Here is a 72,089-nt window from a genome sequence, read left to right on the forward strand (position 1 = left end):
TTCTCTCTCTCTTGCTTTCTCTATGTCTGATACCCATCTCATCCTGCTCCCCTGCCAATCTCCTCTCCACTCAGTTCCCTCCCTCCCTCTATCGCCAATATCTTTTTACTTACCTTCTTAGGAAAATTCTGGTTTTTTTTTTTGGCTTTTATGTGGGGTGGTGGTGCAGTTCTTTTGATCACAGTGTAGTTAACCTATACTTTATGAGTAATGTCCATGTAAAGTAAATACATAACATGCATGAAATCTTTTGTGTCTCAGTTACCTCACTCAGGATTATATTTTCTTCTTACATTCATTTGCCTGCAAAATTCATGATATCTTCTTCTTAATAGCTGAATAGTATTCTACAACTTAGAAAACAAGTAATAAGTCAGTATTAGCTTACTTAAGTATATTTCTCTACTTGTAATTATTAGATGTGGGAGGACTTTCACAATTTTTCTACCTCAAATTTCCGGGATTCTTATTGTTTTAAGGAAAGTCTTATCTGTTTTGCATCTTTATGCCTTATAAAGTTATTCTTTCATATGCGATATTTACACTCAATTTATTTGTTTGTTTTGATCTCATCTGTCAGAGCCCAATCATTTTCAGTACTGCATGGTCTCTGTCATTCACCTTAAATTACAAATAAGTTCTATACTCTCATCCACAACTCTCAATTTTACAATATTATCTCAAGGTATTTTGATTTAAAAAAAAACTTGTATTTCTTCAGCTTCTGGTATCTATGACCATTATTTTACTACACAGAAATTTCTTTTTCTAGACATCTCTAAACCACCTTAGGATGGCTCAAACTCTATTAGATACCCCACTTCCCTTTGTTTCTCTATCTGTCTCTCCCCTCTCCCTCCCCCTCTCCCTCCCTCCCATCTCTCTGAGACACACACATAAACATGTGTATGTATGTGTATGATTCATATGCCATTTCCATTACATTCATTAAAAGGGAACTCTGACTTATTATAGGTGCTAGGACAGAAGATAAAATATTGACTGGATTTATCTATACAAAACTTCACTAATAACTTAGTTATGGGTTTTAACTCTCCATTAACCTGTAGAGCTGTGACAGGTGATGAATGCTTAGCCAGATAATTACTCCTAATAGATAAGCTTGAAAATGTTCTCTGTTGTAAACTCCCTATTTTATGATTTTAATTCATGTATAAACTTGTGATGAGCTTTTTACCATGTGATCATGTGTTCTGAAAGATGTATAAGTGCTGAAAACAGAGAGGAGAGATCATCATCAACATCACAAATCATTGTGCTTTTTCCTTTTGTTTTAGAGAGCTGTCATAGGAAACTTTTTACAACTAGAAATAAATGGTAAATTCATTTTTCTAAGTGTCCCTTTTTCTTCCTTGGGCCTTCAACTAAGAGGCTGAAAGTTAGAGCCCACGAATTCCTGTGGAGATAGAACAAAGTCTGCCTTACTAATCCCCCTCTGTTAAACTACAGGTGTTAATTGCTTAAACCAGAGGCTTGATCCCTCAGAATGAGCAAGAAAGTCTTTAAGACGTTTTAGCAGTTATCATTGTTACTATATAGACCAGGTTGGCCTAAAAACATCACAGAGGTCTTCCTGCCTCTGCCTTCTGAGTACTTGGATTATTTTAAATGTGACATTAATAGGTGAAAATTAATGGAAAAGTGAAAATTAATGATACAAGTTAAATAGCTGAGGCTTATTTGTATATTGAATTACATTGAATAATTGGCACCCAAGAGAACTATAGTAATTACTTTATATAAATATGCATAGAAATGGCATACTTGTTTGTGCTATTTCTTAAATTTTGTATATGGAAAGATAGCAAGTAACATGAACCCTTGAAATAGGTGAAAAATATTAAAATTATGATCCATTTGGTGAATTGAGTAACCAGTAACTATAATTATTCTTTATGCTTATTATTATTATATTCCTATAAAGTTGTTTGCAAAACCCATGTTACAATTGCTGATAAGTTCACACGTGTAATAGTGTGTCAAGAAACTGGAAGAGTTAGAAAGAATTGGGTCTACATTACTAGAGTATAATTATATTTTTTTTTACTAACAAAAAATAAGTAAATTTAATGAAATAAGTTTAAAGAATCATATTGTAACTTGCTATGCTATCGGTTTATAACACACATTTTCTAGAAAATACCTTTTTATTCTTAACATTACATATCTAACATATTCAACATATGAAAAACATTCTTTGTGCCCAGTGTCAGCAGTCACGAACAACAGAAGAAAAATAATTTTTCCCAATGAATTTCTCACTGAACAGTAACTTCTTTACAGCTCCCTTCAAGGATGCATTTCTTAGACTATAGATAACAGGGTTGAGGGTTGGGGGTAGTACAGTGTAAAAAATAGAGAGTATGAGGTCTAAAGCAGTTGGTGAGTCTGAGGTTGGCTTTAGATAGGCACAAATGCCTGTTGAGAGAAAAAATGAAACAACACAGATATGGGGCAGGCAGGTAGAGAAGACCTTAGATCGACCTTCTGCAGAGGGAATCCTGAGAACTGTAGAGAATATCTGGCCATAGGAGAAGGCAATGCCCACGAAGCAGGCAAAGGCTAATACAGTCACGAAAGTAGACACTTCCAGTACCCCAGAATAGTCATTAGAACAAGAGATCTTGAGCAACTGGGGGACATCACAGAAGAACTGGTGAATTATTTTGTCCCCACAGAATCTGATAGAGAGTGTACTTGCTGTGTATAATGTTCCTGTGAGGCTTCCACTTAGCCACACAGCTGCCACAGCCCAAGTGCACTTTCTGGAACTCATGATAACCTCATAGTGCAGTGGGAGGCAGATGGCCACATAGCGGTCATAAGACATTGCTGTGAGAATAGCCATCTCAGTCCAGGCAAAAGCTGTGAAGAAAAAAACCTGCATCATGCACTGGTCATATGAAATGTAGCCACTTCGTGCCAGGGAACTGTCAACATACTGAGGAACTGTGACAGAGAGAGATGAGAGGTCCAGAATGGAAAGGTGCCTCAGAAAGTAATACATTGGAGACTGGAGTTGTGGATCCAGTGTTGTGATGGTGATAATGATGAAGTTACCTGCTGAACCCAATAGGTACATCACCAAGAAGAGCAAAGCCTGTAAGACCTGCAGCTCATGGTTGTCAGTGAACCCCTTGAGGAGAAATCCACTCATTGTGGTTATGTTTCTGGCAGTCATGTTGAGAAAAATTCCTAATAACAGCTAGAAAGTAAAAACGTTTATGAAATACAATATATATATAATATGTAACATATAATATAGAATATAGAGTAACATATAACGTAGATCACACAGTGTATATTATATAATATATAATGTATAGTTATTCTATAGTATATAATATATACTGTATAGTTTATAATGTACAGTATACAAGGTAAAATGTATAATATATAATGGATAAAACAGAAATTTTACATAAATGTTCTATTTTCTCTATTCCAGCAGCTAATGTTTAAGAAATTGCAGTTTATCAAGCTTGAAAACTTGATAAATATACTTTCAATGGGGCAAATCTTCAGGAAGAAACAGTTCTTCTGTGATCAAGCTTAGAATTCTTTATACTTAGGTAGTAGTAAGAGGTGAGTACAAGCATCAACAACTCATCTTTATTATCATTGAGTATTGTTCAGGTGATATTGGAATATTGTTCAGGTGAATATTGGACAGGTGATACACATTTTCTTCTTAGCAAACAATGTGCTCATTACCATAGAAGCTACATACAGTGGTGCTAAGACCCTAATCATTAGAGCATCCTACTGTTTTTCTTTTTTTTTTTAAAAGAGGAGAACCAAGCCCAGAACTTTGAACTTTCTCAGAAAGCACTCTAATCTTATTCTATTTTTACAGGACATTGTTTTTTAAGTATGCAACAAAACTTACATTTTCAAGAAAATATGTGTCATTTTCCAATTTGGTGTCTAACTTGATGACCTGGTACATAGTTTGTATCAAAACACAATACAAAACAAAACAATTAAACCTGAAAAAAAACTGCTTTTGAGTTGTATGAGTGTATGTGTGTGTGTTTGGGGTATGTGTGTACACGTGCCTGCTTGCGTCTGAGTAAATCATCTTGTAGAACTGGTTTTTGTGAGAATTCTGAATCCTTAGATTAAAACAGTTCCTCCCTGGAATAGACATTTAGTGCTTATCTCTTCTGAAATAGTGCAGACTCAGGCTGCCTTCCTCTCACTCCTTTTTTAGAATAAACTCAATATCTGAGTATTTTATTTCTACAGTTTTCCCTGATAAAGGCCTGTTTTAAAGTTGTAATAAAGCACTGTCCTCCAGCTTTTCCCTAATTCAAACATGGGGGTCAACGGCTTCTGTTCATTGGTTGGGTGTAAATATCTGCACCTGCTTGTTGGGTCTTTCAGAGGTCAGTCATAGTAGGTCCCTTTTGTGGGTGCTCCATAGCCTTAGTAATGGTGTCAGGCCTTGGAGTCTGCCCTTGAGCTGGATTCATCTTTGGGCCTGTTGCTGGACCTTCTTTTCCTCAGCCTCTTCTCTATTTCCATCCCTGCAGTTCTTTCAGACAGGAACAATTATGGGTCAGAGTTTTGACTGTAGGATGGCAACCCATCCCTCACTTGATGTCCTGTCTTTCTCCTAGAGGTGGGCTCTACAAGTTCCCTCTCCCTACTGTAGGTCATTTCATCTAGGGTCCCACCCTTTGAGTCCTGAGAGTCTTTTTACGTCCCAGGTCTCTAGTACATTCTAGAGTGATTTCCCAACCTCCTACTTCCCTAGGTTGCCTCTTTCCATTGTTTCTGTTGGCTCTCAGGATTTCAGTCCTTTTCCCCTACCCAACACCAGATCATGTACTCCTTTCCCCCTGACCTCCATCCTCTTTCCATCCCAAGTCCCTCCCTTTCCCACTTGTGAGGAGGGAGACTCTGTAAGAGGACTAGCAATCTCAATTAACCTGGACCCCGAGATTTCTCAGACACTGAATCACCAACCAGGCAACATACACCAGCTGATATGATGCCCCCAACACATATACAGCAGAGGACTACTGGGTCTGGATTCAGTCAGAGAAGATGCACCTAACCCTCAAGTGACTGTAGGCCTCAGGGAGTTTAGAGGTCTGATAGGGTGGGTGGGATCGGGACATCCTGGTGGAGACAGGGTGTGCAGGGAGGAGATATGAGATGTGGAACAGTTGGAGGGTGGACTGGGAGGGGAATAAAATCTGAAGTGTAGAAATATATAAATAAATAATTCATAAATAAATAAATGAATAAGAAAGAAGATAAAAGATTGTAATAAAGCATCAGTAAATTAAACGTCTTAAAATATACTTAGCTGCTATACTGCAAAAGCTCTTTGCTTTCAATCAGTAAAAACAAATCAGAATTTTAATCTCTTCAGGTTCATCAGATCAAGTGGTTTTCATCAAAGCCACAAACCATATAATATAATGTCAGAAAAATTAAACACTGTAAGGTTGCCTCTAACATTTTCTATATCTCTCATTTCTGCTGTGTTGTAACTGGTAAAATATCAGCAGAATTATTGTTTCTTATTTCTATTTACATTTTTGGCAAACTGGACAAGGAGTTGACAAGAGACTGAGAATCTAAACTCATTCAGCACTGAGTTTTATAAGGCAGAAATTCTGGTAATTTTCAGCAAAATTTGTATTTGATCTACACAAGTGGTTTTATTTTTATTAATCTAAACATTTTAAGATCCACTTTATAGGAAGAAATTATGTGTCAAATATTTTTAGAACAGAACTGAAATGTGAAATTCAAACAGTAGTCTTTTAGATATGCACCAAAATTATTTAGCCAAAGATATAAATATCAAGACAAGTCATGAATGTATTTGGGGAAAATACAGTTTTTTGTTTGTTTTGTGTTGTTTTTAGAACATGTAACTCCCAAAGCTTTATCTCTACTGCTTATCTCAGTCAGCATTCTAAAAATAGTTTTCCTGATTTCTGAGTTATATAAACACATTACATATCAACATTTCCTGTTGATGCTTCTCTTGCAAATTATCTTAAAACTTTCACATGGATCATGTATGTAGTTTTTATTAATTTACTCTTTTTCAGTAAGGTGAGATTCCTTCTTCCTTGATTGAATTATACCTTTGCTGTTTCAACCTTCATTTAAAGAGTAATTTACTTCAAGAATTTATAGAATAACTTCCCTACATTTGTCCTTTAATATTGGAAAACTCACTTCAGGATTTCTTGGTGTGTAGACATCTATTCAAATTGATCACTATCTGTGACGTTATTTTTCTTCAACTATAGAGTTTTAAAATATGCCATTGAAGACAGATTATTATTATTATTATTATTATTATTATTTTTTCTTTGAGAGGTGGAGCTTTCAAAGTAGAAGCCAAACTGAATGACAGATGTGCCTCATTTTCTCTATTCTTTTGTCATGTGGCACTTGGATCCATTGAAATGGTCACCCAGTGGCCAGGTGATTTGGTGAGGCTGGGGTTTTATTGCCAGTTCAGTGGTTCCTAAAGTAGCAGATCTGAGACACTACCTGGGAAGAGGTTTCAATCTAGAGAGCAGAGCCTCAACACTTAGCAATTCTGGTTCACAGGGTCACAGTGACACCCAGAAGGCTGTACACTTACCAGGCTCCTTATTGTTGCTGTTGGTATGAGCATCACGTAGTAATCCACTTTTAGTTAAAGTTCTTATTTGGGAACACTGTGAGATGGTTTTGAACATATGTTCCGTACCTAATAGACGAATCATGAAAATTCATATATTTCAGTGTAAAAGTTTGAATTTACAAATATATCACAACTATTTCTGTACTCCTTACCCAAAGAGATGAAGTGTGCAACACTTCAGTGTCCTACAGCAACATATACACATACCCCAGAGCAATGCCAGCTAGTGATATAGACATGTAAGAGAAAGTAGCATTAGTTCAGAAACATTACCTTAAAATAATTTCTGCAATGCTTCCAACCAAGTCCTTATTCAGGGTTATCGCCGTATGTATGCAGCTTTATGCTTCTTTTTAATTTTTCTTCTTGCTTCTTTGTGAGTTTTTTTTTGTTGTTTCTTTGTTTGTTTAATCTCCCTCCTACCAATATCTTCTCTGTCTCAGCTCAGCTTCCCCTACTTGAATTTCAAATGTCTTCCCTTCTCAGTCTGTTGACTCAATTCACTTACAATTGCCTCTATTTTTCACTCCGTTCATTTTCTTTTCCTCTCCTCTCTACTAAATCTTCTTTTTTTCTATATAAACAGTCTTCTCGGACTCTACTGTCCTGGACCCCACTACTCGCTACTCCTTTGCCCTACCACTCTCTCTTTCTCTCAGCCTCTTCTGGCTTTTTATGCCCTGCCACCCCATTCCCAGAAGTCCAAGAGCCAATTGACACTGTAATTGGATCATTAAATAACATGGCTCGTAAAATATTTCATACTACATAGGATGCCAATATAAAATTGATGATAGTCAAAATTGATGATAGTCAAAAAGAAGTTTTATGAAACTGAGTAAAAGGCTTGCAGTATGGAAGCCAGTACTGCTGTATACTCATCAACACTTATCTCTTTTTCTTCATTGTATTAATAGAGCACATGTCCCAACCCACCTTTCAACATAGCTGGGTATCCTCCTTATTTAAATCTTGTCGAATGTAGGTAGAAGTGAAACACCTACTTCCAGTCAGGACTCACAGAGATCTTGTGTAATTTTTATTTAACCACCAGACACACAACTGTTGTTTAAGCAAAAGATTGCATACATATATATTTGGCCCGTGAAAATAAAAGTCACTAGTGCACAAGTATTTAGTTTGCTTGTTTTTAATAGCCTGTAGATAGAAAAAAAATCTAAATTTTAGTTAATGCGTAACACATTATGTATAGTGCATCTGTATTACAGCATACCACTCAAAAACAGGAAGAGAAAGGTTTATGTACACACATGTGAACAGTGGCAAGTAACAAAAAGTCAACATCAGAAGTTCACATGATGTATAACTATGTATTTATAATTCCTGAAATAGCAATGTTCTGAAGATGGAGAAACTATCTTTGATTGTTAAGGACTGTAATGTAGTAGGGAAGAAAGGTGACTATAACTATATATGTGGTAAAACCACAGATATGCCTGTGGTGATAAAATAGTTGTATCTCAACTGAGGTGGCAGCTGTATTGCTGCATACATGTAACGATCTGTACTAATTAGCAATTTCTGAGACTCTAGAATAATTATAAAATTTAAATAAAAATGATTCTACCGAACATTCTCATTTTCAGTTCATATTTCTCCATGTGCTAGCTGAACAGGGAGGACGCCGTAAACACAATAATGGAAACAATCTACCCTTTCATAACGGTATACTGCACAATTTTAGACATCACTGTTTTCAACAGTAGATAAACTCTGAAAAACGATAATAGATATTTCTTTCTCCTGAGTCCTGTGCTGGTTAAATTTTGTCAGTTTATCTCAAGTTAGGATCATCTGGAAAGAGGAAAACTCAACTGAGAAAATGCTTCCATTATGTTGGTCTGTAATTTTAGTCTGCGGATGCAAGTTCTTGATTAATGATTGGTGTGGAATTGCACAGTCCTCTGTGGATGGAGCCACTCCTGGACAAGTGTTTCTGGGTTGTATAAGAAAGCAAGCTCGACAAGCCCTGGAGAGGAAGCATCACTTCTCCATGACTTATGCTTCAGTTTCTCCTTCCAGATTCCTGCCTTGAGCCTTTTCACTAATTTCTGGCTAAACATTCATCACCTATCACAGCTCTACAGGTGAATGGAGAGTTAAAACCCATAACTAAGTTATTAGTGAAGTTTTTTTATAGATAAATCCAGTCAATATTTTATGTTCTGCCCTAGCACCTATAATAAATCTTTGTTTCCTTTTAATGAATGTAATGGAAATGACATATGAATCATACACATACATACACATGTATTTTTGCTTGTCAGAGAGAGAGGGGAGGAGGAGAAGGAGGAGGAGGAGGAGGAGGAGAGGGGGGTCGCGGGGGAGAGAGAGAGGGAGAGAGCAAGGGAGAGAGCGAGAGTGAGAGCGAGAGAGAGCGAGAGAGAGCGAGAGAGAGCGAGAGAGAGAGAGCGAGAGAGAGAGAGAGAGAGAGAGAGAGAGAGAGAGAGAAGGAGGGATGGAGAGATACAGAAACAAAGACAGAGAAACAAAGGGAAGTGGGGTATATAATAGAGTTTGAGCAACCCTAAGGTGGTTTAGAGATTTCTAGAAAAAGAAATCTCTGTGTAGTGAAATAGTGGTCAAAGATACCAGAAGCTGAAAACATAAAGGTTTTTTTAAAATCTAAGTAGGACAGTATGAAAATACTTTGAGATAGTATTGTAAAATTAAAGAATTGTGGATGAAATTATAGAACTAAAATTTAATTCAAGGTAAATGACAGAGACAATGCAGTACTGAAAATTATTAGGCTCTGGCAAATCAGATCGAAGCAAACAAATAAATTGAGCGTAAATACCACATATGAAAGAATAATTTTATAAGGCAAAAAGATGCAAAACAAATAAAACTTTCCTTAAAACATTAAGAATCCTGGCAATTTGAGGTAGAAAAATTGTGAAAGTCCTCCCATATTTAATAACTACAAGTAGAGAAATACACTTAAATAAGCTAATGCTGACTGGTCAACTGTTTTCTCAATTGTCATCCTTGGACAACTTGTAGCTCTGTTTCTACTGAGTGTAAACTTTCTTCCTGTCTTGTAGAAGGAAGGCTTACTTGAATAAAACTAAAGTTATTGGCTCTGTAACTGGATATGTTAGTTTTGTCTTTGACATGGAGGGTAATCTAAATATTCCTATAAGCCTTAAGGAAATAGAACCAGTCATTAAATCCTCCAAATCAAAAAACACCATACGGTTTTAATGGAAAATTATAGCAGATCTTCAAACAAGAGCTAATACTAATAGGTCTCAAAATATTCCACAAAAGAGAAACAGAAGGAATACCATAATTAGTCTGATACCTAAACCACATAAAGACCCAAAATAGAAAGACATGGCACATTCCTAAGTATAATAAATATAATATACACAAAGTCAGTAGGTAATATTAAGTTAAATGGACAGGAACTTAAAGCAATTCCACTAAAATTGAGGACAAGAAAATAGTATCCATGCTCCCTGTAATATTTCAATATAGTACATAAAGTTCTACCAGAAGCAATAAGGGAGGAGTCAAAATATCACTATTCACAGAAGATATGATAGTATACATAAGTGATTCCAAAACCTCTACCAAAGAAGTCCTATAGTGGATAAACACCTTGAGCAAAGTGGATGGATAGAAAAGTAACCCAAAGAAAATACTAGCCCTTCGTTATTCACATGAAAAACTGGTTGAGGCAGACATCCTGAGATTGCAGGACAGACTGCCACCTCTGTACACCTCTGCCCATATCGTTGGTCCAAGGGGAAACTGCACAGTGCCTCTGGACACAGGAATATAGGAACAGACAGCCTCCAGTACCTCTAGTTCTGGTCTGGGCGCACCCTGCAAACAGCTCCTTGCATCCAAATACCATGGGGGAGAGATCTGGACCCACAGAAGTGTGAATAGTCCTGAGAAGTCAGGGGAGAATACCCTCTGCCTACAGTCCAGACCCAAGAGGGAATCACATAGAGCAAACAGTGCCCACTGAATGCAAGGACCTACGAGCAATCAGGGGCAGGACACTTTGATTCCTGCCTGCGCTTACAGCTTGAAGAGACTCTCCAAAAGCGCTGATATACCTGAAATCACAGCACCTGTTCTCATAAAAGGCTGAGCGAAAACAGGAAAACAGTTACACAGGAGTGCTGACACAGAGACCTACATCAGGGTCAAGTTACTCTCAGAAACAGCAAGACAAGCAAACACCAGAGACAACCCAATGGCTAGAGGCAAGCAGAGGAATCTAAGCAACAGAAACCAAGACTACTTGGCATCATCAGAACCCAGTTCTACCACCTAAAAAATACTGGATATCCAAACGCATGAGAAAAGCAAGATTTAGATTTAAAATCATATTTTTTGATAATGATGGAGGACGTTAAGAAGGACATAAAAAACTCCCTTAGAGAAATGCAAGAAAAGACAAGTAAACAAGTAGAAGCCATTAGAGAGGAAACACAAAATTCCCTGAAAGAATTACAGGAAAACACAACCAAATAGGTGAAGGAATTTAAAATGGATATCGAAACAATAAAGAAAGCATAAAGAGAGACAACCCTGGATATCGAAAAGCAAAGGAAGAGACAAGGAGCCATAGATACAAGCATCATCAACAGAATACAAGAGATACCAGAGAGAATGTCAGGGGCAGAAGATACCATAGAAAACATCGACACAACTGTCAAAGATAATGTAAAACGCAAAAAACTCCTGGCCCAAAACATACAGGAAATCCAGGACACAATGAGAAGACCAAACCTAAGGATAATAGATACAGAAAAGAGTGAAGATGCCAAATTAAAGGGGCAGTAAATTTCTTCAACAAAATCATAGAAGAAAATATCCCTAACCTAAAGAGATGCCAGTAAACATACAGTCTATAGAAATCCATATAGATTGAACCAGAAAGAAATTCCTCCCATCACATAATAGTTAAAACACTAAATGCACAAAACAGAAAGAATATTAAAAGCAGTAAGGGAAAAAGGTCAAGTGACATATAAAGGCAGACTTATAAGAATTACACCAGACTTCTCACCAGAGACTATGAGAGCCAGAAGATCATGGACAGATGTCATACAGACCCTAAGAGAACACAAATGCCAGCTCAAGTTACTTTATCCTGAAAAACTCTTAATTAACATAGATGGAGAAACCGAGGTAATCCATTGCAAAAAAAATTTACACAATATCTTTCTACAAGTCCAGCCCTACAAAGGATAACAGATGGAAAACTCCAACACAAGGAGTTGAAACTATACCATACAGAAAGCAAGAATATAATTTCTTTGCAATGAAACCAAAAGAGAGACAAAGAAACATAATTCTCCCTCTAACAATGAAAATAACAGGAAGTGACAATAATTATTCCTTAATTTCTCGCAACATCAACGGACTCAATTCCCCAATAAAAAGACAAAGACTAATAGACTAGATACATAAGTGGACCCAGCATTTTGCTGCATGCAGGAAACACACCTCAGAGACAAAGACAAACACTACATCAGAGTAATGGTGGGAAAAGAAGTTTCCAAGCAAATGGCCCGAAGGAACAAGCTGGAGTTGCCATTCTAATATCAAATAAAATTGACTTTCGACCAAAACTCATTAAAAAAAACCACTTCATATCCATCAAAGGAATAATCCACCAAGATGAACTCAATCCTAAGTATCTATGCTTCGAATGCAAGGGCACCTAAATTCATAAAAGAAACTTTACTAAAGCTCAAAGCACACATTGTTCCTCACATGATAATAGTAGGAGATTTCAACACACCGCTCTCATCAATGGACAGATCATGGAAACAGAAATTAAACAAAAACATAGGGAAACTAAGAGAAGTTATGAAACAAATGGATTTAACAGATATTTATAGAACATTCCACCCTAAATCAAAAGGATATACATTCTTTTTGGCACCTCTTGGAACCTTCTCCAAAACTGACCATATAATCGGTCACAAAACAGGCCTCAACAGATAAATTCCATGTATCCTATCAGATCCCCATGGGCTAAGACTGGTCTCCAATAACAACAATAATGACAGAAAGTCCACGTATACATGGAAATTGAACAATGCTCTACTCATTGACAACTTGGTCAAGGAAGAAATAAAGAATGAAAGTAAATACTTATTAGCATTTAATGAAAATGAAGATACAACATTCCCAAAATTATGGGACACAATGAAAGCGGTACTAAGAAGAAAACTCATAGCTGAGTGCCTGCAAAAACAAACAAGATACAGCATATATCAGCAGTTGACAGCACACCTTAAAGTTCAAGAAAAAAAAAAAAAGAAACAAATAAACCCAAGAAGAGTGGAAGGCAGGAAATAATAAAAGTCAGGGCTGAAATCAACCTTTTAGAAATGAAAAGGACTATTCAAAGAATCAACAAAATGAGTAGCTGGTTCTTTGAGAAAATCAACAAGATAGATAAATCCTTACCCAGACTAACCAGAGACCACAGAGAGTTCATCCAAATTAACAAAATCAGAAATGAAAAGGGAGACATAACAGCAGAATCTGAAGAAATTAAATAAATCATCAGATCCAACTACAAAAGCCTACATTCAACAAAACTGGAAAATCTGGAGGAAATGTATGCTTTTCTAGATAGATTCCAGGTACCAAAGTTAAATCAGGAACAAATAAACCATCTAAACAACCTCATAACTTCTAAAGAAATAGAAGCAGTTATTAAAAGCCTCTCAACCAAAAGAGCCCAGTTCCAGATGGGTTCAGTGCAGAATTCTATCAGACCTTCATAGAAGACCTCATACCAATACTGTCCAAACTATTCCACAAAATAGAAACAGAGAGACCACTACCAAATTCCTTCTATGAAGCCACAATTACTCTTTTTTTTAATATCGAGACGACACAAAGATCCAACAAAGAAAGAGAATTTCACACCAATTTCCCACATGAATATTGACACAAAAATACTCAATAATATTCTTGCAAACCAAATCCAAGAACACATCAAAACAATCATCCATCATGATCAAGTAGGCTTCATCCCAGGGATGCAGGTATCGTTTAATATATGAAAATCCATCAATGTAATCCACTATATAACAAAGTCGAAGGTAAGACCCATATGATCATTTCATTAGATGCTGAGAAAGCATTTGACAAAATTCAACACCCCTTCATGATAAAAGTCCTGTAAAGATCAGGAATTCAAGTATATATATATATAAACATAGTAAAGGCAATATACAGGAAACCGGTAGCTAACATCAAACTAAATGGAGAGAAACTTGAAGCAATCCCAGTAAAATCAGGGACTAGACAAGGCTGCCCACTCTCTCCCTACTTATTCAATATAGTACTCAAAGTCCTAGCCAGAGCAGTCAGTCAGTGAAAGGAGGTCAAAGGGATACAAATTGGAAGGGAAGAAATCAAAATGTCACTACTTGCAGATGATATGATAGTATACTTAAGTGATCCCAAAAGTTCCACCAGAGAACTCTGTAACCTGATAAACATCGTGTCGGGGTATAAAATTAACTTAAACAAATCAGTAGCCTTCCTCTACTCAAAGGATAAACAGGCTGATAAAGAAATTACAGCAATGACACCCTTTACAATAGTCCCAAATAATATAAAATACCTCGGTGTGACTCTAACCAAGCAAGTGAAAGATTTGTATAACAAGAACACTTCAAGTCTCTGAAGAAAGAAATTGAGGGAGATCTCAGAAGATGGAAAAATCTTCCATGCTCATGGATTGGCAGGATTAATATAGCAAAGATGGCCATTTTAACTAAAGCAATTTACAGATTCAATGCAATCCCCATCAAAATTTCTAATCAGTTCTTTATAGAGATAGGATAAACAATTTGCAAATTCATTTGGAACAACAAAAAACCCAGGATAGCAAAAATTATACTCAGTAATAAAACAACTAATAGGGGAAATCACCATCCCTGACTTCAAGCAGTATTGCAGAGCTATAGTCATAAAAACTCTATGATATTGATACAGAGACAAGCAGATAGATCAGTGGAACAGAATTAAAGACCCAGAAATGAACCCACACACCTAAAGACACTTGATCTTTGACAAAAGAGCTAAAACCATCTAATGGAAGAAAGATAGCACTTTCAACAGATGGTGTTGGTTCAACTGGAGGTCAGCATGTAGAACAATGCAAATCGATCCATTCTTTTTTTTTTTCCCTCCATCTTTATTAACTTGGGTATTTCTTATTTACATTTCAATTATTATTCCCTTTCCAGGTTTCCTGGCGAACATCCCCCTAACCTCTTCCTCTCCCCTTATATATCAGTGTTCCCCTCCCTCTCCTCCCCCCATTATCGCCCTCCCTCAACAATCACGTTCACTAGGTGTTCAGTCTTGGCAGGACCAAGGGCTTCCCCTTCCACTGGTGCTCTTACTAGGCTATTCATTGCAATCTATGAGGTTGGAGCCCAGGGTCAGTCCATGTATAGTCTTTGGGTAGTGGCTTAGTCCCTGGAAGCTCTGGTTGCTTGGCATTGTTGTTCATATGGGGTCTTGAGCCTCTTCAAGCTCTTTTAGTCCTTTCTCTGATTCCTTCAACGGGGGTCCCGTTCTCAGTTCAATGGTTTGCTGCTGGCATTCACCTATATGTTTGCTGTATTCTGGCTGTGTCTCTCAGGAGAGATCTACATCCGGTTTCTGTCATCCTGTAATTTTTTGCTTCATCCATCTCATCTAGTTTGGTGGCTGTATATGTATGGGCCATATGTGGGGCAAGCTCTGAATGTTTCTTCTGCCTCTGTTCTACACTTTGCCTACCTGTTCCCTCCCAAGGGTATTCTTGTTCCCCTTTTAAAGAAGGAGTCAAGCATTTGCATTTGGTCATCCTTCTTGAGTTTCATGTGTTCTGTGCATCTAGGGTAATTCGAGTCTTTGGGCTAATATCCACTTATCAATGAGTGCATACCATGTGTGTTTTTCCGTGATTGCGTGGGTAGTATTGGCAGTCTCTCTTGCCCTACATCCTCAGGAGTGCCCATCTGTCTGGGTTGTGAGCTCTCTCTCGCTCTCATGGGTTCTGGGAGCAGGGAGCTGTGGGCCGGGATCAGCGAGGTTCGGGCCCCAGCTAGAAACCGAAAGTGCTTGGTCCCCAAGGAATTTTGCCTTTGTGAGTCCTGAGTCCACCAGGCAGGTCACTTGGAGCAGAAAAGTTGGTCTTACCTCTGGTCTCAGGCCTTGAATCGCTTCTCAGATCTGGGTTTCAGCTCTCTGTGAGGACAGCAACCAGAAGGGCCTGCCCTTCCTTTGCTCGGGACCCTGTGCACAGTGGGCCAGGATGGTGCTAGGCGCTTTTCTCTAGTGTCAGAAATGTGGGCAAAGAGTAGTCTCCACTGGCTTCCCAGGCATGTCTGCCCCTCTGAAGGTCTCAAATCGATTCGTTCTTATCACCATGTACAAAGCTTAAGTCCAAGTGTATCAAGGACCTCCACATCAAACCAGATATACTCAACGTAATAGAACAAAAAGTGGGGAAGAGTCTTGAGCACATGGGCACTGGGGAACATTTCCTGATCAAAACCCCATTGGCTTATGCTCTAAGATCAAGAATTGCCAAATGATACCTCATAAAACTGTAAAGCTTATGTAAGGCAAAAGATACTCTCATTAGGACAAAATGGCAACCAACAGATTAGGAAAAGATCTTTACCAACCCTACACCTGATAGAGGGCTAATATCTAAAATATTTAAAAAACTCAAGAAGGTTGTCTTCAGAGAGCCAAATAACCCTATTAAATACGGGGTTCAGAACTAAACAAAACATTCTCAGCTTAGGATTATCGAATGGCCAAAAAGTTCCTAAAGAAATGTTCAACATCCTTAGTAATCTGGGAAATACAAATCAAAACAACCCTGAGATTCTACCTCACACCTGTCAGAATGGCTAAGATAAAAAACATTCAGATGACAGCAGATGCTGGAGAAGATGAGAAAGAGGAACACTCCTCCATTGTTGGTGGGATTGCAAACTGGTACAACGACTCTCGAAATCAGTCTGGATGCTCCTCAGAAAATTGATCATTCCACTACCTGAGGACTCACCTATACCAGTCTTGGGCATATACCCAAAAGATTCTCCAACATACAACAAAGAAACATGCTCCACTATGTTCATAGCAGCTTTATTTATAATAGCCAGAAGCTGAAAAATACCCAGATGTCCTTCAATAGAGGAATAGAGTAAAAATGTGGTACATCTATACAATGGAGTACTACTCAGCTATCACAAACAATGATTTCATGCAATTCATAGGCAAATGGAATGAACTAGAAAATATCATGAGTGAGGTAAATCAATCACAGAAAAACACACTTGGTATGTACTCATTGATAAGTGAATATTAGCTAAAAATCTCCAATTAGCCAAGATGCAATCCACAGACCACAGGAAACTCAAGAAGAAGGATAACCAAAATTCGGATACCCCCACTCCTTCTTAAAAGCTGGAAAATATTCATAAGAGGGGATATGGAAGCAAAGTTTAGAGCAGCGACTCAAGGATAGGCTATTCAGAGCCTGACACATATGTGGCCCATATATATACAGCCACCAAAACTAGATAAGATTGATGAAGCTAGAAAATGCATGCTGAATGTGACTGGATATAGATCTCTCCTGAGAGATACATCCAGAGCATGTCCAATACAGTGGTCAATGCTAGCACCAAACCACCGAACTGAGAACAGGACCCCCTTGGGGGAAATTAGAGGAAGGATTTAAAGAATTGAAGGAGCTTGCAACCCCATAAAAACAATGCCAACCAACCAGAGCTTCCAGGGACTAAACCACTAGTGAAAGACTATTCATGCACTGACCCAGGGCTCCAACTGCATATGGAGCAGGGAATAGCCTTCTTGTGGCACCAGTGGAATGGGTAGCCCTTGGTCCTGCCAAGGTTGAACCCCAAGTGCAAGTGAATATGGGGGGCAACAGCAAGAAGGATGTATGGGGAGGAATACCTGTATGGGGGAGAGTGTGTAGAGAGGATGGGGGCTTATTGACAGGAAATATGGAAGTGGAATAACATTTAAATGTAAGTAAAGAAATATATCTAATATAAAAATTTAGAAAAGCACAAATCTAAAATTGTATAAAAAATATCAGTCAGATTTCATTTAAATCCTCAGAATACACAACTATGATCAATAATTCTTAGTAAATCATATCAGGAGGTTAAGAGCAAAACTGGGTATCAGAAATCAATCACCACCAGTCTAGCCTCATTTCCAGTATAGCCATTTTTCTTGAACCCTGACCTTAAAAAGCCCATGCCGGTAAAATCAATACCAGTAGTAGAAACATCTTAACCTAGCTTCACTAACAATTGTATTTTTCCAAATGCTTTCTAACGGTCATAGTCATTGATGACAATTTTATATCTGTAAGTTGTTTTCTAGGGTGATGACTGAAGCATTAATCTGCTCCAGCTACAATGCTTAAGAGAAATCACGTATTATGATTGAAAGTGCCAATGATACTGCCCAGTGAAGGATTGGAAATCCCCTTAAAATTTTCATACACTTCTTTGATTAAGAAAGATAAGAAGGGGTCTGGAGAGATGGCTCATCCGTTAAGAGCACTGACTGCCCTTCCAGAGATCCTGAGTTCAAATCCAAGCAACCATATGGCCTCTCTCTTGTATCTGAAGACAGCTACAATGTACTTATATATAATAAGTAAATAAATCTTTAAAAAAGAAAGATAAGAGGGCAAGAGGCAGAACAAATCTCTGTAATAGCCTGAAGTCTTCAGTACTCATGGTCCTTGGGGACATGCCTCACCAAGATGCAGGCATCATGGCTCTGCTGATAAGTGTGCTGCATTCTAGAAGTTCTACAGCAGTTTGTTATTCTGCATTCATTGACCTTGGCAATATTCCATGACAAAATCAACTTTTGACAATGTTTTTACCTTGGATAGAATGTCAAATACCATACTTAATAGAGAGGGAGAAAGCGGGCAGCTTTGTCTTTTCCCTGATTTCAGTGGATTTGCTTTACATTTCTCTCCATTTAACTTGATTTTGTCTACTGGTTTTCTATATATTGCTTCAAATATGTTTACGTAAGTGTCTTGTATACCTGATCTCTCTCACACTTTTAAAACGAGGGAGTGTTAGATTTCTTCGAAGGCTTTTTCAGAATGAATGAGATGATCATATAAATTTTTTCTTTCAGTTTTGTTATATGGTTGATTATGTTGATGAATTTTAAGATATTGAACCATCCCTGCATCCCACAAGAAATAAATAATTACGTAGCAACACAAAAAGAACAAAAGAAAGAAGACACTGGTGCATACTCTCTGTCTCTCTGTCTCTCTGTCTCTCTCTCTCTCTCAAAATAAAAAACAAACAAATGAACAAAAACCCTACTACCAACATCAAAATAACATGAACATAATTCATTCCTCATTAATATCTTTAAATGGGAATTGACTTTATTCCACAACAAAAAAAGAAAGGCTAACATAATGAAAGTAAAAACAGGATCCATCATTCTGTTGCATGCAAGAAACATACTTCAGCATGAAAGGTAGACATGACCCGAGATTAAAGCCCTGGAAAAAGTTTTCCAAATAAAAAACCCACGAACAAGTTGAGTAGCCTTTCTAATTTCTAATTATGTTGGCTTTCAACTGAAAATAATCAAAAGAGACGGGGAAGGACACTTCATATGCATCAGGGAAAAAATCCACCAAAATGACATGTCAATTCTGAACATCTATGCTCCAAAGACAAAGGCAGCCACATTTGCAAGAAAAACATTGCTGAAGCTTAAGTATCATATTGAACCCCACACACTAATAGTGAAAGGTATCAACATCCCACTCTCACCAATGGACAGGGCATTAAGACAAAAACTAAGAAGTGATTTAAGTAACAGAAGTTTTGAACCAAATAGAACAGAATATATTGAATACTACACACACACACACACACACACACACACACACACACACATACACACGCACACAAGAATGTACTTTCTTCTTAGCATGTCATCCAACATGATCTAGTAATTTTCACTCCCAAGGATACAGGAGTTGTTCAATATATGAAAATCCATCAATGTAACTCACCATATAAACAAACTGAAAGAAGAAAACCCACATCATCGTCTCATTAGATACTGAAAAAGATTTGACAAAATTCAGCACTCCTTCATGTTAAAAATCTTGAAGATATCAGGATGTAAGGCACATACCTAAACACAAGTAAGGCAATATACAGCAGGCCAACAGTCAACATCAACTTAAAAGAGAAACTTGAAGCAATTACACCAAACTGAAGGACAAGACAAGGCTGTCCACTCTCCCCATATCTTTTCAACATACATAAAGTTCTAAGTAGAGCAATGAGACAACCAAAGGAGATCAAGGGGATACATATTTGAAATGAAGAAGTCAATGTATTGCTATTCACAGATGATAAGTAAAGGTTATATAAGTGACTCCAAAATTCAACCTACAGCTAAGAACCTACAGAGAACTGCTAAAGCTAAAAATCACCTTCAGCTAAGAGTATGGATACAAACCCAACTCAAAATAATCAGTAGCCCTCCTTTATACAAATAACTAATGGGCTGAGGAAAAAATAATCTTCACAATAGCCCCCCAAAATATAAAATAACTTGGTGTAACTCTAACCAACCACGAACAGACTTGTACGATAAGAACTTCAAGTCTCTAAAGAAAGAAATTTGAGGAAGATATCAGGAGGTGTAGAGATTCCATTCTCATGAATTGGTAGGATTAACATAGTAAGAATGGCCATCTTACTGTCAGGCATGACATGGTTGCCAGTGACCTTGCATGACAGTTTTGGCTTTGGGATCAAGGTCAAAGTGACATGCATTTCTGGCTATCTAGTGTACAGATGGTTGCTTTTTCTTGAATGCTTGACTGATTTGCCTTTTTATATATCACAGTAGTTCTCAAATATAATTTTGGTAAAACTTTCTGGGAAAGGGCTTGGGCTAGAAAAGTAAAGGGCTTTGATATTTAGAAGAAGAAAGTGTTGCAGCCCTAGCTATTCAAAGAGTCAACTCAGACATAATGGGACAAGGGGTTCTGGATATGGATCCTGAATGCCTTAATTGTTCTCTGTGAAATTTTAACCAACTTATGATGATTAAATTGTATAAGGAAATATTTGAAGTAGGAAATGTTTTTGACAAATGTGAAATTTTAGTAGTTAGGACCATTGAATATCGCAAGGAAAAGTAACACTGGGCCTGGATCACTAAGGACATAGATGTCCATAAATATTAAAAGAAATAAGATGGAGGAAAGAAATAGCTTAGTCTATGGGACTAGTGAGTAGTGATAAGAGCCTGAAGGAGGGGAGATACCAATTAATGGAAAATTTGATAAAGAAATATTGTTGGGGAAAACTCTTTCTGGAATCTCCATCTCCAATTACATAAAAACCAGTTATTCTAATTATGAGTTATAAGCTGAGATTGGTCAGATAAACAGTATACTTAACTAGTTTTAAGACACCTTGCTATTTATGCTGTCTCCTGGCCACATTGCTCTCATTCATCATGACTTCCTTCTCCTCCTCAATCCTCTTTCCATCCCCTCTCATCTTCTGCCTTTCTATCTACTAACCCTCTCAAATCTCCAGTCCTATCTTTCCCTTTTACTGCCCAATAACAGACTCAAGCCTTCATCGGCCAGTTAAAATATAGACAACATTCACATGAGAGCATGTAAATATGTGATCTACTTCTACTCAGGGGCAACCTCTTTTGAGGAAGCAGAATTAACATCAGAATACAAACAGTATCAGGACAACCCACAGCAGAAACCTGAAAGATATGTGTTTAAAAAAAGTAAAAAGGATGAGTTGAAGAACTGAACCCAGCAAAGGGCTTCTTAGATTAGTGAATTGCCCCTTTGGAAAGAATAGAACATATTGATTTGCCTGGATTTGCCTGCCTAAAGAATTTAAGATAGATGTTCTTGGAGACAGAATTTGGGCTTGTGAGGAACCCCTGGGAGAAGCTGTAAGAGAAAGTAAGATAGCATTTGGAAAAAAAAAAAAAAGATAGCATTTGGAAAAGAGTTTGTAAAGCATTGTAGAAATGGATACATGGATGAGCTTAATACAGAGATTTTGCAACTAGAAAAAAAATCACCCCAAGAGAGGAAACAAGACCCAGAAAAACAAATATCGTATGAATTCACCTATAAATGGCATAAACTATTAGAAAAATGATATTCAAACTGCAATCCACTGACTCAGAGGATATTGGAAAAGAAGAGGTCTATAAGGGGAATGCATGGATCTCCCTAGAATGGGAAAATAGAATAGATTCTATGGATGAATTGGGGTGACTGAGGACAGGAGTAGTGGAATAGGTGGGCATGTAACATCAGACATATTAGAGGACATGTCAGGTTAGTGTAGAAACTTAGTGCACTAGAAACTTCCTAGAGTCTAGAGTGTGAGCTTGCCAGGACTCATTCTAATGGAGAATACTCTGACAAGGTAATCCTTTGCAGTTAGACAGGACATCAGTGGCAGGAAAGGGGTACATTCAGTTGAGTTGTTATCTGAGTAGGTCAAATGGACATCCCCAAGGGAGCCAGGCAATTGATAGGACAAAGAGTATAAAACCTGGGGTGAGGAGATCTTGACCAAGCTTTCTTTTATGTTATGTTAGATTCTAAAAAGGAATACCATCTTCTACAATACTTTCATGAGGGGAATGGAAGAACTCTATAAGGTAAGCAGAAACTATCTTACAATGGAACACACACAGGAGGATTCTAATCAAACAGTTCTGCAACAAGGGGAACTCAGGGTATCTCCAGAACATTCCTTTCAAAGGCTACAGTGTCCTTGGAACTGATAACCACAGCCACATGTGGGAAGAAGTATGATATTCTCAGAATATGAAACAACCCCTGCCGAAGGCTCTGGGTGTTGACCATTTCCAGCTTTCCTAGGTGTATTCTAGGTTTTAGAGAAGGAGCTCCATTTTATCCCTTTATCTCAGGGCTTTAGGGAAAGCCCCGAAGTTACTGGCTGTGCCAAGCATGTTCCAACTTCTTCTATGTCATTTTCCATACATGCAGACCTCAGGGAAAGGCTACCTTGATCAGCCATCACACAACAGAAGTGTTTTCTGACCATTTCAAACAGTTATCACCTGGTGTCATCTTGTCCTCGTAGCTTAACTGTGTTTTTCTCCAGAAGAAAACTGAACCTTTCTGGCACACCAGGCCATAATGTTGATTATGATCTTGTAATGCCACATTGAGCAGCTTGCTAGAACTCTCTGATATGGGATTGACCTAATGGCTGTTTGCAAATCAGGGCTATCTCCTTTTTTATGGTTTAGAGCCATATTACTGGACAATTCTGGTGAACAAACATATATTCTAGCATTCCAATCTTTAGGAGGCCTGGTTAGCATAGTACTTACCTGTGGAGTGTTTTACAGGCAGATCTCCCTCAGCTAAATTCTACTTGGTATGACTTACTATCTCCTAATCTAGGCTCCACCCCACAGTTACCTAGCAACAGCTAGTTAGTTGTGCCTGACTCACTATAAAAAAGGGCTGCTTACCCCCTCCTCTCTCTTGCCCTCTTCTCATGTCCTGTCCTCTTGTTCTTGTACCTCTTCTCTCCCTTCTCCCCTCTCTTTGTCCACATGTTCATGGTTGGCCTCTACTCCTCCACTCTCTGTGTATGCTTCATATGCCACTTTCGTTACATTCATTAAAAGGGCACTATGATTTATTATAAGTGATAGGGCAGAAGATCAAGTTTTTTTTTGGTTCTTTTTTTCGGAGCTGGGGACCGAACCCAGGGCCTTGCCCTTCCTAGGCAAGCGCTCTACCACTGAGCTAAATCCCCAACCCCAGAAGATCAAGTATTGACTGATTTTATCTATACAAAACTTCAGTAAAATCTTAGGTATGGGTTTCAACTCTTCATTACCCTGTAGAGCTGTGACAGGTGATAAATGTTTATCTAGATAATTACTCCTAATAGCTATGCATGTAACCTTTCTCTGTTGTAAAGTCCTTATTCAACTTATGAATTTAATTTATTTATAAACTTGTTATGAACTTTGTATCATCTGATCATGTATTCTGAAAGACATATAAGTGCTGAAAACAGAGAGAAGAGACCGTCATCATCATCATCACGATTCATTGTGCTTTTCCCTTTTCTCTTAGAGAACTTTCATAGGAAAGTTTTTACAACTTAGAAATAAGTGGCAAATTCACTTTTCTGAGTGTCCCTGTTTCTTCCTTGGGACTTTAACTAGCAGGCTGAAGTTTAAAGCCCAGCAATTCGTGTGGAAACAGAACAAATCCCTGTTAGAATACAGGTGCTAATTGCCTAACTCAGAGGCTTTTAACCCTCAGAATCAGCAAGAAAGTATTATGTCTTTTTACCAGTTATCATTATTACTATATAAACCAGGCTGGCCTAAAAACATCACAGAGGTCTTCTTCCCTCTGCCTTGTGAGTACTTGGATTGTTATAGAAATGGTTTATTAATAGCTGAAAATTAATAAAAAAGTGAAAATTAATGATACAAGTTAAATAGCTGAGGCTTATTTGTATTTTTAATTACATTGAATACTTGGGTCCCAAGAGAATTACAGTAATTACTTTATATAAATATGCATAGAAATGGCATACTTGTTTGTGTTATTTCATAAATTTTGTATATGGAAAGATAGAGAGTAACATAAACATTTGAAATAGGTGATAAATATTAAAAATATGATCCATTTGGTGAATTTAGCAAGCAGTAACTATTCTTTATGCTTATTATTATGATATTACAATAAACATGATTGCAAACCCAAGTTACAATTGGTGATAAGTTCACATGTGTAATAGTGTGTCAAGAAACTGGAAGAGTTAGGAAAAATTGGGTCTATATTGCTGGAGAATAATCACATATTTTTTAATAACACAAAAACATAAGTAAATTTAATGAAATTGGTTAAAAATCATATTGCAACTTGCTATGCTATAGTTTATAATATATATTTTGTAAAACATATGTTATTATTCTTAACATTACATATCTACCCTATTCAATATATGAAAAACCTTTGTGTCCAGTATTAGCAGGCATGAATAACAGAACAAAAATAATTTTTCCCAATGAATTCCTCACTTAACAGCAACTTCTTTACAGCTCCCTTCAAGGACGCATTTCTCAGGCTATAGATAACAGGGTTGAGGGTTGGGGGTAGAACAGTGTAAAAAATAGAGAGTATGAGGTCTAAAGCAGTTGGTGAGTCTGAGGTTGGCTTTAGATAGGCACAAATGCCTGTTGAGAGAAAAAATGAAACAACAAAGAGATGGGGCAGGCAGGTAGAGAAGACCTTAGATCGACCTTCTGCAGAGGGAATCCTGAGAACTGTAGAGAATATCTGGCCATAGGAGAAGGCAATCCCCACGAAGCAAGCGAAGGCTAATACAGTCATGAAAGTAGACACTCCCAGTACCCCAAAGTAGTCATTAGAGCAAGAGATCTTGAGCAACTGGGGGACATCACAGAAGAACTGGTGAATTATTTTGTCCCCACAGAATCTGATAGAGAGTGTACTTGCTGTGTATAACATTCCTGAGATGCTTCCACTTAACCACACAGCTGCCACAGCCCAAGTGCACTTTCTGGGACCCATGATGACCTCATAGTGCAGTGGGAGGCAGATGGCCACATAGCGGTCATAAGACATCACTGTGAGAATGGCCATTTCACTCCAGGCCAAAGCTGTGAAGAAAAAAACCTGCATCATGCACTGTCCATATGAAATGTAGCCACTTTGTGCCAGTGAACTATAAACATACTGGGGAACTGTGACAGAGAGGGATGAGAGGTCCAGAATGGAAAGGTGCTTCAGAAAGTAATACATTGGAGACTGGAGCTGTGGGTCCAGTGTTGTGATGGTGATAATGATGAAGTTACCTGCTGAGCCCAATAGGTATGTCACCAATAAGAGCAAAGCCTGTAAGATCTGAAGTTCATGGTTGTCAGAGAACCCCTTGAGGAGGAATCCACTCATTGTGGTTATGTTTTTTGCAGTCATTTTGAGAATAAATGTGTGGTAACAGCTAGAAATAAAATTTTTTATGAAATACAATAATATATGTGATATGTATATAATATATAACATAAAACATGTAGTATAGAATAATATATAATATATAACATACAATATATAATTAATATATAACATGTGATATGTAATGTGTAATTAATATATGCCACATAATATGTGATAATGTATAATGTATGATTTTAATGTATAAAACAGAAATTACGTATTAATGTTCTATTTTCTCTATTCCAGTGGTTAATGTTTAAGATAGTGCAATTCATCAAGCTTGAAGACTTGATAAATATACTTAAATGGTATGAAACTTCAGGATAAAACAGTTGTTCTTGATGAAGCTTAGACTTTTTGATACTTAGCTACTACTAAGAGGTGATTACAAGCGTCAACAACTCAGCTTTATTGTCATTGAATATTGTTTAGCTTTCTCTAAAAACATTTCACTTTCCACCAGTGAAACCTATGACTTTCAAATCACAATAAAAATACAATTATGAGATATTGGTTAAAGTTTTCTGTACTGACATTTTGTGTACCTCTGTATTGTAGATGAAAATCTAGCTGTGGATAGGTGATACACATTTCCTTCCTAGAAAACGATCTGCTCATTACCATATAAATTATAGACAGTGCTGCTAAGAGCCCAATCATTAGAGCATCCTACTGTTTTTCTGTCTTTTTTAAGAGGAGAACCAAGCTCAGAGCTTTGAACTTTCTCAGCAAGCACTCTAACCTTATTTCTGTTTTTAAATGACTTTTTTTTAAGTATGCAACAAAACTTAACATTTTCAAGAAAATATGTGTCATAACTTGATGACCTGGTGCACAGTTGGTATCAAAAAACAAAACAAATCAAACCGCACAACATGAAAAAAAACCCCACTTTTCAGTTGTATGACTGTGTGTGTGTGTGTGTGTGTGTGTGTGTGTGTGTGTGTGTTTGGGGGGTGGTGTGTACACATGGTTGCTTGTGTCTGAGTAAATCATCTTGTACAACTGGTTTTTGTGAGAATTCTGAATCTTGACATAAAAAGAGTTCCTCTCTCTTTTAAGCTCAGAGGAATAGCCATCTAGTGCTTATCTCTTCTGAAATAGTGCAGACCCTGGCTGCCTTCCTCACTCTCCTTTTGTAGAATCAACTCAGTGTCTGAGTATTCTATTTCTACAGTTTTCCCTGATAAAGTCTTATTTTAAGATTGTAATAAAGCATTGTCCTACTGCTTTTCCCTAATTCAACCATGGGAGTCAGCAGCTTCTGTTCATTGGTTGGGTGTAAATATCTGCATCTGACTGTTTCACCTGCTCGTTGGGTCTTTCAGGGGACAGTCATGGTAGGTCCCTTTTTGTGGGTGCTCCATAGCCTTAGTAATGATGTCATGCCTTGGGGCCTGCCCTTGAGTTGGATTCCTCTTTGGGTCTGTGGCTGGACCTACTTTTACTCAGGCTCTTCTCTATATTCTGTAGTTCATTCAGACAGTAACAATCATGGGTCAGAGTTTTGACTGTGGGATGGCAACCCATCCCTCACTGGATGTCCTGTCTTTCTCCTAGAGGTGGGCTCTACAACTTCCCTCTCCCTACTGTAGGTCATTTCATCTAGGGTCCTGAGGGTCTTTTCACTTCCCAGGTCTCTGGTATATTCTAGAGTGACGTCCCAACCTCCTACTTCCCTAGGTTGCCTCTTTCCATTCTTTCAGTCCTTTTCCTCTACCTAACACCAGATCATGTACTCCTTTCCCCCTGACCTCCACCCCCTTTCCATCCCACGTCCCTCCCTCTCCCACTTGTGAGGATGGAGACCCTGTAAGAGGACCAGAAATCTCAATTAACCTGGACCCCCAAGACCCCTCAGACACAGCATCACCAACAAGGCAACATACACCAGCTGATATGAGGCTCGCAACACATATACAGCAGAGGACAACCGGGTCTGAGTTCAGTAAGAGAAGATGCATTTAACCCACAAGGGATTAGAGTCCTCAGGGAGCTTAGAGGTCTGACAGGTGGTTGGAGTGGGGACTTCCTCGTGGAGAGAGGGAGTGCGAGGTGTAGATATGGGATGTGGAACAGTTGGAGGGTAGACTGAGAGGGGAATAAAATCTGAAGTGTAGAAATAAATAAGTAAATAAATAAATAAATAAATAAGATAAAAAATTTTAATAGAGCATCAGTAAATTAAAAGTTTTAAGATATTCTTACCTGCAACCTTGGAAAGCTCTTGGCTTTCAATACAAAAAAACACATCAGAAATTTCATCTCTTTTGAGATTCATTAGATTAAATGGTTTTCATCAAAGCTCCAAATCATATAATATAATGTCAGAAAAATTAAACACTGTAAGGTTGCCTCTAACATGTTCTATATTTCTCATTTCTGCTGTGTTGTAACCGGTAAAATATCATCACAATTATTGTTTGTTCTTTCTATTTTCATTTTTGTCAAACTGAACAAGGAGTTGACAAGAGACTCAGAATCTGAACTCATTCAGCACTGAGCCTTATAGAGCAGAAATTCTGGTAATTTTCAGCCAAATTGTTATTTGATCTATACAAGTAGTTTTATTTTTATTAACCTAAATATTTTAAGATCCACTTTATAGGAAGAACTTAATCTCAAATATTTTTTATAATAGAAATAAAATATGAAATATAAACAGTGGTCTTTTAGGTATAGAGCAAAATTTTTTAGCCAAAAATATAAATATCAAGAAAATTCATGAATGACTTTGGGGAAAACAACAATGTTTTTTTTTCAGAACATGTAATACTCAAGCTTAATCTCTACTGCTTACCTCAGACAGTGTTTTAAAAATAGTTTTACTGATCCCTGAGTTACATAAACACATTACATATCAACATTTCCTATTAATGGTTCTCTTGCATATTATTTTAAAACTTTGTCATGGATCACATATGTGGTTTTTATTAATTTATTTATTTTCAATAAGGTGAGCTTCCTTTCTTCCATGATTGAATTATAATCTTGCTGTTTCACCCTTCATTTAAAGAGTAATTTACAGCCAGGATTTATGGAATAACTTCAATGCATTTGTCCTTCAATACTGGAAAACTCACTTCAGTATTTCTTAGTGTGTAGACATCTATTCAAACTGATTACTACCTGTGATGTTACTTTTCCACAACCATAGAGTTTTAAAATGTGCCATTGAAGACGGATGTTTTTATTGTTGTATTTTTTTGAGGGGTGGAGATTTTAAAGTAGAAGCCAAACTGAATGATGGATGTGCCTCATTTCCTCTATTCCTTTGTCACTTGGAACTTGGATCCATTGAAATGGTCACACAGTGGGCTGGGGTGTTATTGCCAGTTCAGTGATTCCTAAAGTAGCAGATCTGAGAATCTATCTGGGTGGAGGCTTTCACCTAGAGAGCAGAGCCTCAACACTTAGCAGTTCTGGTTCACAAGATCACAGTGACACCCAGAAGGCTGTACCCTTACCAGGCTTCTTATTGTTGCTATTGGTATGAGCATCACGTAGTAGTCCACTTTTAGTAAACATTCATTTTATTTGGGGACACTGTGAGATGGTTTTGAACATACGCTACTTACCTAATAGACAAATCATGAAAATTCATATATTTCAGTGTAAAACAGTTTGACTGTACAAAGATATTACAACTAATTCCATACTCATTACACAAATAGATGAGGTGTACAGGATTGCAGTGTCCTACAGCAACATATACACACACCCCAGAGCAATGCCAGCTAGTAATATAGACATGTAAGAGAAAGTAGCAACAGTTCAGAAACATTACCTTAAATAATTTCTCCAATGTTTCCAACCAAGTCCTTATTCAGGGTTATAGACTTATGTATGCAGCTTTTTTTTTTTTAAAAATTTCTTTCTCTTGGCTACTTTGTGAGGTTTTTTTGTCTTGTTTTGTTTCTTTGTTTTATCTCCCTCCTACCAATATCTTGGTACAGATCACCTTCTCTTGCTTCAATAATGTCCTCTCTTCTCCATTTGTTGTCCCAATTCACTTACAACTGCCTTTATTTTTCACTCCGTTCATTTTCTTTTCCTCTCTTCGTTACTAAATCTTCTTTCTTTCTGTATAAACAGTCTTCTCTGACACTACTCTACCGTCTTCTGGATCCTACTCCTCCCTATTCCTCAGTCCTACCACTCTCTCTGTCTCTCAGCCTCTGCTGGCTTTTTATGCCCCCCTACCCCTATTCCCAGAAGTCCAAGAGCCAATTAACACTGTAAATCATAGGGTCATTTAATGGACTAACTCATAAAATATTTCATCCTGCATTGGCTACCAATATAAAATTAATAATAGTCAAAATTGTTAATAGTCAAAAATAAGTTTTATGATATTGAGTAAAAGGCTTGCACTATGGAAGCTAATACTGCTGTGTACTCATCTTTATCTTCTTTGTATTAATAGAGCACATGTCCCAACCCACCTTTCAACATGGCTGGACATTCACCTTATTTACATTTAGTCAAATGTAGGTAGAAGTGAAACACCTATTTCCAGGCAGGACTCATAAAGAACTTGTGTAATTTTTGTTTAACAACCAGACACACAATATTTATCAAAAGATTGAATTCATATATATTTGTGCCATGAAATTGAAAGTCACTAGTGCACAAGTATTCAGTTGTGCTTGTTTTTAATAGCCTCAAGCTGGAAACAATCTAAATTTTATTTAATGGATGAAATGTTAAGTACGTTTAGTGCATCTGTATTATAGCATACCACTCAAAAACAGGAAGGGAAAGGTTTATGCATACAAAAGTGAACAGTGGCAAGTAACAAAAAGTCAAATTCAGAAGTTCACCTGATGTATGACTATGTTAGTACAATTCCTGAAATAGCAATATTTTGAAGATGGAGAAAATATCTTTGATTGTTAAGGACTTTCCAGTGGTAGGGAAGAAAGGCACATATAACTATATAAAGGGTAAAACCACAGATTTGCCTGTGGTGGTAAAATAGTTATATCTCAACTGCTGTATTGCTTCATACATGTAAGAAAAGGCTATAATTCTAAGACTTGATATTACATTTTAGTAATGTAAGATAGATCTATAATATAAAGGAGGCATAGAATGGATCTGTACTAATTTGTAATTTCTGAGAATCTAGAATAAGTATAAATATTAAATGAAAATGACTCTAATAAACATTCTCATTTTCATTTCATATTTCTCCATGTGTTCGCCAAACAGAGAGGACTCTGTAAACACAATAATGGAAATAATCTACCTTCTTGTGGTATACTGTATAATTTTAGACATCACTGTTTTTCACAATAGATGAACTCTGGAAAAATATAAAAGATATTTCCTCCACCTGAGTGCTGTGCTGGTTAAAATTTTGTCAGTTGAGCACATGCTGGGATCATCTGGAAAGAGGTAAATTTAACTGAGAAAATGCTTACATTATTTCGGCCTGTAAGCAAGTCTGCTGATGCATGTTCTTGATTAATGATTGATGTGGAATTGCACAGTCCTCTGTGAATGGAGCCACTCCTGGACAAGTGTTTCTGAGTTATATAAGAAAGCAAGCAGAATAAGCCCAGAAGAGAAAGCATCACTTCTTCATGACTTGCGCTTCAGTTTCTGCTCCTAGGTTCCTGCCTTTTCACTAATTTCGCTCAATTATGGATTGTGAATTATAAGATGATATAAAGCATTTCCTATCCAGCCTGCTTGTGTTTATGGGACTTATAGCAACAACAGAATGCATATGTGTCAAGTTGAGAGAGTAAACTATGAAATCAGAACTTATGTGTGAAGTTTCTTTATGCAGCAGATAGTGGCTAACACATAAACTCACAACTTGTCAAAGTACAAAGAAAAGCCATCCATGGAGTTATATCATTGATCTCTATGACTTGGGGACTACAGAGCATGGAAAGTCTGTAAGAGCCTTGGAAAGCTAAGAATCATAGTATCTTTTGAACATGACAGGAACACTATACTAATATACTACAGGAACTATGATTGCCCACACAATACCTACACAAGCTTAACCTACTCAGCATGGAGGTAGAAAGGATTCATGAGCTCCCACACCTCTTACAGTCCACTGCAAATGGAAAGGTGAATTGGGCTTAAACAAAAGTGGGACTGTCATCACTCAATCATGCACTGAGGAGAGGCTCACGGGTCCCCTATTCCTCCTTGTTTAACTATTTGCAATTGATGAATTCTGGGGAATGTACAGTCACTGCCTCCAGTTGTCTACCAAATGATGAACTCTTAACTATTCTGTGGGCTGTCCCAAATCTCTGGTCACACATCCCAGTCAAAACCAGAAAGCAACAAAGGAAAAAGAGGAACATCATGTGGAAATATAAGAAAGGGGTCTGTAGAGAAGAGAGGAGAAAGAGGGATAGCTAGGGTAAGAGGAACAAGAGAGAGCATGGGAGTAAAGAGCATACACTATATACATGTATAAAATTTCAATGTGCACATTTAATCAGAACAATAAAAAACATATAAAAACATGACCTTAAAATGCTATATAAAATGCTATATAAACATTCATAAAAGTTGTATTTAAAGTGAGATCCCATACTGCAGTCAATGCAGTTGTTTGCCAGCCAACAAAATAATGAACAAGGTATCCCCTGAGAAAAAGACATAACAAATCATATTACTGCAAAATAGATGCCTTGTCTATATAATGGAACACACTTCAATAGAAAGAAGTGAATTATGTAGTTCAGCCTCAGAATAGTACACTGAGCAAAAGAACGTTGTTGTTAAAATGTGAATGATACAAATCTAAAAAGGGAAACAGCTGTGTAATGATAAAGGTGGTTTAGTGATCCCTGGAATTAGAAGGCTAGAGAAGAAAAGAAAACAGCCTGATACACGTGAATCCTAGTTTGGTTCTGTGAGTGTTTGATTGAGGTTGCTTATTAAATGGCTGCGTTCAATGCATAGAATGTGTACACTTTACATGAATACCATATATATATATATATATATATATATTGTCATTATTAACACAGCATTAGTGAAGTGGAGTCAATGAGATCCTGGATTGCTATAGATGTTTGAACTGAATAAGTAATCTGAGACCTTCGGCAAACCCAGAAGTTCATGTGTCTACCTGTGACATTTTTACCAGAAATGGAAATACTGAAGTTGCACTGGATACCACAAAATGGTAGAGATGTCAGAAGTTTGGATATCTGTTGAGGAAAATTGTTAACAGGGATTGGAACTGTCCCAAGAGAATGAGCTTTGTTGCTGCTAAATGCCAGATCTGCCAACAGCAGTCAAGTAGGATATAAGAGTTCAAGATCTGAAGAGCACTTTGATATTGAACATTGAAATGTAGTGGTTGGAGTTTATCCAGAGGATTTTCTGTCTTGCTTTGGTTCATTATTTCTTCACTGTGATGTTTTGGAATGGTTGTGTATATCCTGCAGGATGTTGGAGATATGTAATCTGCTTTTTTTCTTTTGATTTCTTAAGGGAGTATAGTTTAAGGACTGCATGAATCTCATGAGGCTTTAAGCTTTGCAATTTTATAGACTATGGGACATTTGATGTTGGAATAAATATATATTTCATCATGCTTTTGCTAGGTATGTTCCCCATGGACTCATATATTTGAACAAGCCTCCATTGTTGCCAGGGAGTGGAATATGTTGGTTTGAGTATGTTAGGATGTGTCATTAATAGGAAGGTTTGCCTTGATGGAGTAGGTATAGCCATGGTGGGCTAGGTCTGGCCTTGTAGGATGTGTTTCACTGTAGTGTGGCCTTGGGACCCTCCTCTTAGCTTTCTGGAATCAGTTTTCTTTCATCTTCCTCTGAAAATGATATTGAACTGTCATTTCCTCCAGTACCATTCTTGCCTGAATGCTGCCATTCTTCCCATCCAATTAATAATGGAAGAAAACTCTACGCCTGTCGGCAAAATGTTGTCCCTTAAAAGTGTTGCTGTGGTCATTGTGTCTCTACACAGCAATGAAGTCCTAAGTATGCCACCCTGATACTATTAATGACACTGTTAAGCTTGTAGAGAGCATCCTAGCATTACTGTCCTCTGAGAGGCTTCACCTAACTGTTGACTAAACAGATGCAAAGATCCATAGCTAAACATAGATGGAGCTCTGAGAGTCTTGTGAAAGAATCAGTGAAAGAATTGAGGGACTCAGAGAGAATAGAGACTCTCAGAGACTCAACTACCAAACAAAAATATAAATAGAAACCTGACCTTAAGAAGCCATGCCTTTCATATAAAATCAATATCAGAGCCAGTAGTAGAAACATCTTAACCTAGCTTCACTAACAATTGTATTTTTCCAAATGCTTTCTAAGGGTCATGATCATTGATGACAATTTTATATCTCGAAGTTCTTTTCCAGGGTGATGACTGAATCATTAATCTGCTCCAGCAACAGTGCTTAAAAGAGGTCATCCTTTATGATTGAAAGTGCCAATGATGCTGCCCAGTGAGGGATTGGCAGCCCCCTTAAAATTTTCATACACTTCTTAGATTATGAAAGATAAGATGAGGCTGGAGAGATGGCTCAGCAGTTAAAAGCACTGACTACCCTTCCAGAGGTCCTGAGTTCAAATTCTAGCAACCTCATGGTGGCTCACAACCATCTATAATGAGCTCTGATGCCCTCTTATGGTGTGTCTGAAGACAGCTACAGTGTACTCACATATAATAAATAAATAAACCTTAAAAAAATAAGAAAAGGTAAGAGGGCAACAGGCAGAGCAAATCTCTGTAAAAGCCTGAAGTATTCAGTACACATGGTCCTCTGGGCCATGCTTCACTGAGATGCAGGCATCGTGCTGTGCTGATAAGTGAGCTGCATTCTAGAATTCCTAAAGCAGTTTGTTATTCTGCACTCATTGACCTTTTCAATATTCCATGACAAAATCAAATTTTAACAATGTCTTTACCTTGGATAGATTGACAAATACCATACTTAATAGATATGGGAAAGTGGGCAGCTTTGTCTTGCCCCCGATTTCAGTGGATTTGCTTTAAATTTCTCTCCATTTAGCTTGATTTTGGCTGCTGGCTTGGTATATATTGCTTTGAATATGTTTATGTAAGTGTCTTGTATACCTGATATCTCTCACATTTTTAAAATGAAGGAGTGTTAGATTTTTGTCGAAGGATTTGTAAGCATCTAATAATATAATCATATGATTTTTTTTCTTTCGGGTTCTTTAGATGGTAGCTTTTTTTGATGGATTTTCAGATATTGAATCATTCCTGTGTCACTCAAGAAATTAATGTTTACATAGCAAAACAAAAAGAACAAAAAGAATAGTACACAGAAACACACACTCAAAATAAAAAAACAATAAACAAAAAACAAACAAAAAAAGCCCTACCATCAACGTCAAAATAACATGAACTAAAAATCATTCCTCATTAATATCTTTAAAAAGCAATTGACTTTATTCAACAACAAAAAGAGACAGGCTAACAGGATGGACTTGAAAACAGGATACATTATTCTGTTGCATGCAAGAAACACACCTCAGCAACAAACATAGACATGACCTAAGAATTAAGGCCTGGAAAAGTTTTCCAAACAAAGGAACCCAAAAACAGGTCAAGTAGCCATTCTAATTTCTAATTAAGTAGACTTTCAACTGCAAGTAATCAAAAGAGATGGGGAAGGACACTTCATGTGCATGAGAGGAAAAACCCACCAAAATGACACATGAGTTTTGAACATCTATGCTCCAAAAACAAGGGCAGCCACACGCGTAAGAAAGATATTGCTGAAGCTTAAGCATCATATTGAACCCTACAAATTAACAGTGAGAGATATCAGCAATCCACTCTTACCAATGGACAGGTCATTAAGAGAAAAACTAAGAAATAATTTAACCAATAGAAGTTTTGAATCCAAGAGAACAGTTATCTGTAGAATATTTCACACACACACACACACACACACACACACACACACACACACACACACACAAACACACAAGAATGCAATTTCTTTTTAGCATGTCATCCACCATGCTCTAGTAACTTTCCTCCAAAGTATCCAGGAATGGTTCAATATATGAAAATCCATCAGTGTAATCCACCATATAAACAAACTGAAAAACCACATCATCATATCATTTGATACTAAAAAAGATTTGACAAAATACAACATTCTTTTATGTTAAAAGACTTGAAGATAGCAGGATGCAAGGAAACACAAGTAAGGCAATATATAGCAGGCCAACAGTCAACATCAAATTAAAGGAGAGAAACTTGAAGCAATTACACTAAACTGGAGGAAAAGTCAAGGCTGGACACTGTCCCAGTAACTTTTCAACATAATACTTAAATTTCTAACTAGAGCAATAAGACAACCACAGGAGATCAAGGGGATACATATTTGATAAGAAGAAGTCAATGTATTGCTATTCACAGATGATAAGTGAAGGTTATGTAAGTGACTCCAAAATTCAACCTACAGCTAAGAACCTACAGAGAACTACTAAAGCTAAAAAACACCTTCAGCTAAGAGTATGGATACAAATCTAACACAAAACAATCAGTAGCCCTCCTTTATACAAATGAGCTAAGGAAAAAAAGCTACCTTCACAATAGCCCCACATAATATAAAATCCCTTAGTGTAACTCTAAACAACGTGGAAAAGACTTTTATGATCAGAACTTCAAGTCTCTAAAGAAAGAAATTTGAGGAAGATATCAGGAGGTGGAGATATTCCATGCTCATGGATTGGTAGGATTAACACAGTAGGAATGGCCGTCTTCCTGTCAGGAATGACATGGTTGTCAGTGACCTTGCGTGACAGTTTTGGCTTCTGGAGCAAAGTCCACATGACATGCATCCTTGGCTATCTCGTGTACAGATGGTGTTGCTCTTTCTTGTATGCTTGACTGATTTGCCTTTTTATATATCACAGTAGTCCTCAAATATAACTTCGTTCTGGGAAAGGACTTGAGGCTAGAGAAGGGAATAGCTTTGTTAAAAACAAAGTGTTGCAGCCCTAGCTATTCAAAGAGTCAACCTAGATAATGGGACAAGGTGTTCTAGATATGGAGACTGAATGCCTTAACTGTTCTCTGGGAAAGTTTAACCAACTTACGATGGTTAAGTTGTATAAGGAAATATTTCCAGTAGGAGATGTTTCTGACAAATGTGAATTTTTAGTATTTAAGAGCATTGAACAACTCAAGGAAATGCAACACTCAGCCTAGGTCACTAAGGACATGGATGTCCATTGATAATACAAGAAATAAGATGGAGGAAAGAAATAGCTTAGTCTACAGGACTATTGAATAATGATGAGAGCCAAAGGAGGGGAGATATCTATTAATAGAACATTTGTAAGGAATATTGTTGGAGAAAACTGTTTCCAGAATTTCCACCCCAATTACACACAAACCAGTTATTCTAATTATGAGCTATGAGCCGAGATTGGGCAGATAAACAGTACACTTAACTAGCTTTAAGACACCTTGCTATTTATGGTTTCTCCTGGCTATATATGGCTCTCATCCATCATGGCTTCCCCTCTACCTCAATCCTCTTTCCTTCCACTCTCATCTTCTTCTGCCTCCCTACCTACCAACCCTCTTAAATTTCCAGTAACATCTTTCCCTTCTACTGTCCAATCAGAGACTCAAGTGTTTATCGGCCAGTTAAAGCAGAGACAAGGTTCACATGAGAGCATGTAAATATGTGATGTACTTCTACTCAGGGGCAACCTCTTTTGAGGAAGCAGAATTAACATCAGAATACAAACAGCATCAGGACAGCCCACAACAGAAATTTGAAAGATAAGGGTTTTTTAATTTTATTTTTTTATTTTTTTTAAAGTTTGAGTAGAAGAACTGAACACAGCAAAGTGTTCCTTGGATTAGTGAATTGCCCTTGGAAAGAATGGAACAATTGATTTGCCTGGATTTGTTTGCCTAAAGGACTTTAGATGTTCTTATTTACATTTCAAATGTTATTCCCTTTCCTGATTTCCATGCCAAGATCTCCCTAACCCCTACTCCTTCCCTTCTATATGGGTGTTCTCCTCCCAGTCCTCCCCACATTGCCACCCTCCCCACAAGAATCCCATTCACTGGGGGTCCAGCCTTGGCAGAACCAAGGGCTTCCCCTTCCATTGGTGCCCTTACTAGGCTATTCATTGCTACCTATGCAATTGGAGCCCAAGGTCAGTCCATCTATAGTCTTTGGGTAGGGGCTTAGTCCCTGGATGAAGGAATCAGAGAAAGGACTGAAAGAGCTGAAGGGGCTTGAGACCTCATATGAACACTACCAACCAAATAAACGGTCTTACAGAAAATTTTGGGCTTGTGAAGGACCCCTGGGGGAAGCTGTAAGAGGAATTAAGATAGCATTTGGGAAACAGTTTGTAAAGCATTGTAGAAATGAATACATGTATGAGAATACAGAGATTTTTCAACTAAAAAAAAAAATCACCCACGAGAGTTAACAAGGCCTACAAATACAAATGTAGTATGAATTGACCTATAAATGCTATTGGCAATTAGAAAAATTATATTGAAACTATAATCCACAGACACAAAGAGGATATGGGGAAAGAAGAGGGCTATAAGGAGAATGCATGGAACTCCATAGAAAAGGAAAATAGAATAGATTCTATGGAAGAATTGGGGTGACTGAGGACAGGAGTAGTGGATCAGCTGGGGATACGACATCAGACAGTGCAGTGCAGAGAAAAATATTTAAAATTAGAGGACATGTCAGGTTAGTGTCGAAACTTAGTGCACTAGAAACTTCCTAGAGTCTAGAGTGTGACCTTTGTCAGTACTCATTCTAATGGAGCATAGTCTGACATGGTAATTTTTTGCAGTTAGGCAGGACATCAGTGGTAGGAATGGAGTACATTCAGTTGAGTTGTTATATGAGTAGGTCAAATGGACACCCCAAAGGAGCCAGGCAATTGGTAGGACAAAGAATATAAAACCTGGGGTGGGGAGGTCTTGAAAAAACTTTCTCTTTTGCTCTGTTATATTCTCAAAAGGAATGCCATCTTCTATAATAGTTACATATGGGGAATGGAAGAACTCTATGACATCAGCAGAAACTATTTTACAATGGAGCATACTCAGGAGGATTCTCATCAAAGAGTTCTGCAACAAGAGGAATTCACGGTATCTCCAGAACATTCCTTTCCAAGGCTTCAGTGTCCTTGGAACTGATAACCACAGCCACATATGGTGGGAAGTGTGGTATTCTCAGAATCTGAAACAACCCCTCCCAAAGGCTCTAAGTGTAGACCATTTCTAGTTTCCTAAGCATATTCCTGGTTTCAGAGAAGGAGCTCTGTTTTACTCCCCCATTTCAGGGCTTTAGGGAAAGCTCCCAAGTTACTGGCTGTGCCAAGCATGTTCCAGCCTCTTCTATGTCATTTTCCATACATGCAGACCTCAGGGACAGACTACCTTGATCAGCCATCACACAACAGAACAGTGTTTTCTGACCATTTCAAATAGTTATCACCTGCGGTCATCTTACCCACATAGTTTAACTGTGCTTTTGTCAACAAGAAAATTGAAACTTTGTGGCACACAACACAGTAATATTTATTATGATCCTGTAATGCCACATTGACCAGCTTGCTAGAACTCTCTCATCTGGGGATAGACCTAGTGGCTGTTTGCAAATCAGGGCTATCTCCTTTTTTATGGTTTAGAGACATATCACTGGACAATCCTGGTGAACCAACATGTATCCTAGCATTCTAATCTCTAGGAGGCCTGGTTAGCATAGTATTTACCTGTGGACTCTTTTACAGGGAGATCTCCCTCAGCTAAATTCTACTTGGTGTGATTTACTATCTCCTAAGTGTTGGCATTGGACTAGGCTTAACCCTACAGTTAAGTAGCAATAGCTGACTCACTATAAAAGGGGCTGCTTGCCCCCTCCTCTCTCTTGCCCTCTTGCTCTTGTCCTGTCCTCTTGTTCCTATTCCCTCTCTCTTCCTAATCCCCTCCCTGTCTTTTTCCAAGTGTTCGTGGTTTGCCTCTACTCCTCTACTCTCTGAGTATGCTTCCTATGCCATTTTCATTATCTTCATTCAAAGGGCACTATGATTTATTATAGGTGCTAGGGCAGAAGATCAAGTATGTACTGGGTTTATCTATAGGAAACTTCACTAGTAACTTAGTTATGTGTTTTAACTCTTCATTAACCTGTGGAGGTGTGACAGGTGATAAATGTTTAGCGAGAAAATTATTCCTAATAGCTAGGCATGTAAACTTTCTCTTTTGTAAGCTACTTATTCAACTTATGTTTTTAATTTATTTATAAACTTGTGATGAACTTTTTACCATGTGATCAGGTATTCTGTAAGATGTGCAAGTGCTGAAATGAGAGAGAAGAGATCATCATCATCATCATCATCACCATCATCCTCACAATTCATTGTGCTTTTCCCTTTTCTCTTAGAGAACTTTCATAGGAAACTTTTTACAACTTAGAAATGAATACTAAATTCACTTTTCAAAGTGTCTCATTTTCTTCCTTGGGACTTCAATCAGCAGGCTGAAGGTTAGAGCCCAGCAATTCCTGTGGAAACAGAACAGGGCTATATTTCTTAATCCCCTCTATGAGACTACAGGTGTTAATTGCCTAAGCCAGAGTCTTTTAACCCTCAGAATCTGCAAGAAAGTATTTAAAAAATTTTTTTAGCAGTTTTCAGTTTATTTAGTTAGCCTTTTGTAATATATATTACTATATAGATCAGGCAGTCCTAAAAACATTACATAGGTCTTCCTGCCTCGGCCTTCTGAGTACTTTGCTTATTATATAAATGGCTCATTAGTAGGTGAAAATTAATACAAATGTGAAAATTAATGATCTACATTAAAAACCTGAGGCTTATCTGTATATTGAATTACATTGAATACTTGGCACCGAAGACAACTATAGTAATTACTTTATATAAATATGCTTAGAAATGGCATACTTGTTTGTGCTATTTCTAAAATTTTTATATGGAAAGATAGAAAGTAATGTGAACCTTTGAAACTAGATGATAAATATTAAAATTATGACCCACTTTGTGAATTGAGTAAGCAGTAACTGTAATTATTCTTTATGCTTATTATTAAGATATTCCTATAAACATGTTTGTAAACCCAAGTTACAATTGCTGATAAGTTCACATGTGTAATAGTGTGTCAAGAAACTGGAAGAGTTAGGAAAAATTGGATCTATATACTGGAGAATAATCATATCTGTTTTTTACTAACATAAAAAAACAGAAGTATATTTAATGAAATAGATTTAAAGAATCATATTGCAACTTACTTTGCTATATGTTTGTAATATATATTTTCTAGACAATATCTTTTATCGTTAACATTACATATCTAACATATTTAATATATGAAAAACATTCTTTGTGACCAGTGTCAGCAGGCACGAACAACAGAACAAATATAATTTTTCCCAATGAATTCTTCACTTAACAGTAATTTCTTTACAGCTCCCTTAAAGGACTCATTTCTTACACTATAGATAACAGGGTTGAGGGTTGGGGGTAGTACAGTGTAAAAAATAGAGAGTATGAAGTCTAAAGCAGTTGGTGAGTCTGAGGTTGGCTTTAGATAGGCACAAATGCCTGTTGAGAGAAAAAATGAAACAACAAAGAGATGGGGCAGGCATGTCGAGAAGACCTTAGTTTGACCCTCTGCAGAGGGAATCCTGAGAACTGTAGAGAATATCTGGCCATAGGAGAAGGCAATCCCCATGAAGCAGGCAAAGGCCAATAAAGTCATGAAAGTAGACACTTTCTGTACTCCAACGTAATCATTAGAGCAAGAGATCTTGAGCAACTGGGGGACATCACAGAAGAACTGGTGAATTATCTTGTCCCCACAGAATCTGATAGAGAGTGTACTTGCTGTGTATAATGTTCCTGTGATGCTTCCACTTAGCCACACAGCTACCACAGCCCAAGTGCACTTTCTGGGATCCATGATGACCTCATAGTGCAGTGGGAGGCAGATGGCCACATAGCGGTCATAAGACATCACTGTGAGAATGGCCATCTCAGTCCAGGCCAAAGCTGTGAAGAAAAAAACCTGCATCACGCACTGGCCAAATGATATGTAGCCACTTTGTGCCAGTGAACTATAAACATACCGGGGAACTGTGACAGAGAGAGATGAGAGGTCCAGAATGGAAAGGTGTTTCAGAAAGTAATACATTGGAGACTGGAGCTTTGGGTCCAGTGTTGTGATGGTGATAATGATGAAGTTACCTGCTGTCCCTAATAGGTATGTCACCAAGAAGAGTAAAGCTTGTAAGACCTGCAGCTCATGGTTGTCAGAGAACCCCATTAGGAGAAATCCACTCATTGTGGTTATGTTTCTTGCAGTCATTTTGAGAATAAATTTGTGATAACAACTGGAAAGTAAAAATGTCTATGAAATGCAATAATATATATTTATAATGTATATATATATAACATATAACATAAGGCATGTAATATAGAGTATACACTAATATATATTGTAAGATATATAACATATAATATCCAATATATATAATATATAATATAATTTGTAATATATGATGTATAATGTATAATTAATATATGATATATAATGTATAAGAATTTATAATTATAATGTATTAACAGAAATTATACATTAATGTTCTATTTTCTCTATTCCAGTGGCTAATGTTTAAGAAATTGCAGTTCATCAAGAAATTGCATTGAAAACTTGATAAATATACTTTCAATAGCATGAACGTTCAGGATAAAGCTGTTGTTCTGTGATGAAGCTTAGACTTAGTACTTAGGTAGTAATAACAACTGAGTACCGCATCAACAACTCATTTTTATTGTCCCTGAATATTGTTTTGATTTCTCTAAAGACATTTCAATTTCCACCAGTGAAACCTATGGCTTTCAAGTCACAATAGAAATACAATTATGAGATATTGGTTAAAGTTTTCTGTACTGACATTTTGTGTACTTCTGTATTGTAGCAGAAAAATCTAGCTGTGAACAGGTGATACACATTTCCTTCCTAGCAAAGATGTGCTCATTACCATAGAAGCTACATACAGTGGTGCTAAGAGCCTAATCAAATAGAGCATCCTACTGTTTTTCTAATTTTTTTAAGAGTAGAACCAAGCCCAGAGCTTTGAACTTTCTCAGCAAGCACTCAAAGCTTGTTTCTATTTTTACATGACATTTTTTAAAGTATGCAACAAAACTTACATTTTCAAGAAAGTATGTGTCATTTTCCAATTTGGTGTCTAACTTGATGACCTGTTGCATAGTTGGTGTCAAAAAAACAAAACAAAACAAACCCCACAAACTTGAAAAAAAGAACCCTGCTTTTCAGTTGTATGAGTGTGTGTGTGTGTGTGTGTGTGTGTGTGTGTGTGTGTGTGTGTGTTTGGAGGGTGGTGTGTACACATGATTGTTTGTGTCTGAGTAAATCATCTTGTAGAACTGGTTTTTGTGAGAATTCTGAATCTTGAAATTAAAAAAGTTCCTCTCTAATTTAAGCTCAGAGGAATACCCATCTAGTGCTATTTTACTTCTGAAATTGTGCAGACTCAGGCTGCCTTTCTCACATTCCTTTTGTAGAATCCACTCAATGTCTGAGTATTCTATTTCTACAGTTTTCCCTGATAAAGGCCTGTATTAAAGTTGTAATAAAGTATTGCCCTCCAGCTTTGCCCTAATTCAACCATGGGGGTCAGCAGCTTCTGTTCATTGGTTGGGTATCTTTCGGAGCTCACTCATGGTAGGTCCCTTTTTGTGGGTGCTCCATAGCCTTAGTAATGGTGTCAGGCCTTGGGGCCTGCCCTTGAGCTGGATTCATTTTTGGGCCTGTTGCTGGACTTTCTTTTCCTCAGGCTCTTCTCTATTTCCATCCCTGCAGTTCTTTCAGACAGGAACAATTATGGGTCAGAGTTTTGACTGTGGTATGTCATCCCATCCCTCACTTGATGTCTGTGTCTTTCTCCTAGAGGTGGGCTCTACAAGTTCCCTAACCATACTGTAGGTCATTTCATCTAGGGTCCCACCCTTTGCGTGCTGAGAGTCTTTTCACCTCCCAGGTTTCCAGTACATTCTAGAGTGACTTCCCAACCTCCTATGTCCCTAGGTTGCCTCTTTCCATTCTTTCTGCTGTCTCTCAGGGTTTCAGTCCTTTCCCCCTACCCAACACCAGATCATGTACTCCTTTCCCCCTGTCCTCCATCCCCTTTCCATCCCAAGTCCCTTCCTCTCCCACTTGTGAGGAGGGAGACCCTGTAGAGGACCAGCAGTCAAAATTAACCTGAACCCCTGAGATCTCTCAGATACTAGATCACCAACCAGGCAATATATACCAGCTGATATGAGGTCCTCAACACATATACAGCAGAGGACTACTGGATCTGGGTTCAGTCATAGAGGATGCACCTAACCCTCAAGGACTGGAGGCCTCAGGGTGTTTAGAGGTCTGATAGGATGGGTGGGGTGGGGACATCCTCATCGAGACAGGGTGTGTGGGGAGGTGATATGGGATGTGGAACTGTTGGAGCGTGGCTTGGGAGGGGAATAAAATCTGGAGTGTAAAAATAAATAAATAAATAAATAAATAAATAAATAAATAAAAAGATAAAAGATTGTAATAAAGCATCAGTGAATTAAAAGCTTTAAAATATACTTAGCTGCCATATTGGAAATGCTCTTGGCTTTCAATCCATAAAAACAACTAGAAATTTAATCTCTTGCGATTCATCAGACCAAATGGTTTTCATCAAAGCCACAAACCAGATAACATCAGAAAAACTGAACACTGTAAGGTTGCCTCTAACATTTTATATATTTCTCTTTTCTGTTGTGTTGTAAAATACCAGCAGAGTTATTGTTTGTTATTTCTATTTAAATTTTTGTCAAACTGGACAAGGAGTTGACAAGAGACTGAGAATCAAAACTCATTCAGCACTGAGTTTCATAAGGCAGAAATTCTGGTAATTTTCAGCAAAATTTTTATTTGATATAAACAATTGGTTTTATTTTTATTAAGCTAAATATTTTAAGATCTACTTTATATGAAGAACTTATGTTTCAAACATTTTTTATAACAAATGAAATGCAAAATTTAAACAGTGGTATTTTAGATATACACCAAAATTATGTAGCCAAAAATATAACTATCAAGAAAAATTATGAATGACTTTGGGGAAAACAGTTTTTTGTTTGTTTTGTTTTGTTTTTACAACATGTAACACTCAACGTTTTATCTCTACTGCTTACCTCAGACAGTGTTTTAAACATAGTTTTCCTAATTCTTCAGTTACATAAACACATTACATATCAACATTTCCTATTTATGCTTCTCTTGCACATTATTTTAAAACTTTGACATGGATCACATATGTGGTTTTTATTAATCTACTCATTTTCAGTAAGGTGAGCTTCCTTAATTCCTTGATTGAATTATACCTTTGCTGTTTCAACCTTCATTTAAAGAGTAATTTACTGCAAGGATTTGTAGAATAACTTCCTGGCATTTGTCCTTTAATATTGGAAAACTCACTTCAGGATTTCTTGGTGTGTAGACATCTATTCAAACTGATCACTACCTGTGATGTTACTTTTCCACAACCATAGAGTTTTAAAATGTGCTACTGAAGACAGATTTTTTTTTATTATTTTTTTCTTTGAGAGGTGGAGCTTTTAAAGTAGAAGCCAAACTGAATGACAGATGTGCCTCATTTCCTCTATTCCTTTGTCACTTGGAACTTGGATCCATTGAAATGGTCACACAGTGGCCAGGGGATTTGGTGAGGCTGGGGTTTTATTGCCAGTTAAGGGTTCCTAAAGTAGCAGATCTGAGAATCTACCTGGGAGGAGGTTTCAACCTAGAGAGCAGAGCCTCAGCACTTAACAATTCTGGTTCACAGGGTCACAGTAACACCCAGAAGATTGTACACTTACCAGGCTTCTTCTTGTTGCTATTGGTATGAGCATCACGTAGTAATCCACTTTTAGTTAAAGCTTCACCTTATTTGGGAACACTGTGAGATGGTTTTGAATGTATACTTCTTACCTAATAGACAAATCATGAAAAAATCTTATATTTCAGTGTAAAACAGTTTGAATGTACAAATATATTACAACTAATTCCATACTCTTTACCCAAAGAGATGAAGTGTGCAACATTGCCGTGTCCTACAGCAACATATACACACACCCCAGAGTAATGCCAGCTAGTAATATAGACAGGTAAGAGATAGCAGCATTAGATCAGAAACATTACCTTAAAATAATTTTTCCAGTGCTTCCAACTAAATTCTCATTCAGGCTTGTAGCCTTGTGCATATAGTTTTATGTTTCTTTTTAATTTCTTTCTTTCGGCTACTTTGTGAAGTGTTTTTGTCTTGTTTTGTTTCTTTGTTTTATGACCCTCCTACCAATATTTTGGCTCAGATCAGCTTCCCCTGCTTCAATTGTCATAAAAAGTCCTCCCTTCTCAGTCTGCTGTCCCAATTCCCTTACAACTACCTCTATTTTTCACTTGGTCCAGATTCTTTTTCTCTCTTCTCTACTGAATCTTCTTTCTTTCTGTATAAACAGTCTTCTCTCACAGTACTCTATTCTCTCCTAGACCCTACTCCTCCCTACTCCTTAGTCCTACCACTCTCTCTTTCTCTCAGCCTCTGCTGGCTTTTTATGCCCTCCCACCCTTATTCCCAGAAGTCCAAGAGCCAAATGACCCTGTAAAGCATAGGGTCATTTAAAGGACTAGGCTCATAAAATGTTTCATCCCACATAGTCTACCAATATAAAATTAATAATAGTCAAAATTGATAATAGTAAAAAACAGGTTTTATGAATTTGAGTAAAAGCCTTGCAGTACGGAAGCTAATACTGCTGTGTACTCATCAACCCTTATCTCTTTATGTTTTTTGCATTAATAGAGCACATGTCCCATCCCACCTTTTAACATGGCTGCACATTCACCTTATTTACATCTAGTCGAATGTAAGTAGAAGTGAAACACCTATTTCCAGGCAGGACTCACAGAGATCTTATGTAGTTGTTTGTTTTGTTTTTTTTTAAACAACCAGACACACAACTATTTGTTAATACAAAGATTGCATACATACATATTTGTGCCATGACATTGAAAGTCACTAGTGCACAAGTGTTCAGTTACACTTGCTTTTAATAGCCACAAGCCTGAAACAATCTAAATTTTATCTAATGCATGAAATGTTAAGTATATTTAGTGCATCTGTATCATAGCATACCACGCAAAAACAGGAAGGGAAAGGTTTATGTATACAAATGTGAACAGTGGCAAGTAACAAAAATCAACTTCAGCATTTCACATGATGCACGACGATATATGTACAATTCCTGAAATAACAATGTTTTGAAGATGGAGAAAATATCTTTGATTGTTTGAACTGGAATGTGGTGGGGAAGAAAGGTGAATGTAACTTTATGAAGGGTAAAACCACAGATATGCCTGTGGTGAAGAAGTAGTTATAGCTCCACTGAAGTAGCAGCTATAATGCTTTATACATGTAGGGATCTATATTAATTTGCAATTTCTGAGAATGTAGAATAATTATAAAAATTAAATGAAAATGACTCTACTGAACATTCTCATTTACATTTCATATTGCTCCATGTGCTAGCCGAACAGAGAGGACTCCATAGACAGAATAATGGAAACAATCTACACTTTTCTTAGGGTAACCGTACAATTTTTGAAATCACTGTTTTTCACAGTAGACAACTCTGAAAAAAGATAATAGATATTTCTTTATCCTGAGTGCTGTGCTGGTTAAATTTTGTCAGTTGAGCACAAGCTAGGATCATCTGGAAAGAGGAAAACTCAATTGAGAAAATGCTTCCATTATGCCGGCCTATAAGCAAGTCTGACCATGCATGTTCTTGATTAATGATTGATGTGGAATTGCTCTGTGGATGGAGCCACTGGACAAGTGTTTCTAGGTTGTATAAGTAAGGAAGCTGAACAAGCCCAGGAAAGAAAGCATCACTTCTTCAAGACTTATGCTTCCTTTTTTGCTTCTAGGTTCGTGCCTTGAGCCTTTTCACTAATTTCCCTAAATTATGGATTATGGACTATAAGATTAAATAAAGCATTTCCTACCCAGATTGCTTGTGTTCATGGGATTTATAGTTTCAACAGAAAGCATATGTGTCAAGTTGAGAGATTAAACTATGAAATCAGACCTTCAGTGAGAGAGGATGTGTCTAGTCTTGCAGTTTCTGATTGTGCAAGATGGGGAGTGATGTTGGGGTTCCCTATATTCATAGGAAAAGAGGAGGGAGAAAATATGAAGAAGAGTTGTGAGATGGGGTGTGGAAGGAGAGGGGAGAATATATTGGGTAGTAAACGGAATTAATTAATTAATTTAAAATAGCACACCAGGTAGAATACGGTAAACCTTTTTACCAAATGAGATGGATAATTATCTTGCAATTAGAACAATAATTGCAAGGCTAGGAGTATATCTTCCTGCTCTAATGTAGATCATCAAAATAAATGTAAGACAATATTATGATGAGTACACCCACGAGGAATGTAAAATGCAAGGTACTTTAAAGGTACCTTTGTTTAAAACTTTAGTGTCTGGTTCTCTGCACCCAAATCTTGTGGGGAAGAGAGTTCAACATCCAGGACTACAGACATTCTGAGACCACAGGACAGACTGCCACCTCTGCACACCTCTGCCCACATCCCTGGTCCAAGGGAAACTGCACAGTGCCTCTGGAAACAGGGATAGAGAAACAAACAGCCACTGGTAGCCATGTTTCTGGTCTGCTCCCAAGAACAAATTGAACCACCAAAAAAACTCCCTGCACCCAAATCTTGTGAGGGAGAGAGCTGGACTCAGAGCAGTGTGGATACTCCTGAGAAGTCAGAGGAGACTACCCTCTGCCCACAGTCCAGACCCAAGAGGGAATTGCACAGGGCCAACTGTGCCTGCTGAGTGCAAGGGCATATGAGCAATCAGGGGCAGGACCCTTTGATTCCTGTCCAACCTAGAGCTGAAAGACAGTCTCTAGGAGCACTGAGACACCTGAAATCAGTGCACCTGTTCTCAGAAAAGGATGAAAGAAAAGAGGAAACAGTTCTACTGGAGTGCTGACACAGAGGCCTACAGCAGGGTCAATCACTCTCAGAAACCGCAAGACAAGCAAACATCAGAGATAAACCCAATGGCTAGATACAAGCACAGGAACCTAAGCAACAGAAACCAAGACTACTTGGAACCAGCAGAGCATAGTTCTCCCACCAAAGAAAATACTGGATATCGAAACATAGCAGAAAAGCAAGACTTAGATTTAAAATCACATTTTTGGTAATGATGGAGGACTTTAAGAAAAACATAAAGAACTCCCTTAAAGAAATTCAGGAAAACATAAGCAAACAAGTAGAAGCCCTTAGAGTGGAAACACAAAAAACCCTCAAAGAATTACAGGAAAACTCAGCCAAAGAGGTGAACAAATCGAAAATGGAAATAGAAACAATAAAGAAAGCACAAAAGGAAAAAACCCTGGATATAGAACACCTAAGGAAGAGACAAGGAGTCGTAGATACAAGCATCACCAGCAGAACACAAATGATATAAGAGAGAATGTCAGGAGCAGAAGATACCTTAGAAAACATTGACACAACTGTCAAAGATAATGTAAAATGAAAAAAGCTCCTAGCATAAAACATAAAGGAAACCCAGGACACAATGAGAAGACAAAAGCTAATGATAATAGGTATAGAAGAAAGTGAAGACTTCCAATTTAAAGGGCCAGTAAATATATTCAACAAAATTATAGAAGAAAACCTCCCTAACCTAAAAAAAGAGATGCTAAAAAAACATACAGTCTACAGAACTCCAAATAGATTGAATCAGAAAGAAATTCCTCCCATCACATAATAGTTAAAACACCAAATGCACAAAACAAAGAAAGAATATTAAAAGTAGTAAGGGAACAAGGTCAAGTGATATGTAAAGGCAGACCTATAAGAATTACACCAGACTTCTCACCAGAGAATATAAAAGCCAGAAGATCCAAGACAGATGTCATACAAACACTAAGAGAACACAAATGCCAGCCCAAGTTACTGTATCCAGCAAAACTCTCAATTAATGTAGATGGAGAAACCAAGATATTCCATGACAAAACCAAATTTACACAATATCTTCCTACAAATCCAGCCCTACAGAGAATAATAGATGGAAAACTCCAACAAATGGAGTGAAACTACACCATACAGAAAGCAAGAGTATAATTTCCTTGCAATCAAACCAAAAGAGAGACTAAGAAATATAATTCCACCTCTAACAATGAAAGTAACAGGAAGAAACAATCACTATTCCTTAATATCTCTCAGCATTAATGGACTCAATTACCAAATATAAAGACATAGACTAACAGACTGGATACGTAAGGAGGACCCAGCATATTGCTGCATGCAGGAAACACACCTCAGAGACAAAGACAGATACTGCCTCAGAGTGAAAGGCTGGAAAGCAATGTTCCAAGCAAATGGCCTGAAGAAATAAGCTTTAGTTGCCATCCTAATATCAAATAAAATTGATTTTCAACCAAAAGTCATTAAAAAAGATAAGTAAGGACACTTCATATTCTCAAAGGAAAAATCCATCAACATGAACTCTCAATCCTAAATATCTATGCTCTAAAGCAAGGGCACCTATCTTCATAAAAGAAACCTTACTAAAGCTCAAAGCACATATTGTACATCACATGAAAATAGTAGATTTCAGCACCCCACTCTCATCAATGGACAGATCATGGAAAGACAAATTAAAAAGAGACATAGAGAAACTAGAAGAAGTTATGAAACAAATGGACTTAACAGATATTTATTGCTTGAATTACCCTAGATGCCTAGAACAAATGAAACTCAAGACGGGTGATCAAAACGTGAATGCTTCACTCCTTCTTTAAAAGGGGAACAAGAATACCCTTGGCAGGGAAGAGAGAGGCAAAGATTAAAACAGAGACAGGCTTCCTGGTTGCTGCCGCTGCAGAGAGCCCCTGGGCAGCACCCCACGAGCGAACTTGAGCCTCGGGACCACACGTAAGACCAAATTTTCTGCTGCAAGAAAGCTGCCTGGTGAGCTTGGGACACACGGAAGCAGAATTTCTCTAGAACCGGGCACGTTCTGTGTTTACCAGAAGTCCCACACCCGCGGATCCCGGCCCGCAGCAGCTCTCTGCTCCCAGACCCGGTGAGAGAGAGAACCAACCACCTGGTCAGGTGGGCACTCCTGAGGCTGCAGAGCGGAAGAGACCACCAACACTGCTCACCCCTGCCCACATCCCTGGCCCAAGAGGAAACTGTATAAGGCCTCTGGGCTCCCGTGGGGGAGGGCCCAGGAGCGGCAGGACCCCTTCCGAAGACACCGCCGGACCCTGAAGGAAACAGACCGGATAAACAGTTCTCTGCACCCAAATCCCGTGGGAGGGAGAGCTGAACCTTCAGAGAGGCAGACAGGCCTGGGAAACCAGAAGAGACTGCTCCCTGCACACACATCTCGGACGCCAGAGGAAAAAGCCAAAGACCATCTGGAACCCTGGTGCACTGAAGCTCCTGGAAGGGGCGGCACAGGTCTTCCTGGTTGCTGCCGCTGCAGAGAGCCCCTGGACAGCACCCCACGAGCAAACCTGAGCCTCGGGACCACAGGTAAGACCAAATTTTCTGCTGTAAGAAAGCTGCCTGGTGAACTCAAGACACAGGCCCACAGGAACAGCTGAAGACCTGTAGAGAGGAAAAACTACACGCCCGAAAGCAGAACACTCTGTCCCCATAACTGACTGAAAGAGAGGAAAACAGGTCTACAGCACTCCTGACACACAGGCTTATAGGACAGTCTAGCCACTGTCAGAAATAGCAGAACAAAGTAACACTAGAGATAATCTGATGGCGAGAGGCAAGCGCAGGAACCCAAGCAACAGAAACCAAGACTACATGCCATCATCGGAGCCCAATTCTCCCACCAAAACAAACATGGAATATCCAAACACACCAGAAAAGCAAGATCTAGTTTCAAAATCATATTTGATCATGATGCTGGAGGACTTCAGGAAAGACCTGAACACACTTAGGGAAGCACAGGAAAACATTAATAAACAAGTAAAAGCCTACAGAGAGGAATCGCAAAAATCCCTGAAAGAATTCCAGGAAAACACAATCAAACAGTTGAAGGAATTAAAAATGGAAATAGAAGCAATCAAGAAAGAACACATGGAAACAACCCTGGATATAGAAAACCAAAAGAAGAGACAAGGAGCTGTAGATACAAGCTTCACCAACAGAATACAAGAGATGGAAGAGAGAATCTCAGGAGCAGAAGATTCCATAGAAATCATTGACTCAACTGTCAAAGATAATGTAAAGCGGAAAAAGCTACTGGTCCAAAACCTACAGGAAATCCAGGACTCAATGAGAAGATCAAACCTAAGGATAATAGGTATAGAAGAGAGTGAAGACTCCCAGCTCAAAGGACCAGTAAATATCTTCAACAAAATCATAGAAGAAAACTTCCCTAACCTAAAAAAAGAGATACCCATAGACATACAGGAAGCCTACAGAACTCCAAATAGATTGGACCAGAAAAGAAACACCTCCCGTCACATAATTGTCAAGACACCAAACGCACAAAATAAAGAAAGAATATTAAAAGCAGTAAGGGAAAAAGGTCAAGTAACATATAAAGGGAGACCTATCAGAATCACACCAGACTTCTCGCCAGAAACTATGAAGGCCAGAAGATCCTGGACTGATGTTATACAGACCCTAAGAGAACACAAATGCCAGCCCAGATTACTGTATCCAGCAAAACTCTCAATTAACATTGATGGAGAAACCAAGATATTCCATGACAAAACCAAATTTACACAATATCTTTCTACAAATCCAGCACTACAAAGGATAATAAATGGTAAAGCCCAACATAAGGAGGCAAGCTATACCCTAGAAGAAGCAAGAAACTAATCGTCTTGGCAACAAAACAAAGAGAATGAAAGCACACAAACATAACCTCACATCAAATATGAATATAACGGGAAGCAATAATCACTATTCCTTAATATCTCTCAATATCAATGGCCTCAACTCCCCAATAAAAAGACATAGATTAACAAACTGGATACGCAACGAGGACCCTGCATTCTGCTGCCTACAGGAAACACACCTCAGAGACAAAGACAGACACTACCTCAGAGTGAAAGGCTGGAAAACAACTTTCCAAGCAAATGGTCAGAAGAAGCAAGCTGGAGTAGCCATTCTAATATCAAATAAAATCAATTTCCAACTAAAAGTCATCAAAAAAGATAAGGAAGGACACTTCATATTCATCAAAGGAAAAATCCACCAAGATGAACTCTCAATCCTAAATATCTATGCCCCAAATACAAGGGCACCTACATATGTAAAAGAAACCTTACTAAAGCTCAAAACACATATTGCACCTCACACAATAATAGTGGGAGATTTCAACACCCCACTCTCATCAATGGACAGATCATGGAAACAGAAATTAAACAGTGATGTAGACAGACTAAGAGAAGTCATGAGCCAAATGGACTTAACGGATATTTATAGAACATTCTATCCTAAAGCAAAAGGATATACCTTCTTCTCAGCTCCTCATGGTACTTTCTCCAAAATTGACCATATAATTGGTCAAAAAACGGGCCTCAACAGGTACAGAAAGATAGAAATAATCCCATGCGTGCTATCGGACCACCACGGCCTAAAACTGGTCTTCAATAACAATAAGGGAAGAATGCCCACATATACGTGGAAATTGAACAATGCTCTACTCAATGATAACCTGGTCAAGGAAGAAATAAAGAAAGAAATTAAAAACTTTTTAGAATTTAATGAAAATGAAGATACAACATACTCAAACTTATGGGACACAATGAAAGCTGTGCTAAGAGGAAAACTCATAGCGCTGAGTGCCTGCAGAAAGAAACAGGAAAGAGCATATGTCAGCAGCTTGACAGCACACCTAAAAGCTCTAGAACAAAAAGAAGCAAATACACCCAGGAGAAGTAGAAGGCAGGAAATAATCAAACTCAGAGCTGAAATCAACCAAGTAGAAACAAAAAGGACCATAGAAAGAATCAACAGAACCAAAAGTTGGTTCTTTGAGAAAATCAACAAGATAGATAAACCCTTAGCCAGACTAACGAGAGGACACAGAGAGTGTGTCCAAATTAACAAAATCAGAAATGAAAAGGGAGACATAACTACAGATTCGGAGGAAATTCAAAAAATCATCAGATCTTACTATAAAAACCTATATTCAACAAAATTTGAAAATCTTCAGGAAATGGACAATTTCCTAGACAGATACCAGGTATCGAAGTTAAATCAGGAACAGATAAACCAGTTAAACAACCCCATAACTCCTAAGGAAATAGAAGCAGTCATTAAAGGTCTCCCAACCAAAAAGAGCCCAGGTCCAGACGGGTTTAGTGCAGAATTCTATCAAACCTTCATAGAAGACCTCATACCAATATTATCCAAACTATTCCACAAAATTGAAACAGATGGAGCCCTACCGAATTCCTTCTATGAAGCCACAATTACTCTTATACCTAAACCACACAAAGACACAACAAAGAAAGAGAACTTCAGACCAATTTCCCTTATGAATATCGACGCAAAAATACTCAATAAAATTCTGGCAAACCGAATTCAAGAGCACATCAAAACAATCATCCACCATGATCAAGTAGGCTTCATCCCAGGCATGCAGGGATGGTTTAATATACGGAAAACCATCAACGTGATCCATTATATAAACAAACTGAAAGAACAGAACCACATGATCATTTCATTAGATGCTGAGAAAGCATTTGACAAAATTCAACACCCCTTCATGATAAAAGTCCTGGAAAGAATAGGAATTCAAGGCCCATACCTAAACATAGTAAAAGCCATATACAGCAAACCAGTTGCTAACATTAAACTAAATGGAGAGAAACTTGAAGCAATCCCACTAAAATCAGGGACTAGACAAGGCTGCCCACTCTCTCCCTACTTATTCAATATAGTTCTTGAAGTTCTAGCCAGAGCAATCAGACAACAAAAGGAGATCAAAGGGATACAGATCGGAAAAGAAGAGGTCAAAATATCACTATTTGCAGATGACATGATAGTATATTTAAGTGATCCCAAAAGTTCCACCAGAGAACTACTAAAGCTGATAAACAACTTCAGCAAAGTGGCTGGGTATAAAATTAACTCAAATAAATCAGTTGCCTTCCTCTATACAAAAGAGAAACAAGCCGAGAAAGAAATTAGGGAAACGACACCCTTCATAATAGACCCAAATAATATAAAGTACCTCGGTGTGACTTTAACCAAGCAAGTAAAAGATCTGTACAATAAGAACTTCAAGACACTGAGGAAAGAAATTGAAGAAGACCTCAGAAGATGGAAAGATCTCCCATGCTCATGGATTGGCAGGATTAATATGGTAAAAATGGCCATCTTACCAAAAGCAATCTACAGATTCAATGCAATCCCCATCAAAATACCAATCCAATTCTTCAAAGAGTTAGACAGAACAATTTGCAAATTCATCTGGAATAACAAAAAACCCAGGATATCTAAAGCTATCCTCAACAATAAAAGGACTTCAGGGGGAATCACTATCCCTGAACTCAAGCAGTATTACAGAGCAATAGTGATAAAAACTGCATGGTATTGGTACAGAGACAGACAGATAGACCAATGGAATAGAATTGAAGACCCAGAAATGAACCCACACACCTATGGTCACTTGATTTTTGACAAAGGAGCCAAAACCATCCAATGGAAAAAAGATAGTATTTTCAGCAAATGGTGCTGGTTCAACTGGAGGGCAACATGTAGAAGAATGCAGATCGATCCATCCTTATCACCCTGTACAAAGCTTAAGTCCAAGTGGATCAAGGACCTCCACATCAAACCAGACACACTCAAACTAATAGAAGAAAAACTAGGGAAGCATCTGGAACACATGGGCACTGGAAAAAATTTCCTGAACAAAACACCAATGGCTTATGCTCTAAGATCAAGAATCGACAAATGGGATCTCATAAAACTGCAAAGCTTATGTAAGGCAAAGGACACTGTGGTTAGGACAAAACGGCAACCAACAGACTGGGAAAAGATCTTTACCAATCCTACAACAGATAGAGGCCTTATTTCCAAAATATACAAAGAACTCAAGAAGTTAGACCGCAGGGAAACAAATAACCCTATTAAAAAATGGGGTTCAGAGCTAAACAAAGAATTCACAGCTGAGGAATGCCGAATGGCTGAGAAACACCTAAAGAAATGTTCAACATCTTTAGTCATAAGGGAAATGCAAATCAAAACAACCCTGAGATTTCACCTCACACCAGTGCGATTGGCTAAGATCAAAAACTCAGGTGACAGCAGATGCTGGCGAGGATGTGGAGAAAGAGGAACACTCCTCCATTGTTGGTGGGATTGCAGACTGGTAAAACCATTCTGGAAATCAGTCTGGAGGTTCCTCAGAAAATTGGACATTGAACTGCCTGATGATCCAGCTATACCTCTCTTGGGCATATACCCAAAAGATGCCTCAACATATAAAAGAGACACGTGCTCCACTATGTTCATCGCAGCCTTATTTATAATAGCCAGAAGCTGGAAAGAACCCAGATGCCCTTCAACAGAGGAATGGATACAGAAAATGTGGTACATCTACACAATGGAATATTACTCAGCTATCAAAAACAACGAGTTTATGAAATTCGTAGGCAAATGGTTGGAACTGGAAAATATCATCCTGAGTGAGCTAACCCAATCACAGAAAGACATACATGGTATGCACTCATTGATAAGTGGCTATTAGCCCAAATGCTTGAATTACCCTAGATCCCTAGAACAAAGGAAACTCAAGACGGATGATCAAAATGTGAATGCTTCACTCCTTCTTTAAATGAGGAAAAAGAATACCCTTGGCAGGGAAGGGAGAGGCAAAGATTAAAACAGAGACTGAAGGAACACCCACTCAGAGCCTGCCCCACATGTGGCCCATACATATACAGCCACCCAATTAGACAAGATGGATGAAGCAAAGAAGTGCAGACCGACAGGAGCCGGATGTAGATCGCCCCTGAGAGACACAGCCAGAATACAGCAAATATAGAGGCGAATGCCAGCAGCAAACCACTGAACTGAGAATAGGTCTCCTATTGAAGGAATCAGAGAAAGAACTGGAAGAGCTTGAAGGGGCTCGAGACCCCAAAAGTACAACAATGCCAAGCAACCAGAGCTTCCAGGGACTAAGCCACTACCTAAAGACTATACATGGACTGACCCTGGACTCTGACCCCATAGGTAGCAATGAATATCCTAGTAAGAGCACCAGTGGAAGGGGAAGCCCTGGGTCCTGCTAAGACTGAACCCACAGTGAACTAGTCTATGGGGGGAGGGCGGCAATACACCCATAAGGAAGGGGAGGGGGGAGGGGGATGTTTGCCCGGAAACCGGGAAAGGGAATAACACTCGAAATGTATATAAGAAATACTCAAGTTAATAAAAAAAAAAAAAAAAAAAAAAAAAAAACAGAGACAGAAGGAACACCCATTCAGAGCCTGCCCCACATGTGGCCCATACATATACAGCCACCCAATTAGACAAGATGGATGAAGCAAAGAAGTGCAGACCAACAGGAGCCGGATGTAGATCGCTCCTGAGAGACACAGCCAGAATACAGCAAATACAGAGGCGAATGCCAGCAGCAAACCACTGAACTGAGAATAGGACCCCCGTTGAAGGAATCAGAGAAAGAACTGGAAGAGCTTGAAGGGGCTCGAGACCCCATATGTACAACAATGCCAACCAACCAGAGCTTCCAGGGACTAAGCCACTACACCTAAAGACTATACATGGACTGACCCTGGACTCTGACCTCATAGGTAGCAATGAATATCTTAGTAAGAGCACCAGTGGAAGGGGAAGCCCTGGGTCCTGCTAAGACTGAACCCCCAGTGAACTAGACTATGGGGGCGAGGGCAGCAATGGGGGGAGGGTTGGGTGGGGAACACCCATAAGGAAGGGGAGTGGGGAGGGGGATGTTTGCCCGGAAACCGGGAAAGGGAATAACACTCGAAATGTATATAAGAAATACTCAAGTTAATTAAAAAAAAAAAAAAACCAATATCCAAACACACCAGAAAAGCAAGATCTAGTTTCAAAATCATATTTGATCATGATGCTGGAGGACTTCAAGAAAGATGTGAAGAACTCCCTTAGGGAAACACAGGAAAACATTAATAAACAAGTAGAAGCCTACAGAGAGGAATCGCAAAAATCCCTGAAAGAATCGCAAAAATCCCTGAAAGAATTCCAGGAAAACACAATCAAACAGTTAAAGGAATTAAAAATGGAAATAGAAGCAATCAAGAAAGAACACATGGAAACAACCCTGGATATAGAAAACCAAAAGAAGAGACAAGGAGCTGTAGATACAAGCTTCACCAACAGAATACAAGAGATGGAAGAGAGAATCTCAGGAGCAGAAGATTCCATAGAAATCATTGACTCAACTGTCAAAGATAATGTAAAGCGGAAAAAGCTACTGGTTCAAAACATACAGGAAATCCAGGACTCAATGAGAAGATCAAACCTAAGGATAATAGGTATAGAAGAGAGTGAAGACTACCAGCTCAAAGGACCAGTAAATATCTTCAACTAAATCATAGAAGAAAACTTCCCTAACCTAAAAAAAGAGATACCCATAGGCATACAAGAAGCCTACAGAACTCCAAATAGATTGGACCAGAAAAGAAACACCTCCCATCACATGATAGTCAAAACACCAAACGCACAAAATAAAGAAAGAATATTAAAAGCTGTAAGGGCAAAAGGTCAAGTAACATATAAAGGCAGACCTATCAGAATCACACCAGACTTTTCGCCAGAAACTATGAAGGCCAGAAGATCCTGGACTGATGTCATACAGACCCTAAGAGAACACAAATGCCAGCCCAGGTTACTGTATACTGCAAAACTCTCAATTAACATAGATGGAGAAACCAAGATTTTCCATGACAAAACCAAATTTACACAATATCTTTCCACAAATCCAGCACTACAAAGGATAATAAATGGTAAAGCCCAACATAAGGAGGCAAGCTATACCCTAGAAGAAGCAAGAAACTAATCGTCTTGGCAACAAAACAAAGAGAATGAAAGCACACAAACATAACCTCACATCCAAATATGAATATAACGGGAAGCAATAATCACTATTCCTTAATATCTCTCAATATCAATGGCCTCAACTCCCCAATAAAAAGAAATAGATTAACAAACTGGATACACAACAAGGACCCTGCATTCTGCTGCCTACAGGAAACACACCTCAGAGACAAAGACAGACACTACCTCAGAGTGAAAGGCTGGAAAACAACTTTCCAAGCAAATGGTCAGAAGAAGCAAGCTGGAGTAGCCATTCTAATATCAAATAAAATCAATTTCCAACTAAAAGTCATCAAAACAGATGAGGAAGGACACTTCATATTCATCAAAGGAAAAATCCACCAAGATGAACTCTCAATCCTAAATATCTATGCCCCAAATACAAGGGCACCTACATATGTAAAAGAAACCTTACTAAAGCTCAAAACACACATCGCACCTCACACAATAATAGTGGGAGATTTCAACACACCACTCTCATCAATGGACAGATCATGGAAACAGAAATTAAACAGTGATGTCGACAGACTTAGAGAAGTCATGAGCCAAATGGACTTAACGGATATTTATAGAACATTCTATCCTAAAGCAAAAGGATATACCTTCTTCTCAGCTCCTCATGGTACTTTCTCCAAAATTGACCATATAATTGGTCAAAAAACGGGCCTTAACAGGTACAGAAAGATAGAAATAATCCCATGCGTGCTATCGGACCACCACGGCCTAAAACTGGTCTTCAATAACAATAAGGGAAGAATGCCCACATATACGTGGAAATTGAACAATGCTCTACTCAATGATAACCTGGTCAAGGAAGAAATAAAGAAAGAAATTAAAAACTTTTTAGAATTTAATGAAAATGAAGGTACAACATACCCAAACTTATGGGTCGCAATGAAAGCTGTGCTAAGAGGAAAACTCATAGCGCTGAGTGCCTGCAGAAAGAAACAGGAAAGAGCATATGTCAGCAGCTTGACAGCACACCTAAAAGCTCTAGAACAAAAAGAAACAAATACACCCAGGAGGAGTAGAAGGCAGGAAATAATCAAACTCAGAGCTGAAATCAACCAAGTAGAAACAAAAAGGACCATAGAAAGAATCAACAGAACCAAAAGTTGGTTCTTTGAGAAAATCAACAAGATAGATAAACCCTTAGCTAGACTAACGAGAGGACACAGAGAGTGCATCCAAATTAACAAAATCAGAAATGAAAAGGGAGACATAACTACAGATTGAGAGGAAATTCAAAAAATCATCCGATCTTACTATAAAAACCTATATTCAACAAAACTTGAAAATCTTCAGGAAATGGACAATTTCCTAGACAGATACCAGGTACCGAAGTAAAATCAGGAACAGATAAACCAGTTAAACAACCCCATAACTCCTAAGGAAATAGAAGCAGTCATTAAAGGTCTCCCAACCAAAAAGAGCCCAGGTCCAGATGGGTTTAGTGCAGAATTCTATCAGACCTTAATAAAAGACCTCATACCAATATTAACCAAACTATTCCACAAAATTGAAACAGATGGATCACTACCGAATACCTTCTACGAAGCCACAATTACTCTTATATCTAAACCACACAAAGACACAACAAGGAAAGAAAACTTCAGACCAATTTCCCTTATGAATATCGACGCAAAAATACTCAATAAAATTCTGGCAAACCGAATTCAAGAGCACATCAAAACAATCATCCACCGTGATCAAGTAGGCTTCACCCAGGCATGCAGGGATGGTTTCATATACGGAAAACCATCAACGTGATCCATCATATAAACAAACTGAAAGAACAGAACCACATGATCATTTCATTAGATGCTGAGAAAGCATTTGACAAAATTCAACACCCCTTCATGATAAAAGTTCTGGAAAGAATAGGAATTCAAGGCCCATACCTAAACATAGTAAAAGCCATATACAGCAAACCAGTTGCTAACATTAAACTAAATGGAGAGAAACTTGAAGCAATCCCACTAAAATCAGGGACTAGACAAGGCTGCCCACTCTCTCCCTACTTATTCAATATAGTTCTTGAAGTTCTAGCCAGAGCAATCAGACAACAAAAGGAGATCAAGGGATTACAGATCGGAAAAGAAGAGGTCAAAATATCACTATTTGCAGATGATATGATAGTATATTTAAGTGATCCCAAAAGTTCCACCAGAGAACTACTAAAGCTGATAAACAACTTCAGCAAAGTGGCTGGGTATAAAATTAAGTCAAATAAATCAGTGGCCTTCCTCTATACAAAAGAGAAACAAGCCGAGAAAGAAATTAGGGAAACGACACCCTTCATAATAGACCCAAATAATATAAAGTACCTCGGTGTGACTTTAACCAAGCAAGTAAAAGATCTGTAGAATAAGAACTTCAAGACACTGAGGAAAGAAATTGAGGAAGACCTCAGAAGATGGAAAGATCTCCCATGCTCATGGATTGGCAGGATTAATATAGTAAAATGGCCATTTTACCAAAAGCGATCTACAGATTCAATGCAATCCCCATCAAAATACCAATCCAATTCTTCAAAGAGTTAGACAGAACAATTTGCAAATTCATCTGGAATAACAAAAAACCCAGGATAGCTAAAGCTATCCTCAACAACAAAAGGACTTCAGGGGGAATCACTATCCCTGAACTCAAGCAGTATTACAGAGCAATAGTGATAAAAACTGCATGGTATTGGTACAGAGACAGACAGATAGACCAATGGAATAGAATTGAAGACCCAGAAATGAACCCACACACCTATGGTCACTTGATTTTTGACAAAGGAGCCAAAACCATCAAATGGAAAAAAGATAGCATTTTCAGCAAATGGTGCTGGTTCAACTGGAGGTCAACATGTAGAAGAATGCAGTTCGATCCATGCTTATCACCCTGTACAAAGCTTAAGTCCAAGTGGATCAAGGACCTCCACATCAAACCAGACACACTCAAACTAATAGAAGAAAAACTAGGGAAGCATCTGGAACACATGGGCACTGGAAAAAATTTCCTGAACAAAACACCAATGGCTTATGCTCTAAGATCAAGAATCGACAAATGGGATCTCATAAAACTGCAAAGCTTCTGTAAGGCAAAGGACACTGTGGTTAGGACAAAACGGCAACCAACAGACTGGGAAAAGATCTTTACCAATCCTACAACAGATAGAGGCCTTATATCCAAAATATACAAAGAACTCAAGAAGTTAGACCGCAGGGAAACAAATAACCCTATTAAAAAATGGGGTTCAGAGCTAAACAAAGAATTCACAGCTGAGGAATGCCGAATGGCTGAGAAACACCTTAAGAAATGTTCAACATCTTTAGTCATAAGGGAAATGCAAATCAAAACAACCCTGAGATTTCACCTCACACCAGTGAGAATGGCTAAGATCAAAAACTCAGGTGACAGCCGATGCTGGCGAGGATGTGGAGAAAGAGGAACACTCCTCCATTGTTGGTGGGATTGCAGACTGGTAAAACCATTCTGGAAATCAGTCTGGAGGTTCCTCAGAAAATTGGACATTGAACTGCCTGAGGATCCAGCTATACCTCTCTTGGGCATATACCCAAAAGATGCCTCAACATATAAAGAGACACGTGCTCCACTATGTTCATCACAGCCTTATTTATAATAGCCAGAAACTGGAAAGAACCCAGATGCCCTTCAACAGAGGAATGGATACAGAAAATGTGGTACATCTACACAATGGAATATTACTCAGCTATCAAAAACAACGAGTTTATGAAATTCGTAGGCAAATGGTTGGAACTGGAAAATAACATCCAGAGTGAGCTAACCCAATCACAGAAAGACATACATGGTATGCACTCATTGATAAGTGGCTATTAGCCCAAATGCTTGAATTACCCTAGATCCCTAGAACAAATGAAACTCAAGACGGTTGATCAAAATGCGAATGCCTCACTCCTTCTTTAAAAGGGGAACAAGGATACCCTTGGGAAGGAATAGGGAGGCAAAGTTAAGAACAGACGCAGAAGGAACACCCATTCAGAGCCTGCCCCACATGTGGCCCATACATATACAGCCACCAAACTAGATAAGATGGATGAAGCAAAGAAGTGCAGGCTGACAGGAGACGGATACAGATCTCTCCTGAGAGACACAGCCAGAATACAGCAAATACATAGGCGAATGCCATCATTAAACCACTGAACTGAGAATGGGACCCCCCTTGAAGGAATCTTAGAAAGGACTGAAAGAGCTTGAAGGGGCTCGAGACCCCATATGAACAACAATGCCAACCGACCAAAGCTTCCAGGGACTAAGCCACTACCCAAAGACTATACATGGACTGACCCTGGGCTCCAACCTCATAGGTAGCAATGAATAGCCTAGTAAGAGCACCAGTGGGGGTTGGGGATTTAGCTCAGTGGTAGAGCGCTTGCCAAGCAAGCACAAGGCCCTGGGTTCGGTCCCCAGCTCCAAAAAAAAAAAAAAAAAAAAAAGAGCACCAGTGGAAGGGGAAGCCCTTGGTCCTGCCAAGACTGAACCTCTCATGAACGTGATTGTTGGGGGGAGGGCGGTAATGGGGCGAGGATGGGTAGGGGAACACCCATAGAGAAGGTGAGGGAGAGGAGTTACAGGATGTTGGTCCGGAAATCGGGAAGGGGAATAACCATCGAAATTAATAAGAAATACTCTATTTAATAAAGATGAAGAAAAAGTAAAAAAAAAAAATAAAGAAAGAAAAAGAAGAATTTGGCGGTATGGTTTTGTTGGAGAAAGAATGTCACTTTGAGGTTTCAAAAGCACGTGCCAGACTCAGTCTCATTCTCTCAACCTACATAAATTTCAGGATGTAGCTCTCAAATACTTCTCCAACACTATATCTGTCTTCCATGCTTGCTGCCATGCTTCCCATAATGATAATGGACTAAGACTCTGAAAAGTCTAAGCAAGCCCCAATTAAATGCTTTCTGTTTATAAAAAAAATGACTTCATGATATTCATAGGCAAATGGAATGAACTAGAAAATATCATCCTGAGTGCGGTAACTGAATGCCAGAAAAACACACATTGTATGTACTCATTGATAAGTGAATATTAGCGCAAAATTCGAATTATCCAAGATGCAATCCACAGACCACAGGAAGCTCAAAAAGGAGGATGACCAAAATGCAAATGCTCCCACTCCTTCTTGAAAGGTGGAAAATATTCATAGGAGGAAATGTGGAAGCAAATTTTATAACAGAGACTGAAAGAACGGCCATTCAGAGCCTTCCCCACATGTGGCCCACATGTATACAGCCACCAAAACTAGAAAAGATTGATGAAGCTAAAAAGTGCATGTTGAAAGGGACCAGATACAGATCTCTCCTGAGAGACACTTCCAGAGAATTTCCAATACAGAGGTCAATGATAGCAGCAAATCACTGTACTGAGAACCAGACCCCATTGAGTGGAACTAGAGGAAGGATTGAAAGAGCTCAAGAGGCTTGCAACCCCATAAGAGCAACAAAGTCAACCAACCAGAGCTTCTAGGGACTAAACTGTCACTGAATGACTATACCTGGACTGACTCAGGACTCCAACTGCATATGTAACAGAGAATAGACTTGTTGGGGAACTAGTGGAAGGGGACATCCTTGGTCCTGCCAAGGTTGACCCCTGTGTATGGGAATTTCGGGGGAGTGCAGTATGTGAGGTAGATGGGGGGAACACTAGTATTGGGGAGGGCATGGGAATGCAGGCTTATGGTCAGGAAACTGGGAAAGGGAATACCATTGGAAATGTAAGTAAAGAAATATATCCTATAAAAAATTTAAAAGAGAATCAGGAAGCTAAGGGCAAAATTGGTTATAAGAAATCCATCTCCACCAGGCTCATTGCCAGTACAGCCATTTTTTTTGAACCCTGACTTTAAAATCCCATGCCTTTCATATCAATATCAGAGCCAGTACTAGAAACATCTTATCCTAGCTTCACTAACAATTGTATTTCTCCAAATGCTTTCTAAGGGTTATGGTCATTGATGACAATTTTAGATCTCTAAGTTCTTTTCTAGGGTGATGACTGAATCATTAATCTGCTCCAGCTACAATGCTTAAAAGAGATCAACTATTATGATTGAAACCCCATAAGAGCAACAAAGTCAACCAACCAGAGCTTCCAGGGACTAAACTGTCACTGAATGACTATACCTGGACTGACTCAGGACTCCAACTGCATATGTAACAGAGAATAGCCTTGTTGGGGCACTAGTAGAAGGGGCACTAGTGATGCTGCCCAGTGAAGGATAGGAAATCCCTTTAAAATTTTCATACACTTCTTGATTAAGAAAGATAAGAGGGGGCTGGAGAGATGGCTCAGCATTTAAGAGCACTGACTGCCCTTCCAGAGTTCCTGAGTTCAAATCCCATCAACCACATGCTTCTTCTGGTGTGTCTGAAGACAGCTATAGTGTACTTACATATAATTAGTAAATAAATCTTGCAAAACAAAAGAAATAATGATAAGAGGGCAACAAGCAGAGCAAATCTCTGTAAAAGCCTTAAGTGTTCACTACACATGGTCCTTGGGGACATGCCTCACCGAGATGGAGGCATCAAGATCTGGATCAAAAAAGCCTGTGTCTCTCTGCCTTAAGATCTGGATCACAGGTATGTCCCCCATTTCTAGATTATAATTCCTTCCAGATTTAAAGTCCAAATCAAAATAATAACCGGGTCATAATAAGGCTCAGATATAACTATCCATTCTTCAACTGAAAGAGCATATATTTAGCTGTGTGGGTTCTTGCTCCAAGGTCACCACTCCCCTAATTCTATTTAATTTTCTCCAAAACAGGATTTAGCTTCATTCTTCCTGGTGCCCCTTTACTATCTGAACTGTACATTTTGTAGTTTTTCCTTTCTATGCTTGCTACTTTTCATTAAAATGATCCTTATAAAAGTGAACATGAGTAATCACAAAATAGTAGTTATTCCAGGCTGTTTTGAGACCTCCTTTCTCAAAGCAATTAATCTAAATGTCTTCACCTTAGCCTCAGATAGCCTCTTCAGACAATAGGAAACCACAGCCACATTCTTCAAAATATCACAACACCCCTAGGCCACATACTAAAGTCTTCTTCTCTGAAACCTCTTGAGCTAGGTCCTCAGTTCAAAAGTGACTCAGGAAAGCTGACTTCCATGCTTCTACTACTATGTCCCATTAGCCCCATTTGAAGAATTCTGTTACATTACCAAGGCTTCCCATACACATTTCTCCAATCAAAAGCTTAGTCAGGCCCATCACAGCAATACCTCATTCCTCCTACTGATTTCTGTCTTAGGGTTTCATTGCTGTGGAGACATTCCCTGACCATGACTCCTCTTGTAATTGACATTTAAATGAAGCTGGCTCACAGGTTCAGAGGTTCAGTCCATTATCATCATTGCTGGAAGCATGGCAGCACCCAGACAGACATGACACTGGAAGAGCTGAAAGTTCGACATTTTGTTCAGTAGACTGACTTCCAATAAGCTAGGAAGAAGGTTTCCAAGCCTACCCCCACAGTGACACACTTCCTACAACATGGTCACACATATTCCAACAAGGCCACAACTACTCCAGTGAAGCAACACCACCTAATATTGCCTCTCCCTAAGCCAAGCTTATTCAACAAACCACGCTGGCATTGATTGATTCTTGGCTGTGGTTTCAGTCTCAAATTGGTGCATTCATTTGTTGGGAACTTTCTCCATCTCTGCGTATCTTGTAGATAGGACATAGGTTCTGTGGGTGGGTTCCTGTCCTTATTCCCCATCTGGGAGTCCTTTCTGTCTACACGAATTGGCTTCTTAAGGTTCCATATTCTCCACCTCTAGAAGTCTTAGCTAGATTTACCTCAATAAGCTCACAGAAGCCTCCCTGATCCTAGGTTCTGGCACGTCCTAGTGATTGGCCCTTACTGCTGATTTTCATTCTCTTTCTCCTGCTTTCTCTGTCTTATACTCATCTCATCATGCTCCCCTGTCAATCTCCTCTCCACTCACTTCCCTTCCTCCCTCTACCAACAATTTTACTTAACTTAGGAAAATTCAACCATGCTCCCTTCCTCCTCCTCCCCCTCCTCCTCCTCCTTCCCCCCCCTCCTCCTCCTCCTTCTCCCCCTTCTCCTCCTCCTCCCCCTCCTCCCCCCCTCCTCCTCCTCCTTCTCCTCCTCCCCCCCTCCTCCTCCTCCTCCTCCTCCTCTTCCTCCTCCTCCTCCTTCTTCTTCTTCTTCTTCGTGTGGTGGGGTTCTTTTGATCATAGTGTAGTTAACCTATTTACGTGTGGGATAATGTCACAGGTGAGACAGGTACAAGATAGAATGAGGCCAGTCATTGGACTAGAAAAAAGGATGAGCGGGAGTAAAGTTTTAGGGAAGGGGAAGAGACTGGGAAGGAAAGGGTGGGAGAGTGGAGGAGATGGTGGAGAAGTGGTGGAGAGAACATGGAATCTGACATTAACATTACATGCTGTACCTTTATAGGTTGTTATGAATGTTCTTAATAGATGGATATGTACAGGGCTTTGTATGTTTAGGTGGACAATTATACCTTATCAATTGGATCAGAGGTTATGGTGTTGTGTATTCTTTCTTGTAGTGATTTAAGTGTAAGGGAATGTGCGGCGGCTAGGAACACTGAACCGTTATGGAATTAGAATGTATATGTCTGTCATGGTGGCAGCCTGCCTTGGGAACTGGATGGGTAGAGAGATTGTTGCCAGGCTCAGAGAGATGCCTTCAACAGTTTCCTGTGGGATGGAACAAAGCAGGTGAGAGGCTTTGCTGACAGTTTAAGATATCTTATCAGATACGTTGGGGCACTGTGGTGCCGGACACAGTGGGGGATAAAAGACAGCCCTTTTATATAATTTTACAACAACGAATATCCATGTATAAGTGAATACGTAACATGCATGAAACCTTTTGGGTCTCAGTTACCTCACTTAGGATTATATTTTCTTCTTACATTCATTTGCCTGCAAAATTCATGATATCTTTGTTTTCTAATAGTTGAATAGTATTCCACAACTGAGAAAACAGGTGACAAGTCAGCATTAGCTTACTTAAGTGTATTTCTCTACTTGTAATTGTTAAATGTGGGAGGACTTTCACAATTTTTCTACCTCTAGTTGCCAGGATCCTTATTATTTTAAGGAAAGTTTTATCTGTTTTGCATCTTTTTGCCTTATAAAATTATTGTTTTGCATGTGGTATTTACACTCAATCTATTTGTTTGTTTTGATCTGATCTGTCAGAGCCTAATAATTGCCAGTACTGCATGGTATCTATCATTCACCTTGAATTACACATAAGTTCTATAATCTCATCCACAACTCTCTCAATCTTACAATATTATCTTAAAGTATTTTGATATTTTCCTACTTAGATTTAACAAAAACATTTATGTCTTCAGTTTCTGGTATCTATGACGATTATTTTACTACACAGAGATTTCTTTTTCTAGAAATCTCTAAACCACTTTAGGATGGCTCAAACTCTATTAGATACTCCACTTCACTTTGTTTCTCTATCTGTCTTTGTTCCTGTCTCTCCCTCCCTCTCTCCCTCTCCCTCTGCTTCTCACTCTCCCTCCCTCTCTCTCTCCTTTCCTTTCTCCCTCCCCTTCTCTCTCTGTCTCTATCTCTCTCTGAGATACATATACATGTATATTATGTATATGATTCATATGCTATTTCGATTACATTCATTAAAAGAGAACTATGATTCATCATAGGTGCTAGGGCAAAAGATAAAATATTGACTGAGTTTATCTATACAAAACTTTACCAATAACTTAGTGATGGATTTTAACTCTTAGAGCTCTGACACGGGATAAATATTTAGCCAGATAATTACTCCTAAAAGATATGCATGAAAATGTTCTCTCTTGTAAACTCCTTATTCGATTTATGATTTTAATTTATTAATATACTTGTGATGAGCTTTTTACCATGGGATAATGTATTCTGAATGATGTATAAGTGCTGAAAACAGAGTGAAGAAATCATCATCATTGTCATCACCATCACCATCATCCTCATCCTCCTCCTCCTCATCATCATCATGATTATCACAATTCATTGTGCCTTCTCCTTTTTCTCTTAGAGAGCTTTCATAGGAAACATTTTATATCTTAGAAAGAAATGGTAGATTCATATTTCTAAGTATCTCTTTTTCTTCCTTGGGACTTCAACTAGGAGGCTGAAAGTTAGAGCCCAGGAATTCCTGTGGAAACAGAACAAAGGCTGCCTTACTTAATCCCCCTCTGTTAGACTATAGGTGTTAATTGACTAAACCAGAGGCTTTTAACCCTCAGAATGAGCAAGAAAGTTTTTAAGACTTTTTAGCAGTTACCAATATTACTGTATAGACCAGGCTGGCCTAAAAACATCACAGAGGTCTTCCTGCTTCTGCCTTCTGAGTACTGGATTATTATAAAAATGACTTATTAGTAGGTGAAAATTAATACAAAAGTGAAAATTAATGATCCACGTTAAAAAGCTGAGGCTTATTTGTATATTGAATTACATTGAATACTTGGCACCCAAGATGACTATAGTAATTACTTTATATAAATATGCACAGAAATGGCATACTTGTTTGTGCTATTCCTTAAATTTCATATATGAAATATGGAAAGTAACATGAACCTTTGAAATAAGTTAATAATTTGGTGAATTGAGTAACCAGTAACTGTAATTATTCTTTATGCTTATTATTATGATACTCCCATAAACATGTTTGTAAAACTCATGTTACAATTGGTGATAAGTTCACATGTGTAATAGTGTGGCAAGAAACTGAAAGAGTTAGGAATAATATAGAATATTATACAAGAGTATAATCATATATTTTTTTACTAACATAAAAAACATAAGTAAATTTAATGAAATAGGTTTAAAGAATCATATCACAACTTGCTATGCTATAGGTTTTAATATATACATTCTAGAAAATATCTTTTCATCCTCAACGTTACATATCTAACATATTCAATGTATGAAAAACATTCTTTGTGCCCAGTGTCAGCAGTCATGAACAAAAGAACAAAAATAATTTTTCCCAACGAATTCGGCGCTTAACAGTAACTTCTTTACAGCTCCCTTCAAGGACTCATTTCTTAGACCATAGATAACAGGGTTTAAAGTTGGAGGGAGTACAGTGTAAAAAATAGAGAGTATGTGGTCTAAAGCAGTTGGTGCATCTGAGGTTGGCTTTAGATAGGCACAAATGCCTGTTGAAAGAAAAAATGAAACAACAAAGAGATGGGGCAGGCAGGTAGAGAAGACCTTAGATCGACCTTCTGCAGAGGGAATCCTGAGAACTGTAGAGAATATCTGGCAATAGGAGAAGGCAATCCCCATGAAGCAGGCAAAGTCTAATACAGACATGAAAGCAGTCATTTTCACTACTCCAATGTAATCATTAGAGCAAGAGATCTTCAGCAACTGGGGGATATCACAGAAGAACTGGTGAATTATTTTGTCCCCACAGAATCTGATAGAGAGTATACTTGCTGTGTATAATGTTCCTGTGATGCTTCCACTGAGCCACACAGCTGCCACAGCCCAAGTGCACTTTCTGGGACTCATGATGACCTCATAGTGCAGTGGGAGGCAGATGGCCACATAGCGGTCATAAGACATCACTGTGAGAATGGTCATCTCAGTCCAGGCCAAAGCTGTGAAGAAAAAAACCTGCATCATGCACTGGCCATATGAAATGTAGCCACTATGTGCCAGGGAACTGTCAACATACTGAGGAACTGTGACAGAGAGGGATGAGAGGTCCAGAATGGAAAGGTGCTTCAGAAAGTAATACATTGGAGACTGGAGCTGTGGGTCCAGTGTTGTGATGGTGATAATGATGAAGTTACCTGCTGAGCCCAATAGGTATGACACCAAGAAGAGCAAAGCTTATAAGATCTGCAGGTCATGGTTGTCAGAGAACCCCATGAGGAGAAATCCACTCATTGTTATGTTTCTTGCAGTCATGTTGAGAATAAATTTGTGATAACAGCTAGAAAGTAAAAATGTTTGGGAAATGCAATAATATATTTAATATGTATATATAACATTTAACATGTAATATAGAATATAGACTAATATATAATGTATAATATAACATAATATTTATTATATAATTAATATATAATATATGATATGTAATGTGTAATGTATAATGTATAGTTAATATGTGATATATGATATATAGTAATGTATAATTATAATGTATAAAACAGAAATTATATATTAATGTTCTATTTTCTCTATTCCAGTGGCTAATCTTTAAGAAATTGCAGTTTGGGGTTGGGGAATTAGCTCAGTGGTAGAGCGCTTGCTTAGCAACCGCAAGGCCCTGGGTTCAGTCCCCAGCTCCGAAAAAAAAAAGAAAAAAAAAAAAAGAAATTGCAGTTCATAAAGCATGAAAACTTGATAAATATATTTTCAGTGGTATGAAACTTCAGGATAAAACAGTTGTTCTGTGATGAAGCTTAGACTTAATACTTGGGTACTAATAAGAATTTAATACAGCATCAACAACTCATCTTTATTGTCACTGAATATTATTTTGATTTCTCTAAAAACATTTCAATTTCCACCAGTGAAACCTATGGCTTTCAAGTCACAATAGAAATACAATTATGAGATATTGGTTAAAGTTTTCTGTATTACATTTTGTGCACCTCTGTATTGTAGCAGAAAATCTAGCTGTGGACAGGTGATACACATGTCCTTCCTAGCAAACGATCTGCTCATTACCATAGAAGATGCATACAGTGGTGCTAAGAGGCTAATCAAACAGAGCATCCAATTGTTTTTCTATTTTTTAAGTGTAGAACCAAGCCCAGAGCTTTCGCCTTTCTCAACAAGCACTCTAACCTTATTTCTATTTTTAAATGACATTTTTTTAAAAAGTATGCAGCAAAACTTAAGTTTTCAACAAAATGATGTGTCATTTTCCAATTTGGTGTCTAACTTGATGATGTGGTGTATAGTTTGTATCAATAAACAAAACAAAACAAACCC

At 38.2% G+C, this 72,089-nt stretch overlaps 4 protein-coding genes across 4 annotated transcripts; all 4 read right to left on the minus strand.

The window, feature by feature from the left end:
• Positions 1 to 2,232: 2,232 nt before the first annotated feature.
• Positions 2,233 to 3,202, minus strand: Or14j5c (olfactory receptor family 14 subfamily J member 5C; the record flags this gene model as incomplete). Its single annotated transcript, NM_001000889.1, is given in 1 exon segment — positions 2,233 to 3,202. A coding segment is annotated over 1 exon segment (970 nt), but the record flags the coding sequence as incomplete, so codon positions are not given.
• Positions 3,203 to 24,830: 21,628 nt separating this feature from the next.
• Or14j5 (olfactory receptor family 14 subfamily J member 5) lies at positions 24,831 to 25,802 on the minus strand. Its single transcript, NM_001000274.1, is given in 1 exon segment — positions 24,831 to 25,802. A coding segment is annotated over 1 exon segment (972 nt).
• Positions 25,803 to 41,225: 15,423 nt separating this feature from the next.
• On the minus strand, positions 41,226 to 42,197 carry Or14j5b (olfactory receptor family 14 subfamily J member 5B). The gene is given in 1 exon segment (NM_001000273.1): positions 41,226 to 42,197. A coding segment is annotated over 1 exon segment (972 nt).
• A 27,888-nt stretch (positions 42,198 to 70,085) lies between these two features.
• Or14j6 (olfactory receptor family 14 subfamily J member 6) lies at positions 70,086 to 71,054 on the minus strand. Its single transcript, NM_001000888.1, is given in 1 exon segment — positions 70,086 to 71,054. A coding segment is annotated over 1 exon segment (969 nt).
• Positions 71,055 to 72,089: the final 1,035 nt, after the last annotated feature.

The sequence above is a fragment of the Rattus norvegicus genome, chromosome 20, assembly GCF_021556685.1.
Source record: "Rattus norvegicus strain SHRSP/BbbUtx chromosome 20, alternate assembly SHRSP_T2T, whole genome shotgun sequence".
Taxonomy (NCBI): domain Eukaryota; kingdom Metazoa; phylum Chordata; class Mammalia; order Rodentia; family Muridae; genus Rattus; species Rattus norvegicus.